Source organism: Pleurodeles waltl, chromosome 6 (assembly GCF_031143425.1).
Source record: "Pleurodeles waltl isolate 20211129_DDA chromosome 6, aPleWal1.hap1.20221129, whole genome shotgun sequence".
NCBI classification, from domain to species: domain Eukaryota; kingdom Metazoa; phylum Chordata; class Amphibia; order Caudata; family Salamandridae; genus Pleurodeles; species Pleurodeles waltl.
Window position 1 is genome coordinate 194,815,677 of NC_090445.1, and position 72,089 is coordinate 194,887,765.

The window sequence follows — 72,089 nt, forward strand, 5'->3', positions numbered from 1 at the left end:
GGATTTCAAAATTGATGCTGTATTGCTGCAAGGCCAAAAGGGGGGCCAGTGTATATGCAGAATGTGGTTGCCTACGCTTCTTACTTCTTCCCACGACTTGCATCGATTTAGCCTTTGATCCTTTTTTGGTGTGTGGCTTGGGGGAACATTCTATGAAGTGCAGGTTTGGATAGAACCAGCTCATGGTATTTTAGTGTCTTAAGGACGATGCATATCTCAGCCTTTACCTTTACTTTTGGCTCCCATACAGCTTGACGTCCAGAAGTGCCATCCCCATTTGGTTGTGTCAGATGGTTGTGCCAGTGTGGCCTGTACCTAGAACTGTCGGTGTTTCTGGGTTGACACAGAACCTGAATAATTCATCATGATAGGGAAGTAGGTAAGGTTAAAGGCTATAAGTCCCAGAGAACCCCACTATGCCCGCTTTCAGACTGATTTCAAAGAGTGCCGATTCTCCTTCCACCAAATTCTTTGATAGCAGAACTTTTCCTTGTGCCACTAGTTTAGACATATCCACATAACATGGTTGAATGGCTGGATCAGCTATTGTCTTGCCCGACTGGTCTGTTCAGGAATGTATCAAATATTTGTTTTTGTTTTTTAAATCAGTAAATTGGAAGTAGGGAATGGATGCTGTTTTGATTTGAAAGGCAAAATATTAATATGTTCATTGGATGATTATCTTCCAACATTGAGGATGGTAAATGTTGTGGTGATTGTGATTGTTCATCATATTGGATTAGGCTCATATGCCGGTCATAGCAATCAGAAATTGGAAAGAAATGGACAGAGGGGTGCTGACTAGGGGTATTCTAGCAGAATCCTCCATTCATTCAAGTCCTCTGAAATGTATGTATGTATGTGGTATATGTGTAGCTTAAACCTAGTTGAAAGGCATCTGAGAGCTGGGTTCTGAGAGTGGACGTGGACTGCTACAGCATCCTAATATAATGTCCACCAAATAGTGTGCATTTAGCTATTTCCTAAATTGCAGCAGGGATGTGAAATTGGAAGGATGACATTTAATGGTGGACATGCTCTGAGTCACGGTGATGATCCTCACCCTCCTGCTGGACTGACGTCAGATCCCTGAATACCAAGGCCAGTAAACGCTAAGGACATCAAACACCTCCATGTACTCACTTCTTTCTCCTATGTAAATCTTTTATTTCAATTAATTCTCACTAAAACCGAAACATGAATATCACAATCTGTGTCCACGACTTATTTTTTTATCAGTTGCATTATTATTCACATAACAAAAATGATCTTCGGAATCAATCAATTTTTCAAAAAAAGAAAGACATCATTTTACAAAACTTCAATATTTTGTTTATGTAATACGCCCAAAATATTTCTGGGTCGAAACCTTCATGGAGCAAAAGGATAGCATGACTCTAGTGTTACATTTTAAATACCAGGGATGAGAAAGGTTATGATACTTGGTTCCTGTACAGTTTTATTTTTAATCTGGAGAAATTTCATACAATTTATAACTATTTTTTCAAACGTTTGTAGGACAATTAATGGCTTTTTAAACCAGTTGTATGATAAGCCTGGGATCCCACTGCGTGATAGACAATCGACCAGTACAGAGAAACAGATGGTGTCAAATGCCTTAGGCAGATCAGTGCACTAACAGTGCAGAGTGTCAGTCCAGCGCCATGACAATCACAGACTTGGTGGTCTGCTCTGGTCTAAAATCAGCTTGCATGGGATTAAAGAGATCTACATAATGTTGTGTACCTGTTTCACTAAATGAGCATCTAAAGGTTTTGTTGCAGCTCATAAGAAACTGATGGACCAATTATTGCTAAATACCGGAGAGTTTGCTTCAAGTTTCTTCAAAATGGGGTCATTATGGCAATTTTAAATTGGTCTATCACAAGACTAGAGGTAGTAGAAATGTTAATCATTTGGGACTTGGGCTTTAAGCTTCTAGGATACTGGCACTTAGAGATCTGATTATGTAAAAAGGACATTGATCCTGATCCTGACGTAATTTACAAGAACAAAGGATTTTCTAAACCTTAGGACTGTGTTGTTTTGAATAGAGGTAATCTCATCTGTGAGAGGCAATTTTGTCTGAGATGAGAGAGGGCAAGCTTATGTATGCCTCACAATGTTCTGTGACTGAGACTGAAGAGGTATAGCATGGTTAAACGTTAGTGGCGTGGAGTGTCAGAGTGGAAGTTGGGGAATAGGGTGGAATGGGTTGGAGTGAGTTGAGGTAGTGGGGTGGACTGGGTTGAAGTTGAGTGCTGCGGATTGGGGTAGAGAGGGCTGGATTGAGCGGAGTCAGGTGGATTGGTGTGGGTGGATTGCATTGGAGTGGAGTGGATTGAAATGGGGTGAGGTAGATTGGATTGGGGTGTATTTGAGTGAGGTGGATTAGATTGGATTGGGGTGAGTGGTTTAGATTGGAGTGATAGGGGTGGGGTGGATTGGATTGGAATGGGGTGTGTTGGATTGGAGTGGGTGGACTGGGTTGGAGTGGGGTGTATTGGATTCACTCTATTGAAGTGGGGTGGATTTACCTGGTGTGGGGTGATTGGAGTGGGGTCGACTGGATTGAATTTGGGTAGGGTGGACTGGAGTGGGGTGGGTTGCATGCATTAGACTGTAGTGGGGTGAACTGAACTGGGATGGGGTGGGGTGGATTAGATTGGCATCGAGTGGGATGAATTGGAATACAGCATGGTGGATTGGGGAGAGTGGGTGGATTAGAGAGAGTGGGGTGGATTGGAGTGGGTTGGAGTGGGGCGGATTGGATTAGAGCGGGGTGGATTGGATTGGGGTGAGGTGGACTGGATTGGGGTGGGGTGGATTGGATTGGAGTGTGGTAGGCTGCAGTGAGATGGATTGGATTGCAGTGGGGTGGCATGATTGAATTGAAGTGGGGTGTGTTGGATTGGATTGGGGTAGATTGGATTGTGATGAGGTGGATTGGATGGGGTGGAGTGGATTGGGGTGGATTGGACTGGAGTGCATTGGACTGGATTGGAGTGAGGTGGATTGTATTGGAGTGGGGTTGATTAATTGGAGCGGGGTGGGCAGGATTGGAGTGGGGTAGATTAAGGTGGTTTGGAGTAGGGTGGATTGGACTCGAGTAGGAAAAATTAATGTGGACTGGATTGGACTGGGGTGAGGTGGTTTAAAATGGATTGTATTGGGCTGGGGTGGATTGGGGTGATGTGGGTGGATTGGATTGGAGTGAGGTGGATTGGGTAGCAGTGGACTTGATTGGAGTGAGGTGGATTCAAGTGGGTGGATTGGTTGGATTGGATGTGAGTGGTGTGGGTTGTATTGGACTAGGGTGGGTTGGGTTGGAGTGGGGGTGCGATGGATTGGAGTGGGGTGCGATGGATTGGAGTGGGGTAGTTTGGAGTGGGGTGGATCGGACTGGTGTGGGGTGGACTTGACTGGAGTGGTTTGGGGTGTGGTGGATTGGACTGGGGTGAAGTGTATTGTATTGGAGTAAAGTAGACTTGATTGGGGTGAATTGGATTGGTATGGGGTGGATTGGTGTGGGGTGGGCAGGATTGTAGTGGGGTGGATTGAAGTGGGGTGAATTGCGATGGAGTGGGGTGGACTTGATTGGAGTGGGGTAGATTGGAGTGAGGCGGATTGGAGTGGGGTAGATTGTTTTGGATTAAAGTGGGGCAGATTGGAGTGAGGAGGATTGGAATGGGTCAAATTGTTTTGAATTGGAGTGGGACAAATTGTTTTAGATTGCAGTGGAGCAGATTGTTTTGGATTGGAGTGCAGCAGATTGCAAGATGGGAGTGGGGCAGAATGGAATGGGGTAGATGGGACTGGGGCATATTGTTTTGGATTGGAGTGGGGTAGATTGTTTTGGATTGGAGTTGGGCAAATTGTTTTTGAGTGGTGTAGATTGTTTTGGATTGGAGTGGGGCAAACAGGTGTAGCGCAGATTCGATTTGGGTGGGTTGGGAGGATTGGAGTGGGGTGGGTTGAAGGGGAGTGGATTGGGTTGGAATGGAGTGGATTGGGGTGGAATGAATTGGATTGGGGTGGAGTGGATTGTGTGGGGTGAGGTGGGATGGATTGGGGTGGATTGTAGTGGGGGAATTGGAGTGGAGTGCATTGGGCTGTACTGCACAATTATGCACTTAAGCATAATTAAAAAAAATACACTTAATAAAGAAACAATGCCACTTTGCAATTTTTAGAACAAGATAATCGTCATCTTGTGAGGAGAGTGCCCATGAGCAAAAACAAAGGAAAAGATGAGTGCAAAGTGAGAAAAGACAACTTGGCAAAATAAAATAAAGTTAGCTACAAAAAAATAAAACTTTACAATTTTATTTGTCCTGCTGGGCATGACTTTGACAGACACAGGCCTTCTGCTTTAGGGCACAAAAAGTGAAATAGGAGAAAGTAGTACCTCGATCACATCGGGAGCAGTGGACGGGCACTGATAAGTTGAATCAAGCTTAGTCCTTGCTCCACACAGAGGAACGGAAAGGATGCCAGGCCTGCAGGTTCTAATTACAAGGCTCAGTGGTGTAATTAAACTGGGTGGTACCACCCTGCAAAGTACATGGAGAGCCCCCCACCCCCAGACTCACTCAGGCCAGGTGCTGTGCTGAGGGGGCCTCCTGTTGCCCAGCTGCCCCCAGCACCGAGAGATCTGCGGGGCCTTTGTTATGCCACTGACAAGGCTGAAAAGAAGACTGCCATGCAAACCAACAAATGGTAAGCGACAGGCGGACTCCAAGCCCTTTATTATACACAACAGTGTTGTAAGCGAGACACACTCGCAGGCTCAACCCTAAACAGATTTCTTTCCAAAGGGCAAAAATCATCTGTGATATGTCCTTTCAGGGTAGTAGTACCCATCTGGAAATCACAACAGGTCAAGATGCTATCCCCTAGCAGAAATTGCATTCCACATAAACATTCTAGACCTGACAGCTATAAATCTTACTGTAAAAGAGTTCTTGCCTTAATCATCCAGGCAATAATCAATGACTAAAGAACATGGAGATGTAATATTGAGCGATCTGTTAAAAGAAGCCCAGTTTGTTTGGTAGTAGGCACTGAAGCAAGGACGTTTACTCACTATCGGGCATCTAGCAGGTGTACACCATAACAAAATGTTTTTGGAAGAACACAAGTGGGAATTGAAACTTAGATTTGTGGTACCAGAGTGAGTCCTAATGTTTGTCTGAAAAAATATTGGGCTTGATTTAGAGTTTGGCAGACGAGTTACTCCATCACAAACGTGACTGATATCCTATCCGCCATATTACGATATCCATAGGCTATAATTGAATCATAAAACGGTGGAGTAACCACATCCGCCAAACTATAAATCAGGCCCTAAGAGTCTTACATGGTGTTTAGAAAAATACTGCCACATGAGAGTTAATATACACCAATAGAATGATATTTTTGTAAACAAAATTTAGCCAAAAATATTTGTGTCAGTCAATATTTTTGTTATCTATATTCGGACATACAACCATACTTGAAACCATCTTCACCAAAAGGACTTTTTTCAAGCTAGGGTTGTTTGCTATAGAAGCAATGCAAAATGCCAAATTTCACATCTCGATTTCCAGAATGGTGACTATTGGGAAATGCCCTTAATTGCCAGGCTGATTTCCAGTAACTTCTCTGGTCCTCATGGTAATCTGGATATTCACGATACCCAGAGCCAAGCTTACTCTGACCACTGTGACCCAGCCACACCACTACAGGCACTTAGCCCATATAACTTTCATATCAATCTCGTTGAAAGATGCTTAAGGGAGACAATGGGCAACATAAACACAATACAAAACATTCGATCACTAAGTGATGCTCCACTTGCCAGACTAGCTCTTGAGGACCTCTGCTACAAACACCTGACTTACCTGCATTTTGGAGATCCTAAAAGAGGTGAAAGAAAACATTTATGAGAAACTGCACTAATTCTCCATTTAATCTATGGTAACCGTCTAACTCTGGGCCATGAGGCATGCTCTGCTCTTTGCCTGACCTTACAAATCACTGACTTTAGGTATCTTAGTTTAAAGTTGCTGCATGCGTCCAGAAAGGGTCTTGACTCTAAGAACGAACTAGAACACCCGCCACTGTCCAGAAAAAAAGCCATTGGTCTCTTTTCTCAAAGCTAACACCACAATCCATGGACGATCATGGCAATCCCAAAATGATTGAGGAATTTCTCCAGAATGGAATATTATGAAGAGTTCCCAAACAATCAGACATTTTCTAAAGCAAACAGCCAAGTCTTTAATTATAGCAAGAACCTTAGGTTAAGATTTCGAAGGGAAATTCATTAAGAGGCATGACAGACCGATTTAAAGAATTATGAGCAATAAAAGCGTCTGTCAGTTTGTAGAAAGGAAATCTTTAAAGGATATGAAGTGGCGTACACACAAAAGACAATCCAATCATATCAATTTGAAAATGGGAGTGTGTACTTAAGGATTGCAATTTAATTAAATCATAGTCTAAATGTTGAGAATTCTGGATTTTTCGAACACAGAAGTAATAATAAAAATTGAATGACAGTCCAGAAAAATGTATATAAACACAATTATTTTAAGGGGTACAAGAATACGAAGATCATGGTCTAGATTAGAAGTAAACACAAACTAAGCTATTCGAAAAAAGATGAGAAAAGAGCATCTAATGTAGGCACACTGCCATATTCAAACACCCAACACTGCACGATTGTTGTCAAGTGTGCTCTGACCCCCAAATCATGTCAAAACTGGGTACATTTAACTTTCTGCTAAGGCCATATTATATGATGCAAAAGTACATCTTTGGCAGGGAAAGTTGAATGCCACTTTTGAATTGCAGCACCTAATGTGCCACTCGCTATAGTGGCAGTCAAAATGTGGCTTCATGTCTAACCTGATTGGCATTACAGCAGCAGTTTGAACCCTGCTGCACAAACCCGTCAAATTTACCCTTTTCACAGGTAGGAAAACCTGCTTTTTAATATTACTTAAGTCATTCCTAAGTGCATCTTGTTGCCAACAAGGTGTAACAATATAAGTGGCATGTTCTCCCAGTGACTAAGCCCAAACAATGTTGCCACTGGCTGTAGCTAGCTCATAAGAAAAGTCAAAGCATAGATTATACACTTGAATCTATAATGTTTGACCTGTACCAGGTACAGACTTAATTCAAAGACTTATTTTATATTTAATAAAAATCCAATCCATTGGTGAAGTCAGATTGTTTATTAAATATGTTGGAAACATATCTTTTAGAAAGTTTCCTGTATCCTGCCTGAAGCGGCTGGAGGCTAGTTTGCATTAGCTACCCAGCAACTGTCCGATTGTACGTGGCCTGAATGAGGAGTGAAAACGGCTCCCAGAGAAGAGAAGATGGGCTGGGAGTGGGGAAACATTTATTTCCCCTTCGAGGAAGGCCAGTTAGGGTGGACCCAGGCACTTCATTAACTTGAAAGGGGCCTGCCTTCTCACAAGTGAATGTTAGGAGACTCCTATAAAGGCCCAGCCTTTGCCTCATAGTAAGGCTGGCACCAAACACATTTGGATGAAAGCTAATCTCAAACCAGTTTTAAGTGGCCACAAAGGAGGGGCCCATCATCCTGGCAGCACCTTTGTGTAGGTACGTGGGCTCTGCACAAGCGGAAAATGGTTTCCTGATCTTGTAGAGTGAGGGGCACTGTGGGATTGTTTGCAGTAGGTCAAAGAGGAACTGCTGAAAAATTCAGTACATTTGACCCAAGAACAATCACCCCATTGGCTGAGGTTATAGACAGCAGGTTTAGATTACTTCTGTTCTTCCTCAGGTCCAGAGGTGTCCTGGAGTGGGTGCATGGAGATGCTACATTTATGCTTGGCAGAGCAAGTAGGTGAGAATGACTCCTGAACATGCCCTAACCAATGGGGTAAAAGTTCCTGCGGCCAGCCCTACCAACTTTGGGCATTTTGAAGAAGGCAAACGTATTAGGCAAACCTTAACTTGGGCTGTGAGGGCTGGGAGTGTGTGGAGCGTGAACTATGGTAATCCTAGTGTCGTAACATTAAAATCACATCTGAGCCAGCTACTGTATCCCTGATAAACACAGAGACATAAGTCGGGTACGTCAAAGCCAGGGTTTTATAGAAACTAGACACTGGATACACAAGAAATGTCTTGGCATCCTGTATTCTTCCTTTCAAGAGCACCCCAAGTGCTGTGAACCCAGCAGACCTGACAAGCAGGAACTGACACTCAAGCAAGACTTGGCACAGTAAAGTCAAAAAGGATGCTCACAGCCCATACCCTTCTATGAGCACAAAGGAGTCATTCCTGCCCATTCAGGCCACCCTCTCAATCACACTGCCCTATTGTGTAGAGACTGTAAAGAAATGTCACACTTCATTCAAATCTTATTCATGTCAAGTGCAGGCTGGGGGCAGCCGAGGACCTAATGCAAATTAGCCTCTAGGAGCTTCAGGCAGTGCAAAGGTAACTTTCCCAGTGTTTTTTTTCCTCAATGTTTATGAAAAATATCAAATTTCACAGATAATTTTTTTTTTTAACTATTAAAAATAGTTTAAAATTATTTTTCTAGCTAGTGTCGTTCTTGAGATATAGCATTAGAATTTTAATATGCACTCTGGTTTTCTCCTTAGACCAGCTAGGCCTGCCATAGTGAAAATAGCATTTATGGTCTTGCCACTGAAAGGGTGTGGTTGTGCGCCTCAAGCTGATTTCCCTTTTGATTAAACAGAGAAGCAAATGGTATAGTTTTGGTTCAGTGGCGATGGCAGGATAAGAAGTCAGGTGCCAACATCTGCATCGTAGCAGTTGAAAAATATTTTCCCATGGTTATGTGTGCATAAACCATGGGTTTTGGATGGAGCTAATACAGCGGGTCTTCTACATACATGGGAGCCATTAGATTCTGGCTGCTAGGCACAGAGGCTCCAGTCATGTTGCTTCTTTGTGCCCCTCTCAGGGTTTGCCCTCCTCCTCAACACTACTATGCTGCTCAGGGTGGAAGTATTTGGCACCAGCCTCACCACCGTGGTGGTTGCCTAGCTGATGTGTTTAAGGCATTGTGGGGCTGCACCCCAAAGAAAGCCGAGGAGCTGGCCTGTGACATGAGTGTGCCCTTCAGCACCAACTGCACTATGACATGGAACTGGTCTGAATAGGTCTGCTGCCCCCAATCATGCACCAGATTGATGTCAAGACCAGAGGCAATTGAGTCTTTGGACATTGTGGCTGTCTGGGTAGACATGGTACCTTGATACAGACAATCATGTTCTAATATGGGCATGTGCATCGTGCTGCGGATGTGTGTGCATTCTGTTACATGAATCCCTACAGAGACTCTTTTGAACTGTGCATATGCATTCATATGTACATATCCAGCAAAGTCTGAGTGAAGTTTCTCACCCAGCAATGGCACCTCAGGCAGCAGAGTTGGTTAAACTTCTTTATTTGAGTATTGGAAAAGGCTATGAAAGGGTCAGACGCGTTTCGGTTCTCTTGGCCTTTGTCGCAATGCCGACTTCAGCACAACTTTTTTTTAAACACCAGCGATAATTGTAAACATAAAGATAGGACTTGGTACAATTCGTAAAGGCAGTCACCATCTTGAAATTACAGTGAATTACACCCAAACATTCCACAATTTAGAATGTCTTGTTTTTGACTTATTACAGATTCGCTTGCCGGACTGTGTATCGAAATGCTAACAATAAACCAATTCAAGAAAACGTTTTCATGACCACATGAATGAGAAATTTCCTAGCTATCGTGAAGGAAAGTTTCAATTCTATTAAGGACACCGAGGCGAGGATTATGCAGTTCTTTCTTCACTCTTTATTACAACAGCAGGTTCAAAGTTCAACAGAAAAAACATTAGAACCACAAATCCCATGAGTCCGTAGTCATGCCAGCCATAGTCCAATGAACACCGATAACGCCAACAGTATAAATGCCCAAGGTAACGTCACTCTTCCTCGACTTCACTGCGAAGGGACATCCGTACATTAAGGCCCTCATTCTGACCCTGGCGGTCGGCGGAGAGACGGCGGTCGGACCGCGAACAGACCGGCGGTATTAAAAATGGCATTCTGACCGCGGCGGTCCCCGCCGCGACCGACCGCCACTTCTCCACTCCGACCGCCACGGCGGTCATGACCGCCGGGCTGGAGTTTGCGCACTCCGGCCCGGCGGTCGTCCCAAGACCGCCAAGGGTATTATGACCCTGCCTACCGCCGCGGTTTCTTGCGGGCGGGAACCGCCGTGCGAACCATGGCGGTAGGCACTATCGGGGCCAGGGAATTCCTTCCCTGGCACTGATAGGGGTCTCCCCCACCCCCCACTACCCACCCGAGTCCTCCCCCCACACCCTCCACCCCCCTGCCACTCCCCAGAGGTGGTACGAACCCCCTCCCCACCCACACCCCGACATGCACATACATGCACCCCGACATGCACACACCCCAACATGCACATATACACACCCCCTACACACACATACACAACGGGGACACATACCCGCACACATACATGCAGACATGCGCACCTGCCGAACAGCACACATTAACCATAGACACAGCAGCACCCCCCGCCCGCATACACGCACTCACACACCCCCTCTACACACTCACACGCACACCCCCATGCACGCCCACATCACACAACACCCCCCCACCCCCTCCCCTCACGGACGGTCAACTTACCTTGTGCGTTGGTCCTCCGGGAGGCGACGGGAGCCATGGGGAGGTGACCGCCAACAGAAGACCGCCAACAGAAGACCGCCACACAGAAATGTGGGTCGTAATTCTGTGGGCGGTGTTCTGCTGGCATGGCGGTGGAGGTTGACCAGTCTCCACTTTCCCGCCGTCCGCCAGTGTGGCTGCTGGCGGTTTTCCGGCGGAACGCTCCCAGCGGTCAGAATGCGCACAGCGGCATACCGCCGCGGTCGGCGGTCTTCACCGCGGCGGTAACTCGGCGGTCTTGCGAAAAGACCGCCAAGGTCAGAATGAGGGCCTAAGTGTCTGCTGTCTCCGGACCTAAGAGAGATTGTAAAAAACGTCAGACCACTAGAAATGATAATCCTAAAGATTTAAATCTGAATCCAAAGGAGACATGATGTAACCATCAAAGTAATATGTAACATATACCATACAATAATGGAAACCAGTGCAAGAGATGTAGACCCAAAGAACAACAAAATAAATAGCAGTATGACACAGGTGGCTGCAAAACTGTGAATTTACCCAGAAGCATAGCAAATATACCACCTTAGAACCGGATCCAATCTGTCCTCTCCGGGTGGGAAGGATACGGATCACGTGACGGGTGGGATAATCCTCGCCTCCGTGTCCGTAATAGAATTGAAACTTTCCTTCACGATAGTTAGGAAATTTCTCATTCTATGGCAGGACCAGAGGCGAGGATTATGCAAGTTCAAAGCTTACTCACCACCAATGATGCCGCCCCATGGATCGGTTTAAAATATAATTTTTTGAAAACCGACTCCGAGGACCAATCCGCTGCATTCATGATGTCCCCTAGCCTACCACCTACCTGAACTGCCTTAGAAGCCATAGCACCCCTGGTTGAGTGGGCTCCAAAAGCCTGAATGTCCACACCAGCCCCCGCTAGGATCCATCTGATCCACCTAGCGATGGTAGGCGAGGAAATTTCTTTAAACGGTTTCTTCAGTGAAATCAGTAGTTGGCATTCACCCGTAGGGCGAAGGTCAGCAGTCATCTCCTCATACGCCTTTAGACAGCGAACAACACACAATTTAGGAGCAAACGGAAACGCCGGGTAAGACACTGACCTGGTATTACACTTCGTCCTACGGGCAATCGTAAAGGTTACTCCCTTGGGAGAAAAAACTCTGGACGAAACATCAAGAGCCCTAACATCCAACACTCTTTTACAAGATATGAGTCAAAGCAACATGGCTAATTTAGCCGGTAACTCTTTCATAGAAAGGAAAGAATTGTCCTGCCAAGGGGATAACAACCGCAGAACTAGGTTGACATCCCAAAGTTCCGAGCATCTGGGTTGAGGAGGACGGGAAAGGCGTATACCCTTGAGGAGTTTACACACCCATGGGTGAGCTCCCACTGGTTGGCCATCCAAAGGAGGATGTCCTGCCGAAATAGCCGACCTAAAAGAATTCACTGTGCAGTACGATAGACCTGCCGCAGCCAGTTCAGCCAGAAAATTCAGCACGTCTGTAACATGGGCCCCCATGGGATCTGTATGCCTGTCCAAACAACAGGAAGACCAACGAGACCAAGCTGATTTGTATCTCTTACCAGTCCTTGGAGCCCAGGCCTGGGAGATGAAGGTTTAAGCTTCCTGCGAAAGTCGGCAATCCTGCCAGCGGTTCCTGAAATCCTCCAGCCTACCAGCTGCAGGTGACCCTGGAGTACCAACGGATGGAATTGACCCATTGAATCCCAAAGGATTGAGGGATAAGACGGGAGGCGAAGAGGAAAATCGCACAAGAGTTCCAGTAGGGTTGAAAACCATGCCCGAGAGCGCCACAGAGGAGTCACTAAGACAATCGTGGCTTCCTGGCGATGTACCTGAGACAGAACCCTCGGGATCAACAGAAATGGGGGAAAAGCATACCCCATAAATGGACTCCAGATCTGCTGGAATGCATCCACCGCTTCCACTCCCGGATCGGGACGCCAGCTGAAATAACAAGGAAGTTGTGCATTCCACCGGGATGCAAAGAGGTCCACTGCACAAGGGCCCCAATAAGTCATGATTGCCTGAAAGGCCATCGGATCCAGCTTCCAGTCGCTGGAATCCATCAGATACCTGAAGTTCCAGTCCACCGTGACGTTCTGGATGCCTGGGAGACTAATAACCAGTGCGCCAGGCAAAAATGCCAAAAGTCCTTTGCCAATTCCACCTGTGCCCTTCATCGGGTGCCCCCCAGACGGTTGATATAGTGTACCGCCGATACATTGTCCATCCGAAGGAGTACCACACAGGATATCCTGTCCTGAGTCAAGGACTTGATCCCGAACGAACTCGCTAGGAGTTCTAAGTAATTGATATGCAAGCTGAGTTCCTCGGGAGTCCACTGACCCCTGAATGAAAGGTCCCGGCATCTGGATCCCCAGCCATGCAGACTGGCAAGACAAGATCGGGCTGGAGAGCCCTGTAATGAATTGGGCTTGGAAAAATTGCCTGGATCGATGAGGATAGTAAGCCCACTACTCTGGCGAGTTGGCAAAGTGAAATCCTGTCCCTCCTCAAAACTATCCTCAGCTCCTTCTTAATTTTCGCAATCTTCTGGAGTGGAAGACTCAAGGAGGCTGCCTGGGAATCTATGAGGAAACCCAGAAAGGTCATTGACTGCGAGGGAGCCAGATCGGACTTCTGGTAATTGATTACAAACCCCAGATCTTGCAACAATGCAATAGTCATGTTCACATTGGATATGAGATGGGATTTGGACTGATCCATCAAAAGGATATCGTCCAGGTGAATGATGAGGCAGATCCCCCGAGAACGAAGGAATTCCACCACCAGTTTGAGGAGCTTGGTAAAGCACCAAGAGGCTGATGAAAGTCCGAAAGGGAGAGAGGTGAACTTGAACACCTGATCTTGCCACAGAAATTGCAGAAATCTGCGGTGAGGGGGAAAAATGGGGACCGTGAGCTATGCATCCTTGAGATCCAGACGAACCATCCAATCCCCCGGCAGTAGGATATCCCGCAGGAGGTGAATGCCCTCCATTTTGAAGTGTCGATAGACAACCCAGTCATTGAAGGAACGAAGATTGATTACTGGACGAAAACCTTTGTCCTTCTCGACTAGGAAAAGATTGCTGACAAAACCCATTGGGTGGAGGGATGCGGGAATATAGCGCTTTTGCGCAACAACTCCTGGACCTCCGTGTCTATGAGGATGGAGTTTGAGTCAGAGAAGACCATAGGCCTGGGAAGCACCTCCTGAACCGGAGTCCCCCAGGACTCTATGTGGAAGCCTGACACTGTCTGTAAGACCCATGCGCCTGAGGTGAGGAGTTCCCAATTGCGTCTGAAAAAGCGTAGTCGCCCCCCCAGATCTTGAGGGGAAGAAGGGGTAATCCTTACCCGAAGTTCCTCCTGGGGCGTTGGCTGCTCCGTGGGCTTCTCTATTCGCTCTACCTCTTCCTTTGCCCCTGCTGGGGAAGAAGGTCCCCTAGCGACCGTCTCGCCAACCGGACTGTCAGAAAGCACCAGGGTCTTGTTGGAATTGACGGCCGGAAGATGACCCTTTCCTCGTCCAGCCCTGCCAAAAACCTTCCCAGGAAAGATCTTCTTTATCGACGATTGGGCCTTATCAAGGGCCGAAAAAGTGGCTACGAATTTGTTGAGCTCCTTGACAAAAGGGTCTCCAAACAAATTACCCTGTGCCACCACCCCTGCCTCAGAAGTTGACAACTCCCCCAACTTGGGGTCAATCTTAATAAGCAGGGAGCGGCGCCTCTCGGCTGATATTGCACAGTTGGCATTGCTGAGAAGGCATAACGCCCTCTGGGCCCAGCCCGCCACGACATCCAATTGGAGAGGTGTACTTGACAGTTTGGCACACTCGGCCAATTGGATAATCTGGGTCAATGGTCCAACAACGTCCAGGAGCTTATCCTGACACGCTCGCCATGACCTATCTATCCCTTTCTTAGGGTCCTTAACGTACTTTGCGAAGAAAGTACACATCTTCGGGTCGATATCCGGGGTGGCTGCCACCCTATCAGGAAGAGTAGGGCAAGGGCATTCAGCCCTCAGACGCAGCCTTACTTCCTTGTCCAAAGGTTGGCGAATTTTACTCACCACATAGTCTACCACTTTCGGATCCGGACGCCATTCAGATGAGCGGGGGTGATAAATTCTATCCGGCTCGTACATGTTGGAATCCGACTCACCGGGGTCCTGTGATTCCATAATGGAAGATCCCGGGTGCCACGGACGACCTGTTTCCACCTCCTCCACGGAGGAAGAATCACCTCAGAATCACCAACCATGCCCAATGGTGAAGCCATAAGCGGGTCCGATTTGGGGTGCCACTTGTCACCAGTAACCCCGCGTAAGGAACCCTCCTGGGAAGGTAAACACAGTTGCGTGCGCACACTCTTACTGGGAAGCGCAGAAAAAGGCTCAGTTTCTGAAAGGTCAGAGTCGTCGATGTAAAGTAAGTCCTTTATTCTTAAGTAAATGCGTATAACAGCTCCTTCACCCGTTTCTCCCGCACCAACCTCTCTCCACAACTGCCAACCCTCCCGCATTCCACATTCCCCCGATGGCTCGTTCCATTGCACGGAACCCATGACAACGGCACGAGCCATCTACACGACCCAACACATCTTTTCCCTTTACAACAAAATTAACAAAACGATAACTGGAATGCAAAAAATAACATACACATAAATTGCAAAATTGCATGAATCATATTGTAGTGCAAAATTATCTCTAACTATATACATGACAAAATTTCATATAATGCACTTCGCACACATCTACATCAATAAATTGACTCCAAAACATAGTCATTAAATCTCTTAGGTGGGATGATTACTCTAGCAGGACGTTGGCTGGGTGGATTGATTATTCTAGCAGGACGTTGGCTGATAGAACCTTTGCAAGAGTTTCGTTCATCACTTCCATCCGACATACCTAACAAGCCTCTGTGTTTACTAGTATTGGTTAAGGAAATTTTGTCCTTGTTCCACCATTTGCCGTCTTCCAACTTAACGGCACTATCACCCACTTGTACAATTTTCTTCCAACCACTAAACCTAGATTGGCCCTTAACTCCTATTCTCTGAGATTTCACCCTCACCCAATCTCCTTCCTTCCAAACAAATCTACGGTGATGGGATTGTTGCATACTCTGAACATTTCTCTGTTGAATATACTTCTGTTGAGCTTCCTTCCGTTTCTCCATCACCTTGTCCACTCTATACCAAGGTGCTTCGAAACACCCCATCCACCCTCTGGTTAATTTGGATGATGGAATGCGACCACGTAACAAAACAAAAGGAGACACCAGTGTATCAGCATTGTTAGTGGTGCGTATAGCCCACAACAACTTTGCCAACTCAGATTTACAATGCAAACCACTAGCCTTGGACAATTGAATATTGTCTTTGAGAACTCTGTTAAATCTCTCTACAAGTCCGTTACTCCTAGGATGATACAAGGAAGTCTTTGAATGTCTAATACCCCAAAAATTCACAAATGCTCTAAATTGACCAGAAGTAAATTGGCTTCCATTATCTGTTAAAATTTCGTCTGGAACTCCCTCCTTTGCAAAAACACCTTCCAACCACTGTATTATACTACTAGAATCGGGAATTTTTACAAACTTGACTTCTGACCATCTACTATAATAATCAATGAGTACCAAACCATACTCTTGAGATCCTTATGATAAATTGACAGGTCCAATTATATCAACAGCTATTTTACTCCATGGTTTGTCTGGTACTCTTACAGCTTCAATTGGGCTAGGTGCTGTGATTTGAGATTTGTCACTGACAGCACAACACATACAATCCCTTACAAAATGCTCCACACACTTGTCCATGCCAGGCCACCAGAAACTATCTCTGATCCTCCTCTTCATGGCTCTTATGCCGATGTGACCCTCGTGTGTCAAGTTCAAGACTTTTCCTCTGATACCCTCAGGCACTACTAACAACTCTGACCTAAATAATAATCCATTGATTACAGATAATTCGTCAAATACATGTTTGTACTTGTTACTTAGATCCTCTTCGGAATCCCATTGCGACCATCCTACAACAACCCCTTGCATGATTGATTTAATATCCTGATCCTTCTCACATGCATTCCTCCATTCCTGTTCATCTAAAGCGCCATCCAATTGTTTGTTTACTAAACACACAACCACTTCATCATCCACACCCTCAGATTTATTCTCTGCAGCAGACATTCCAGAAGAATCAGTGCTAGTTAATCTTGATAAACAATCAGCTAGGATATTTTTTCTTCCAGGAACATACTCCAACTTGAAATTATGTTCAGACAACCTGTACTGCCATTTGGCAATTCTTGGTGTAGCTTTTCCTGCACCTTTAGTTGTAAATAGTTGCAACAAAGGCTTATGGTCGGTTCTTACAGTAAATCGAGTACCCCACACAAATTGTCTAAAATAACTTATGCCCCACCAGCAAGCTAGGGCCTCACGCTCGATCACTGAATATGTCGCTTCGGCGCCTCTCAAACTCCTTGATGCAAATGCTACAACTTCCTCTCTGCCATCCCTTCTTTGTAATAAAACAGCACCCAAATCTTTCTGGCTGGCATCAGTCATAATGATGGTATAATCATTGGTGTCAAAAGGCTTCAGTGGAATGGCATGAGCAATTTCTCTTTTTATATTTACAAGTTCATCATTGCACTTGGCATCCCACAAAAACTTTGTGTTTTTTTTTCAACAAATTCCTTAAATTGTAAGATTTATCTGAACAATTGGGTATACATTTCGCATAAAATTCTATTAAACCCATGAAGGATCTTAATTGGTCCTTATTTTCTGGACACCCAAAATCATCAATCGCTTTCACCAAACTCATCTTGGGTCTGATACCATTCCCTGACAACTCAAAACCCAAATAACTTACTGAGGATACACCAAAACAACACTTACTAGGACTAAGAGTCACTCCTTTTGATTTCAACACTTCCAATACCTGACACAATCTTTCGTCATGTTCACACATATCCTTACCGTAAACCAGAATATCGTCTTGAAATGCCTTCACTCCACTCATTTCCCTGAACATACTCTCTACTGTCCTTTGAAAAACAGCAGACGCAGAGGCCAAACCGAACGGCATCCGCTTGAATTGAAATAAACCAAAAGGTGTTATAAATGCTGTATAGTGTCTAGAACTCGGATGTAAATTAATTTGATGGTACGCAGATGTCATATCAAGTAGGGAAAATATTTTCCCATCCTTGATAGACGATAACATTTCTGAAATGTTGGGAAGAGGGTACTGGTCCACCCAAATTTGCTCATTAAGGTCACGCAAATCCACACACATGCGCAGTGAACCATTAGCCTTACGGGCCAAAACTACAGGTGCAACCCAATCAGATGATTCGATCGGTTCTATTATATCCTCCGCACACAACTTATCTAATTCTTTTTTAAACCATCTTTCAAAGTGAGGGGAACTTTGCGCACCTTATGGATTTTGGGTTGGGTATTGTCTTTAACTTTGATCTTATGAGAAAATCCCTTGTACAAACCCATGCCATTTTTTAAAATTTCAGGATAGCGGAACTCCCAGTTATCACACTTAACTGAAGATACCTGCATATATTCCTTCCTCATTACCACTTGATCAGGGTTATTAGGATCTAATACTATTTCCAATTTGCCCTGATCAAACCACCCAAGGAGACACGCATCATCCTTAGCCACATAAATTGTAGAAGATGTAACATTATTCTTGAATTTAAGTTCAGCATTGAATTCTCCTATCACCTCGATGGATTTCCCTCCATACCCTATAGGTCGAATTAGTGACTGAGATAAAGTGAGTCCTTGACTTTTGAATAGATCATTCCACTTGTCTTCGCTTAGCAGTGTGAAAGGGGAACCGGAATCCGCCATCATTTTAATCTGAATGCCATTTATCTCAACTAGGCAAAAGGGTCTTTTCATACTGTGTTTCAAGCCATTAATTAACAAATCATTATCATTAAGAATAAATACTTCCCCTTCATCACTACTAGAAGAAGGAGCATTATTAGAGACAACACTGTTGACTTTGTTTGATTCTTGTTTGGTTGCTTTTGTAGACTTACACACTCTAGCAAAATGTCCTTTTTTATAACATATGGCACACATCTTATCAACAGCCGGACAAAATTTTGCATTTCCCAAGTGAGCCGTGCTGCCACACCTATAACATTCTAGGGATTTATTGCTAAACTTCTTTTCAGTTTTGCTAAACGTAGCTTGAAGCGAATTGCTGTTCCTTTTGTTCCCTTTCTTGTAGAAACTTTTAACCGCTAGCACATCTGGTCGTGGATTTTTATCTTCAGAAATAGACATTTGTTCCATAAAAGACACAGTGCTTTCGATCCTGGTGGCGATTTCTAATGCTTTTTGCAGGGTAAGATTTGCCATGGATAACAAAGCCTCCTGCACCTTCTTGTTGTTGGTCTTTTCTACGAGTTGGTCCCTGATCATTTCTTCCTCGAATTCTTTGTAGTCACATCAAACTGCTAAAAGTCTTAAGGCACCCACATAATTGGAAGCGGATTCACCTTCAGCTTGAACTCTCCTATAAAATTTGTGTCTTTCTAATGTAACATTTTTAAACTTGACAAACCTCACGTCCAAAGATTTAATTGCAGTTTCATACTCGTCCTCTACGCCATCACCTTCACCTTCAATCACAAGAACTGTAACCTTAGGCGTGTATTTAAGAATTTTGCGTCCTTCACACCCCAAACAATGTCTAAAAATGGCAAATTTCCTCTTATGGGTGAAAGTTTCACCTTCAAGGGTGTCTAAATACGCTTCGAAAGCCTCCTTCCACTGTTCCCAATCAGAATCAGGGGAAACAGGATTGGGAATAAATGGAGATGGTGGAGAAATGGATTGGTGCATTTTAATATGTATGCGTCTTAATTGTGCAAACAGAATAAAACATGCACTGTGTTAAAACAAATGTGTTGCCACCCGTAAATTGCAAGGCGTATGTATTATCATACACATTGAATTGTCTTCAAAACTAAATTAAATACTTAAAGATGGGAGCTTGACGTAACTTGTCCATTAATGTAAGTTGAACCAATTTGAAATGGCCACTAAAGGTGTGCGTGTCACCGTGACACGCAGATCAGATATGCGCGACCAACATAAAATGGCCGCCAACTTTGAACAGCGTTGAATGGCCAACCAGCATTGACAATAAGAGCCTGCCTCCACAGTTGGTTCTTACTTGGTAAATGTGTCCCGGAACTTCTTCCGTATTTCCTGCGCCGACAAAGTGTAGCCGAAGGAATCCACCGTGACAGGAACCGAAGCGATCTTGCGTAGGGAAGAAGAAGCTGGTTATATGCTTCTATAAGGTCCTCAGGTACCCTCGTCGCCACTGAAAGGTCAGAGTCGTCGATGTAAAGTAAGTCCTTTATTCTTAAGTAAATGCGTATAACAGCTCCTTCACCCGTTCCTCCCGCACCAACCTCTCTCCACAACTGCCAACCCTCCCGCATTCCACATTCCCCCGATGGCTCGTTCCATTGCACGGAACCCATGACAACGGCACGAGCCATCTACACGACCCAACAGTTTCCCCGAGGTGCCCTGCTGCCCGTTTGCGTGACTTCTTGGGGGAAGCCTCATGGGCGGCAAGCTGCGCCATGCCCTCCTTAATAGGAGCGAGAGCCTGAGCGATGGCCTGCAACAGGACGACATCCACCCCAGGGGGAAGGATACGAAGCGAAGGGCCCTCTGGGGACATGAGGGGAAAAGAGTCTTGGTCCTGGGCAGGTTGCATGCTGCGAGTTAGGGAAATGACAGGAGAAATACGCCCCAAAAACTCCCGGGGTAGCCCCCTCACTCTCCTGTCTTTAATCAAAGGCTTGTGCAGTCCACAAGCCTAAAAGCAAAAACGGACACACTTACCCGTGTTACCGAGTATGAGGAGCAAACGTCCCGCTCTAGGCTGCTACAACCGAAAAACGGTGTCAGGTGAGGGGGAAAAAAGGGCAATTTGAAGAAAAAAGCCCCAAATGCCCCTAAACGCTTTAGAAAACACAGCACCGAGCGAAAAATGACTTGCGCGCTGCGAACGCTATACGAAACTGTGACACGCGCCCTCTAGTGGGCCCAACGCGTCACCGCAAGACAAACGCGCTCGGGCTGTCAAAAGCCTACTGCGCGCGTAGCAACAGCGTTGCTACAACAGTGAAGAAGTGAAATGTGAAAGCACGCTATGCCAAAATCTCAAATACACACTCAGAATGTCAAAAAACAGAGCTCAGAGGCAGAAAGGCACTTATCTGTCACTGGAGCAGTGAAGAAAGAGGGAGAGTGACGTTACCTTGGGCATTTATACTGTCGGCGTTATCGGTGTTCATTGGACTATGGTTGACATGACTACGGACTCATGGGATTTGTGGTTCTAATGTTTTTTCTGTTGAACTTTGAACCTGCTGTTGTAATAAAGAGTGAAGAAAGAACTGCATAATCCTCACCTCCGGTCCTGCCATAGAATAACCTTATCTGATATACATTGTTTTGCCAGTTTAACTAGACATGGAGGATGGACTTAAAAGTCACCATCGTAAATGTCTGTCATGTTGTGCCAGTAATGCACTGTCACCTATTCTATAATAAATAGTATTGGTCGGATTCTCCAAGGTGGCTACATAATCTGGTGACATGTAAATCTCTCTTTGAAACTTGCTAGTTTTTATGATTTTCCCAAATCTTCCATGACATACAGCCCAAGTGGACAGAGCAAACTCATTATGTGCAATTGATCAGAGTCTGAAGTGCATACATTTAAATTGATTATGCAAAATAAGAACACAAAGCTGCTTTTTTCATACTGCATAATCTCATTCGAATTATTGCAGAGTCACTGCCCCGGTGGGCTAACGTAGAAATAAATAAATACAAACTGCAAATCTTAGTTTTAGTAGAATATCATTTGCTTCACTGAACATTCATTCGAATTAACAGGCTCCCAATTTATAATCCATTTTATTCTTTATAATTTCTCATTTGTCTCCTGCCTAACCAAACACAAAAAAACAGAGTGATTATTGAAGAGTACTATGACCTAAACATTATGGGGGTCATTACAACCTCGGCGGTCTGCCTTGCAGACCGCTGAGGTTGCGGGAGCCAGAATACCGCCAGTGCTGGCGGTATGGCTGGCTCCGTATTTTGACTTTTCCGCTGGGCCAGCGGATGGTAACAGAGTTACCGTCCGCTGGCCCAGCGGAAAAGTCACATCAACATTGCCGCCGGCTCGTAATTGAGCCGGCGGCAATGCTGATGTGCAGCGGGTGCAGTAGAACCCATCGCACATTTCACTGCCCGAAATTCGGGCAGTGAAATGCACGACGGGGCTCTGCCTGGGGGCCCCTGCACTGCCCATGCCAAAGTGTACCCGGGGCCTAGAAGTTAAATGCCACTTTGTGGAATACAGCACTTATTGTGCCATGCCACTTTAGAGTCAGTGCAAGCATAGCTTCAGGCCTACCCTGTTTAGCCTGACCCTCGCAGTGTAAACATGCACTGCTACATGTCAAAGTAACCTCTTTTTGGCAGGTAAAAATGTATTTTTTAACTTTGATATTTAAAAGTGAGATTCATAGAAAGTCAATGTTACCATGTATTGTATTGTGTTGCAACATTTATTTGGTGCTACCTCCCCCTACATGGGGTGCTGAAGCACTTGCCTACATGAGTATCACTTCACTTATATGGTGTAACCTCCCACTCTGTGGGGCGCTGAAGTGCATGCCTACATAGGTATCACACTTCACCGTGTAGGATATGTGGTTGGAAGGATGTTGTCTTTGTTTTAGATCCTATGTTGGAAGTGTTTCATGTTTTGCATGAGGAACACTGAGGTCCAGTTATCATGTTATGAGATGCAGCGTTTAGCAGTGTGATTGATGAGGAAGTGTGAGAGATAAATGTGTAGTTTGTGGTTTTTATTAGGTTGGCAAGTTTGAGCAGCTCCGGAGGTCCCTTGTTGGTATTTCTTATGTTCATAGTCCACTTTGCTTGTTACTGCACAGGGTTGTTAATCCTAAGAAATTTTGTTTAAAGTTTATGTTCCTAAGCATGCATAGACTGGAAGGAGAAGTGATGGCAAAAACTGCTGGAGTGAACTTTGTTAATATCACAAATCTGATTGTCATTATCAGATGCCAAAAAGTGGCCATAGAACATTGCTAGTCAGGACCTGCAGTGTTGGACTAAATTAGAGAACTCCATTGGCCAGCGGTATGTAGCAGATAATTTCAGTTATCCTGTGCTTGTTTAGTGGGTAATGGGTGGTTTATTGCTGTGGACCCGTATAGTACGAGCTGATGGATATGACCCTTAGCTGTTTTGTCTTAGCTTAGTTTAAGAAACTCAAGCAGAAAAGGGAATTATTAGGCAGCCTGTGTGAGCTACAATCAACTGACTGCTGAGTGTTATTATATTAAGTTTAGGGTGGATAATGCATTGTATTGTGATTGCATTATGTAGCACTTACAACCCCTGGCAAGCCAATGATGAGCTTTACACTGGGCAGCATGCGGCTCCACGGCCCAGGGTTTATGTTTTTGTCGTTATTGTTGATTATTTGGATTAGTCATGGGCTCTGCCAGAGCCATTTCATGCCTTTACTCTGTTTTTCTGTTTGGTAGATTGCTTTAGTTGGAAATTAGGTGTGATATGTAGTGGGAGAGAGGGGAATGGCAAAAGCATGCATTGATTGGCTGTATAAAAAGACAAGCTACACAACGATTAGGTGTTGTTAGGATCCAGGGGTATAACTTTTAAAGGAGAGGTTGTGATTTTTTAAATAAGGTATGGGCAAACTACAGGAAACAAGTGCATGGGCAGTGCAGGGGCCCCATTTGCTAAGGACTTATTGTCAAGTTATATATGCCAGTCAAGGGTAGGCCAATCTAACCATGTTTAAAGAGGCTGCATATGAACTTTACTACTGGTTAGTGGGGGGCATTGCACAGAGTTCTAAAGCCAGCAAAAATACAGGATCCAGCAAAAGGCAACCAATGTGGGATGACCACTCAGAAAAGGCGTTTCATCATTACAATATGTGTTGTGCCCATGTGAGGGGAGTTCTAATGCAAACTGTCCTCAAACATGTGCAATATACTGCAAGTCAATCCACTGAGACTGCATCTTTTAATGTAACATGTCTGCTATAAACATGTAATCCAAGCTGTCCTGGCCAGAAACCATGAACCATACATGATGATACAGGGATCCTCACAGCACTTGATCAAAGTCAGATTTCATCTTTGATTTAGTAGGTGGGTGGGAGGGACAAATGTAGGAATGGAGAGATCGAAGGAAGGAAAGAAGGAAGGAAGAAAACAGTTAGAGAAGAAAAGATGTCAACTTCTCGGAAATCCACAAATAACAAAAGAAGAATAAAACATTGAATTATTTTCTTAAGAACAGTAAAGGAAAATAAAACAAAACACACATTCTTAGAGAATGTAGCACATAGGGCACAGAGAAGTTCAGCAACACAATATTGCCATAGAACTGGTAGCTAAGGCCGGCCTCATTGATACATCTTTTCTCAGTCCATTCAAAATATAACTTGGGAGGAAGCCTGTCAGGGTAATAGAAAAGGATTTCAGTTACACTCATTCTCCGTACTCTCATACTCTGTGGCAAAAAACTTGCAAGTTTGGAACTTTCTGCGTACTCAGAACCTAGCTATAAGGTATATGGGCCTTCACAAAAATGTAAACTATAACTATATTACAACTAATTGACAAACACTGGTGATAGACACACAAACTTCTACAGTATTGTTTTGTTAATTACAAAATGGCTTATCTTGACCTAATGAACTACTTTCAGATATGTGACACAATCCTGTTATAAGAACACTTTTTCTCCCAATCGAAATGAAAGGTTTCTGAACAGTCGCCATTCAGGCATACAACAATCAATACTGTATCATATGAGAAAGTTAAAATGCAATCTACTGAATTTTAAAATGCCTTAATTGGTCACAGTGTTTTCAAAGATAACGTTCATTTGCACTATTAAGGTCTACTTTTAGGTCAATCTCAAGATATGATGATTCCAGCAGCCCTGTGAGTTTCTCCATCACCAGAGGACATCCTCACAAAGATACAGACAACAATTACTGGAGGGAGCTAAAATGCAAATAACAGACCGAAAGGGAAGGATGTACTCAGTTTGGGATCAGGATGAGCACCTGGAGCATTAATCCTTTGTCATATTATGATTATAAGATTTTTTTCAATAATTAGATGAATCATAGGTACTATCTTTTGTTATGGTAATGCAACAATCATCATCAATTACCTGCTGATTTCCAATGGAAGAGTTCTACTCTTTTGTGAATGCAGCATTCAAAAGGACAGAGAATGACCACAAACCTCTTTCACTAACCAAAAGCCGGTTCAGAGGCCATACTATGGTTAAGATAACCAATACATGGACATTTAAAAACACCAGCATGAGATACAGCTCACTCAATCAAGGGGGAATTTTCGCTTTGGTTATTATTTTTTGTAGCAGAAACAGAATGTCATAATTCTTTCCCTTAGCTTTTATGTCCACCACAAAGGGCATCACTGTGGGACTTTTCAGTTTTAGAGTAACCTCTGTGTTCTTTTTCTATATCGCTGGACTAACTTCCAGTCTTGTGGGCAAGATTCACAACTTGTTTTTCACACTGGATCCATGGCTTTTGTTGAGCAATGATCTTTAGATAGAAGACTATGGGGGTCATTACAAGCTTGGCGGGCGGCTACCGCCGCCCGCCAATGCGGCCGCGCTCCCGCGGACCCCATTACGACATCCCCTCTGGGCCGGCGGGCGCAAACCAAGTTTACGCCCGCCGGCCCAGCGGGGATGAGGCCGCAACATAGGAGCCGGCTCCTAATGGAGCCGGCGGTGTTGCGGCGGTGCGACGGTGCGACAGGTGCAGTAGCACCCATCGCGCTTTTCACTGTCTGCTATGCAGACAGTGAAAAGCTGCCCGGGGCCCTGTTAGGGGGCCCCAGGACACCCCTTACCGCCAGCCTCTTCCTGGCGGTGCAAACCGCCAGAAACTGGCTGGCGGTAGGGGGGTCATAATCCCCAGGGCAGCGCTGCTTGCAGTGCTGCCCTGGCAGATTATCACCGCCGGGGCTAAAATGGCGGGAAACCGCCGGCCCCGGCGGTGCGACCGCGGCGCTACCGCCACGGTCGTAATACGGGCCTCCGTACCGCCAGCCTGTTGGCGGTACGGATGCCACATTACCCCTGGCGGTACTGTGACTATACATTGTAGTGAATCCATTTCACTTAAGTGTTCCCCTTCTGTCACTCTTTCCTCTCAGTATTGGTCCCATTTTACATTGAAAGGACCCAGCTCGTCCATGTCTTTGGATGGATTCCAGTGAAGAATAAGCTGGACTATCCAGTGAACTCACTAACAAGGTATGTTGCTGGGGACTACGTGCTGCTTAAGGCCACTCATGGACATCATGCTTTGTAAAGGAGGGCAGGTTTTTTAGCAGCCAATCAAAATACAAAAACACTTCTCTCCTAATGAGGAAGTGACAATAATCCCTGCATGCCCAGAAAGGCAGTAATGCTGGTGAAGTAAAGCACTGCGTCCAAAGCATAAATGGATAAAAAGCATTTCCAATGCAAAAGGTCTCGCATTTACTTGAGTTGGAACTCCAACCCTGCTGCATATTTTGGTCCTTTCTGCCACATAATTCAGTAGCCCTACGTATAACTAAAGAGCTAGTAAGCCTACTGGAATATGTTTTCAAACAAGGCCCTTAAAACACAAACTGCTCCCAGGTGCAAAACAAAAGTTCCAGCCATAAGAGAGTTTAAAAATACACTGAATCGGTGGATGGCTTATAATTTTGGGGTCCCCACTAACTTAGTGAGGGACCCAAAGCTAGACAGAAAGAGCACGTTGTGGTAAACATTTTGAAGATGCTCTGATTGTTCTAGGGTCACCACAGGCTGAGTTAAGAACAAAAATGTTTTGTAAAAAGAATGCCCTACAAAGCATTATGGGGCGAGTTTCCGAGTACTGAATATTGTAGTATGTTGACTGTATTGCTCAGAACAGCTCCTAAAGGACATCACAAAAAATAGTGTTTGTAAGAAACATGGTCATGCCCTAGAGGGCATAACCCCATGAAAACAAAACAGCAGAAAGTAATGCAGTGCAACGATATATTTAGCCCCTAGAGAATGTAGTACGTTACATATTTTAAGGACTAGCAGGCCTACTACAATAATATTACAAACAAGGCCTTAAAACACAAACTGCTCTCAGCTGTAAACCAGAAGGTCCAGCCATGAGAGAGGTTAAAAAGACACAGAATGGTGGTAGGGTTTATTATTTTGGGGTCCTCACTAACCTAGTGATGATCCAGACGGAGAGTGGTGGTCCCATTGTCATAGGACTACCACAGGCTGAGTTATGGGCAAACATATTTTGAAAAAGAATGCTTGCAAAGCATTGTGGGTCATGTTTCCCTGAGTGCAGTGAATATTGAAGTATCAGCCCTCCTGCTGTGCCGGGAGATCCCCTTTGAAAATATCTATACTTTTATTTACCAATCCCAAGGGTTTTTTGAAAGCCATGGAGCACGACCTGGAGAGACAAAAGCAAAATTGAAATGATTCTGATTAGGTAACAGTGTGAACAATGTGTTGAGTGCTCCAATGCCACCGATTGAGTTTGCATGGTTCGCGTTCAAAGCGCCATGGCTGTCATGAAGCGAGAAGGGGAGAGACAAAAGAAAAAAGTAGCTTGCCCTCCCAAAAGTATATAAGCTTCAAGGTGGGACAAACGTAAAGCATTTACCAATGACATCAAGGGATTGTTGGAAGGCAAACCCAGGAACGAGTGAAAGTGATGGGAATGAGATAGTTGTGTTTAAAGGCCACAGAATAGATTTTAACAGGTAAAAAAGCAGTGCTTGTGCGATACTATGCTCGACCTAAAAACAGGAGTAGGATGGGACTGGTTAATGCACCAGGGGTAGGGGGATTCCAATAGCCGGTAGGTGCTAAAGCATTTATCAGGGACTTTTTTAGATAAGTTTCTCTGGTAATGCTTTCTGGCGTTAGCAGTTCCCAGCAAGTGGGAGGGAGAGGACCCACAAAGACAGAGTAATGCTTGTCTCTTTATTCTGGATACAGGTATATTTGATCTCGATGCTGCCAGGAATGCGCTGTAAATGATTCCCTTTCATTTTCGTTTATTGTGACTGCAACGCTGCAGTTTACTGAGTGATCTCACTTCCACCCGGGATGTGCTCTAGAAGAATCTGTCCTGATCCAAAGCAGGTGATGCGGGGCACTTGAGGGTCTGGGGGGTGGTCCTGTTAGTAGGAGAGTGCAGACCCAATGTCTGGACTCATGATGTCAAGACATCAGAGAGCTCGAGCCGGCACTCTCCACACACATTCACAAATGTTGTACTGATTTAATAATGTTTCCCAGATTAGGTAATAACCTTGGCAGGAATTCATAAAAGTACAGAAGAGCGATATGGTGCTCAGGAAACACAATCCCTGAAAAACATGAGAAAGCGATCTGCCACACACACACACACCATCACCTAGCTGTCTCTCTTTATGTGTGTGTGTCTCTGTCTCTCGCTCACCCCCTTCCCATTTATTTTCCTTTTCTGCCCGTCTCTCATAGTAAGAAACTCTCACCATGTTTCTTTCTCGCCCTCACTCCTGTGTGACTGTCTCTCCTTGTTATTTAAACTGCGCTCCCCATTGTTACTCTATTGTTTATCTATCTGTTCTTTACTCTCACTATGGTACGTTTTCTCCTCTATTTTTCTGTGATGTGCCTCTCATCCGACTGCTTCTTCCTCTCCATCTTCTTGTTTAGCTCCTTGTCCTCTGTGTGCCTCCTCTATATTCCATAATCTGGTCTTCTCTGATTTGTTCCTATCGTTTTTTTCTCTCCCTCATTCACGTGACCCCCTGCGATGCGCTGCTCATTATGGGTCTGGTTTCTTCCTTCTGTCTGTTCTATAACTTCCTGTTGCCACTGTTTTTCTTGCTTCCCCTCAGTCCAGGGTCTTTCTCTCACTGTGTGTAACCCGGTATTCTACCTCTTTCCCTCTCCCCATTTCCTCTGTCTTTTTATGCTACATTATTTTTTTCATTTCATTGTTCTTTCCAAGCTATCTTCGTGTATGTGCTTGTGTCCCTCTCTCACTCACTAGACCTCTGCTTGCCTACTCCTACCCAGGAAGTGTGCAAGGATTTTCAACCCACCTTGCAATGTAGCATTTTGGCGTTTGAATTTCTTTCTGTCACCTAATTACAAGGCCATTTGCTATCCCTTTCCGGTAAGTTGACGTCAGAAGTCTCCTGCCTTCTTTACTTTATGGCCGTGGTGGCTCAGCTTCCACCTCTGTTTTTCCCAGAATAATACAAAACTGCATAAGTGGACACCGAATTTATTTTTTACAATTTTACTTCCTTTTTTGCAAATATTCACACCACCTTTAGACAGCACCATTTGTACTTGTTATTACTTTTACACCTTTAATATCTATTAAATATGTTTGCGAGAAAATGTTAAAAATGTGCATGCTTGCCAAGGCAAACCTAATGGCTTGCCATTGCTTGGATTGTATTGGTGTTGTGGAACGTTCGCCCCAATAGAGGTACTGTAGGACTCGGGCATTGGGTAGAAGTTTAGACAATGCTTCACAAGTTTTGCCCACACAAAAGTGAATGTCTATTGAAGTGTATCACGCCGTAGTGTAAGCGGGGTATACTGTATTCTTTTTAGGATCAAAGAGGTTGACCGATGTGATTGGCATAGGAAAGGACATAGAGGCAACATTGGGAGTATGCCTACATTCCCACCTTCTTCTCGCACCTTAAACCTACAATTTCACCATGCACCCATAGCCTGCAAAGACACAACCACTTAAACCCTATGACCTGCATCACCTTCCTACACCATCATCTATATGGTACACCCCCATGACCACTTACACGCCACACCCTGCATCTATGCTTTATTATGACCATTTTCAACTGACACCTATATATAAGATACATTTGAACCTATACCTGCACCCTACATCCCTGCCTACACCAATTACTTTATTACCAACCTATTACAACCTTAACTGCCATCTACAACTTACTTTCAAAATCACAACATGCACTTTACATCCAGCCATATACCATCAGACACTACTATCCTTTACACCATCACATACACCCTATGCCACTACCTGCACTACAACTTACACCATGTGCATCCACTACTGACACCTACGTTACCTTATACCTTCTATACCATTTCATTAATCACCAACTGTAAAGGTCATGGTGCAGCACCCAAACCCCACACTACCATTTACTCTTCTTACACCAACACCAGCAATTGCACCCTGAACCACCACCTGAACCCACAGCTGCATGGTACCACTTACATCCTACGCTGCAAACCACATGCTACACCAGCACCTTTCTCATTATACTGCTGGTTTGTATCATGCCTGGCCTCATGTCAACTTATGTCCATTTTGCAGTTCTAGGTATCGGAAAGTTAATAAAAATGGGTATGGACCTAGAAGAAGTAAAACGTTACCACTGTGTATTGAGTGGCTAGTGTTCTCCAAGATGAACGTTGCTGACATTTTTTCCTGAGCTTGTGACATGATCACTAACGAACCACATATGAGACTGAGAACAAGCATGGAGGGCGTGTCTGCTTTTCCAGGGTTGGGCGTCACAGTACCAGCATAGTATTCAGAAAAAGGTTCCCACAACAAGATTGTTTTACAGGCCTTTTTGAAGGATGGCTGACTGAGCAGGGCGTTGAGGGGTTCTACAGGGTCCCAAAGGAGCCTCACCAATGAGCTGATAATTGTCTGTTTGTTTCTTCTCACATTTTGAAATTGAGAAAGTGATTACCCCCGGAGATACTTGGGAGCTTTTGAGGAGCCAGTTTCCAGAGGTATTCCCGGCCATATCCCCAAAACAGCCTGTAGATTATAAGTAAAGTTAAAAAAAAGAATTCTTGCTTCACTGTGAGCCATCTGTGTTCTTTAAATGATGCTATCATTTTTTTCTTTCAGAATAAAGTGTGACCTTGCACGTTAAGCCTTGTTTCTCTGTAGTCTTTACATCTCTTGCTAGGTGCATGGCTGTGGCCTATGGTGCACGAGTCCGCCTACGTTAAAGGCTTATCTATCAGGAAGGATTCATCGTACCGTGTGTATATATATGCTGTACATGGGTTTCCAAGGCTGCAGGTTGTCTTTATTGTTACAGACTTGGTACCCACAGCCTCTACCTCTGGCAACAGATGACTATGGAAGCTTTTTTTTATAGCTGGTTGTTATCATTTCTTAAGCTTGAGCAACAAATAAAACGTGCAGCTTGAATTAAAGCTTCATGAAGTCTTTCATTATGTGTTGCTTTATTCTGCCTAATTCTTTATCTGACTCGTTTGCGATATCTCTAAAGCAAGTATCTTGTGAGTCTGCAAGTAAAACCCTGAAAGGCTAAGCTCACATTTAGTGCATTGCGACAGTACCATCTGCTTTACTGCATGTAAAGACAATCATTTGCAATGCAATATGTCTCACATTTTCTTGAATTCGAGCTATTGACATTGTAAATTCAGAAATTGACTTTTCTTGCCACATAAATTGTTCAACCCTGTCTCATAATTTCATCTTTTCCTGCCGTGTTTTGGTGGTCACTGGCAGCTACTGACATCAGAAATCACAAGCCCTTGAGGAGAGACGACTGCACTACATGCGTTGTGTAAACTTCAGAACAGATATTAGAAAATTAGGCTTGAAAACTATTTTCCTTTTATTTTAACAGAACTATAATTCTTGCAAGCATTCTTGCCTCCCATTTCAACAGCAGAGCAGCCTGAGAAGATTTATGGCACCAATAAAGGAGATAAGCAATGCCCTGTGTGCATGTGATGAGTGCTGGCAGGGAGGGGCTCTGGAGACAGAGACTGGAGATGCATGCAAGGCTGAGCATGTTTCACATCATTGCTTCCAGGTTTAGCTACATTCTACCAGAAAGGCCTTATATTGTGGCTTTTGTGAGCAGTGAACTAAACGACCAGGTGTTTCTTTTGTAAAATAAGCTTATTTTAGAAGCCAGAGGTAAACGAGGACAGCACTGGAATAAAGTCAAAACAAATGTCAGCGCCATGGGCGGAGGTGGAGGAACGGAATGCTGCAATAAAACGCTGGCAGCTGTCATATTAAAACAACCACAGTGAAAGGGGAGCACCAAAGAAATAACAAAAATAGTCCATCACAGGAACAGATAAAGAAACCAAAGTGGAGTAATACAGTAGTTGGTCACTGCTCTGCAACAGACAAAGGAGGGAGAAAAAGGCAGAACTGACCACTAGCAAGCAATAATTTTTAAAGGACACTGCAACCAACAAATGAAGAAGAATAAGAAATATACTAAAAGTATACATGAGGACGAACGCTTATGTTAGACCTAAAAAATGGGCCTCTTGCCTCCTGTTTGGCATTAAGGTCCCAATGTACTAACAAACGTGTTGTAAAAAATGGTGAAAATTCCTGGTATTTTGCGACCTGTCCGATTTTGCAGTGTGATCTCCTTTGCTAAAAGGTCAGACTGCAAAACATCCGGTTCCCGGAGTCACAGAACAACCTGACTAATGGTTCACTAATGAATATTGTAGGAAAGTGCCCTTTTTGGGTGGTCACCCACACACGTTTGTTCTAGATGCTGTTGGTTATAAAGCTGAAAGTGCACTGGAGCCTGCTAACAGGGTCCCAATGCCAGTGCTCTCTCCCTAAATTGGTAAATATGAATTGGTATCACCAGTTGGCAAGTACTTTAACCCCCTTATTAGTCCATAGAATATGGTACCAGTGGTACCCCGGGCATGGGTTATAAAGGGGTCACCAGGGCCTGAAGCACCCTGAGCGACCCAAGTAAACTACTGATGGCAGGCCTGCCATTGCAGACTACAGAAGCATTGTATACTGCTCTAACTCAGCTGTGCCCATTCCACGTATGGCACAGCCCAAGCACTGTCTTTAATATATGTCGGTCACCCCTAAGGAAGGGCTCCTGAGCCCAGGAAGCTGGGTGCAATATATTAAAGGTGTAGACATATAAGTGCAAGCTTATAGGGTCCCTATAGTGGCCTTTTCCATTAAAGGCTACTATAAGTGAAAAGTGTTCCATAGTATACCATGGGCTGGCACCCAGGCAAACCTGATGTCACCAGCTCCATTATGGTACCACCAAATTGGGTCATGTTTTGTATCAAACAATGTGCCTTCTCACCACTGACATGAATCTCATGTCAAGGGTGATGTGCATGGACCCAGACAGCAACCTTAGAGATTGCCCGCTGAGTTGCCACAGTTTTCCTGTGTTCTGGCTACCAGCCCACAGCTGCTGCCATCCAGACAGGATTCTGACCCCCTGGGCAGTAATGTGAACACTCCCAAGAGTCAGGACAATGGCCTGGATGGGAAGGAGGTCACAACTCCTTCTCTCCCATGAAGGCTAGTGAAGTGGCACATCAAGGTGGTGAGCTTTAAAGGGAACACCACTTCTGATATGCAAGCAAGCTGTCCCCAGTGGAGGATAAAGCTGCCGCGGGCACAGTCGCACCTGGGCAGGTGTGAATACTGGTTAGTCAGGAGGCGTACACCCCCAGAAGGCTAGCCACGCCTCCAGGGTGAGCAACCTGGTGTTCACAGCTGACAAAGACTTCTGCCATCTTCAAAAGTGCCAAAATACAGGGCTCTGGGTAGAAAAGGTGCCACAACCCACCAGATATGGTAACTTCAGGGGTGGATTAGCCGCTGGGGCTAGTAGCCCATTGGCTACTTCCACCTACACTCCTAATGCCCCTGCATCTCGGATTTAACAGGCTCCCCTGGCACCAGAACCTCAGATCTACAACAACTTGCGAAGAAAGGACAAGAGAAGGTCCACTTTGACAACAACATCAACCTGCACTAATGAAAGGCGTGATACCTTGAACATGTAAAGACCTTCCTGGAACTGCAGCTTGCCCTGGACCAAAGACTGCTTCCCTCAGCAGGAAGGAACCCTTTGTGAGTCAAAGACAAGACCAGACTTTTGGACTAGTAGCACTAGTACGCTGTTCACTGCAGGTAAAAAAACACCCATCGGAACTGAAGAAGCATTGGCCATTGGGCCCCTCTGGGGAAATCTCCCAAAGACAGGTAGTTCAGTGCATTATGGGAAGTGTAGTCCAAATCCCCTCCAAGTTTTAGCTGACTACCTTTTTCCACTGGACCTCTGGAAGGAGAGATAGCTTCTCCTCTACCTTACCACTGCCAAGACTTGTTGGTGGCCAGCCCGGTCAGCACCAGCTTTACTCGACACTGCAACTCGAGGGCACACAGCAGCACCTTCATCCGAAGTCATCTGCGGCTCCCTTGCTGAGGTTTTAGGTCTTCTTCCTCACCCGCAGCATCTCAGTGATAAAACCAGCAACCACAGCTCTGTTTCTACACCAAGAATAGCCATGCACACTTCTGCACCCAACACACCCAAGCTAGGTGGAGTTGTTCTGCCTGGTGAATTCTGGTCCAAAGACCAAAACAAGCTTAGCCCCCAATTTGCACCCACAAACTCGACCTCCAAGTGACTGTCACAAGTACCATTTTTCAGCACCCGTGTCTCCCCGATTCAGCACCAAAGACAGCCAGGACACCTCTGCACCAGGGCCACACGAGCCAGATGAAATTGGTCTGAATATCGCAGCTTGGTCCTGGGACCCGTTTGACCTTAACTACCAGTGGGTTTCTCTGAACTCATAGCTCGTAAATATAGTGATTCTATTTTCATTCTAAAATCCATCACTACAGTTATATGTATGTGATTTACTCTGTTTTGCTGTGTAAACTCCTATAAAAATCTGCTTTAATTTTATAAACTGGTGTTGGATTTCTTTCGAGGAGTATCAATTTTCCTGCAAATTTTTAATTAGTCAGAGTGCCATTTGCAACACTGTGGGATTAGCTAAAAAATGGGGATAGTGCCATGCAAGGGACCACTGCCTGCCTCCACCCCTCTAACAAGAGGTGGCACGACATGATTCACAAAGGGAATCAAAAGCCACGTCATACATACTATTGTGATCACAATAAGGAGGGAACGCCCCTTTCACACCAACTCCTAACATCAATTCAGAATGGATTGCAAAACTCATTTTGGATACCCAATGGGGTTAGTAAATAGAAAAAAAATATTTTGTGGTCACAAAACATGCGATTTTATTAATCACAGAGTTTGAAATTTACAAATGTCTTTTTCTATATCTGATCCTAAATGGCATAATATGGGTACAGTGGGACTCACACCCATGTCCGCATGTGCCAGTGCACTTTCGGCACTAATAACAATTACATCCTGCTTAATGTGAAAGATGCTTATAATTTTCATATTTCAGCACTATCCAGGATTCATCATTTTTTTATAGAAAACATTTACGTACGCGCATGTATCTCATAATCTAGGTGTATTCTTTTAAATTTTAACAAGTTTAGTTTGTTTTGCAAAGATATTGCAGGTAATATTATCCTTCATGGCTCTAGTCATCACCCTGGCAATCGTAAATCGAGTGTCCCCTACAGGGAATTCCTTAGGGCCAAATGTAATTGTAACACTGAGGGAGGATTTCTTCAGTGAATTGTCTTTAATGAAAAACCAGTTCAGACAAAGGTGTTATCCTAAAGGAGTACTGCATCAAGCAGAATCTAAGGCAGCAATGTTAACTAAAGAACACTGTTTATTCTCCCTGAAAAGGAATGATAATCTGGATGAGAAAATTGTCCGATTTATCTGTATATATAGTAAGATGAGTAAGGAGATCAGTAAAACTTTGAGAAAACATTGTCAAATTTGTCAAAACAGATCTGATTTTAGGCACTGAAATATTGAACAGCCCCAGTATCACTTATCATAATTATCAAATAATTTAAGAATATTTTGATGTACAGTTACTTATAACCCAGTGAGAGTACTGTTTGCCTGCACCCAAAGAAAGGTTGATCGGTTTGATGTGAATTGTAGGAGTTTTAAATTACCTACTGGCAAGTTGAAAGAGATTTAATAACATATCACATGTTCCAGTGATTATTGTGTTTATGTCATCAACTACCCCTGTGATTGGGTGTATGTAGGAAGTACTATCTTTCCGGTACACAAACACATTTTAGAACTTGTGAAGCCATTAAAAAACTGTGATAAGGCATATCCAGTTATGAGGCCTTTTGATAGGGAACACAATTGGAACCCTGACCTTTTATCATTTTTAAATATTGACAGGGTACAGCCAAAAACAAGGTAAGGTGATAAAGAGAAAACCCTGAGATAGCTAGAGTGCAGATATAGTCTGGATTTGGATGCAAAATATCCAATTGGTCATAATGTTGATGAGGAATTATCTGTTTTCTTATGATTTAGTGTATTTGCCACTATGGCCCTCATTACAACATTGGCGGTAAAAGCCGCTTACCGCCGTGCAGAAGACCGCCAACACACCGCTGTGGCCGTGGAATTCCGCCACAGTTATTATGACCCACATTTCGGAATCCTCCAAAATTCAGACACCCACACAAGTCCGCCACACCAAAGGTCAGTGATAAACTGGCGAAAACAAAACCTCCTCCGTCACGCCAACAGAAAAACGCCCACACTATCACAACACATGAATCCACGCGGCGGTCTTTCAACCGTGGTATTCCATTGGCTGTACACACCGCCGCGCTCAAAATACACACACTCTTACAAAACACTCCCACATTGGACAATTCAAAATACACACACCTGATATACATACACACACCACTCCCACACACCCATTACAATATAAAACACACACCCACATCACCCACAAACCCCTACGACAACAAATTCTGAAAGAAGGCCAGAGAGTGACAGCACCAGCAAGAACAACAGCATCCACAGGCACACAACACCCTCACCCACAGAACTTCCACGCACCTCACACAACACACTACATATCAGCACACTTATCACCACACACTCCACCCCACACATCATCGACACCACCCCATGGCACGGCAAAGACAACCCAGGTTCTCGGAGGAGGAGCTCAGAGTCATGGTGGAGGAAATCGTCCGGGTAGAGCCACAGCTATTCGGATCATAGGTGCAGCACACCTCAATTGCAAGGAAGATGGAGCTATGGCAAAGAACAGTGGACAGGGTCAACGCAGTGGGACAGCACCTAAGAAATAGGGATGACATCAGGAAGAGGTGGAACGACCTACGGGGGAAGGTGCGTTCCGTGGTCTCAAGACACCACCTGGCAGTTCAGCGGACTGGCGGCGGACCCCCACCTCCTCACCCACAACTAACAACATGGGAGGAGCAGGTCTTGGCGATTCTGCATCCTGAGGGCCTCGCAGGAGTAGGTGGAGGAATGGACTCCGACAAGACAAATCTTAACTATTACATCCCCCACCCTACCTGCATGCCAGCACATACCCCCACCCTCACCCACACCCTCACCCCCAGCACCCCAACTCCTCACATATGTCCCAACATCACAAACCACCCATCCCAACACCAATCCCTGTATGCAACAACAAAGCATGGACACCCATCACTAAAGCATGCCCACTATACATACCCATACAACCCCCTAAACCATCATCACACAAGGTCCCACACAGGAATGCAAGCACTGGGGTACACGGTCACTCACCCATTGCATACCATAACACACACAGATGTAATAACCTTTGTTTTTTACTCCTGCAGGACCCCTACCCAACGTCACCGGACAGGAGGGTCCACACATGTCCACACCACCAACAGAAGAGGCCCACAGTGATGACAGCAGCTCTGTCCAACTGGATCTAGATGACCAGCCCGGCCCATCGGGGACCTCGGGACAGTCGGTTCCCCTCACACAGTCACAGGCCACCACAGAGCTTCCCCCCTCTGGAAACACCAGCACAGCACCCACCCAGCGGGCCCATACCTCCGTCCACAGGACACGTCAATCAGCTGTGTGTCCACCACTACAGGGAACCCAGGATAACCCACCACCCCAACAACAACAGGGACCTGGGGGCAGTGGCAGTGGGCACACGGTCCAGGGGACGGAGGCCCAGGAACACAGGGGAACTGGGAGGGCTGCTGTGCGACAGGGGACGGACAGGCCAAGGGAACCCACTCTCCAAAAGGCCCTCTCCTCCATCATGGGAGCCTACCACCACTCCCAGGAGACAATGGCAACGGTACTGGCCAAGTTTCAGGAGACCCAGCGCCTGCAGGAGGAACAGTATATGGGATTCAGGGAGGAACTCAGAACCATCAGCTCCACCCTGGGCACCATCATAGGGGTGCTGAAGGAAGTACTCAACACCAGGAGGGACACTGCAGCACTACAAGGGGCCCCTGACACTAGCATGGACGATGAACTGCCCACCACCTCCGCCGGCACTAGTGGACAGGACGCCCCACCACAGGACCACCACACAAGCACCCCACCCCCTGCAGAGGGAGAACCACCCCGCAAACGGTCCCTGAGATCCATGAACAAGACTGAGCACGATGCCAAGACCCCACCAAGAAATGGGACCACCCTGATTGTCATCCTACTGTCCCACTTTGTCATCCTGTCCATACTTAAACTGCCCCAGCTCCACTTCCTATGCCCATATGGGCAATGCACTTGTGAGACTAATAGACTGGACTCTGCCAAGGACATTCCTCCGCCATCACCCCTCACCATTTCACTACCCCCTCCAATATTGAGCACTTAAATAAACACACTTAAAGCACAAAACAATCTGGAGTCTGTCTGTGATTTCGAAATAGTGTATTAGCAATAACTGTGGCAAAAAAGCTTTTTCAATTGTAATGTCAACATACCTATGCCACACACCTCTAGTCCATGAGGAATCTAAGCAGATGTCACACAATGGAACCCACATCTGTATAATCGTAAGGGAAAGTGACAACTCAGTGACCATACACTGGGTGAAAACGACAGACAGTATAGAGGTAGAAGTGTTTAAGTACATGTAGTAGGCAGGTCTGTACTCTTACCTGTGTCTCACTGGAAATATTGCTGGATCACTGAGTCCCTGTTGTTCATGTCTTCTTCCTCTGCTTCCTCGTCTTCACTGTCCACAGGCTCCACAGCTGCCACAACACCGCCATCTGGACCATCCTCCTGCAGAAAAGACACCTGTCGTCGCAAAGCCAAGTTGTGAAGCATACAGCAGGCCACGATGATCTGGCACACCTTCTTTGGTGAGTAGAATAGGGATCCACCTGTCATATGGAGGCACCTGAACCTGGCCTTCAGGATGCCGAAGGTCCGCTCGATCACCCTCCTAGTTCTCCCATGGGCCTCATTGTAGCGTTCCTCTGCCATTGTCCTGGGATTCCTCAGGTTGGGGTAACCAGAGTCACCTGCAAATGGTGAGGGAAAACTGTTAGACACGCACTAACCTGGAGGGATATCCCCAGACCCAGACAACCATTCCCACTGACTTGCTTCCAGGTGCTCACCTAATAGCCACACACGGTGCCTCTGGAGTTGACCCATCACATAAGGGATGCTGCTATTCCGCAGGATGAAGGCGTCATGCACTGAGCCAGGGAACATGGCATTCATATGGGAGATGTACTGGTCTGCCAAAAATACCATCTGTACATTCATCGAATGATAACTCTTCCGGTTTCTGTACACCTGTTCACTCCTGTGGGGGGGGAATCAAAGCCAAATGGGTCCCATCAATGGCACCTATGATGTTGGGGATGAGTCCCAGGGCATATAAATCACCTTTCACTGTAGGCAAATCCTCCACCTGAGGAAAAACGATGTAGCTCCGCATGTGTTTCAGAAGGGCAGACAACACTCTGGACAATACGTTGGAAAACATAGGCTGGGACATCCCTCATGCTATGGCCACTGTTGTTTGAAAAGACCCACTTGCAAGGAAATGGAGCACTGACAGCACCTGCACTTGAGGGGGGATTCCTGTGGGATGGCGGATTGCTGACATCAGGTCTGGCTCCAACTGGGTACACAGCTCCTGGATTGTGGCACGGTCAAGCCTGTATGTCATAATCACATGTCGTTCCTCCATTGTCGGCAGGTCCACCAACGGTCGGTACACCGGAGGATGCCGCCATCTCCTCACATGTCCCAGCGGACGGTGCCTATGAAGGACAACAGCGAGCACAGAGTCAAACAACTCAGAGGTATGTTCCCACAGTTTACACAGAACACCATTCATACACCAAAGATGGCCTGTATGTGTGTAGAGTCTAGGCCTAGGTATGTGTGACGCAGTTGAAAATGAAGCCATGTGGGCCCCTGAAATGGCGGCTGCCTGACCTGTAAAGTGGGACAATGGGTTGTGAGGTAACTGTGCTAGCATTGTACACCATTGCGGTAGGCGGTCGAAGACCGCGGCGCAATGCTGCATTGGTTAACATTGGACCCTATGGGTCCCAGCAGCCAATGATGATGTACGCTGGCGGTGACGGTACGCACTGCCGCGGACGCGACGCCATTTTCTATCTGTTCAATCACTCGATACCTGATCTTCAACAGGAGAGGACCTACACTGCAAGTGCTGCTGTGACCTCGGTCTGGAAGAGACGATGGCTCGAGTGTCTGGGGAAAGGGCCCCTGCCTTCACATCGGAGGAGTTGGAGAAGCTCGTGGATGGGCCCCCCCCAGTACACGCTACTCTACGGTCCTCCAGACAAACAGGTAAGTACACAGGGAGTATGTTGTATGGGCTATGCCTGTGTGGAGGGGGCTGGATGTAAGAAGGAAGGGGGGAGAGTGCCGCGTGCATGAAAGACGGTGAATGCATGTGCCACATGGCAAGGGTAGGGATGGGGGCCAATCAGTTTGACGGTGCAGTTGGTAATAACTTCTCTTTTTCCCCTGTACATTTTATGTACGTCAGCGCCCACCAGAAAAAAGATATTTGGCGTGCCATCGCCAAGGACGTCCGGACCCTGGGGGTCTACCACAGACAGAGCACCCACTGCCGGAAAAGATGGGAAGATATTCACCGCTGGAGCAAGAAGACGGCAGAGGCTCAGCTGGGGATGGCCTCCCAACGTGGGAGGGGTGCCCGTCGCACCATGACCCCCCTGATGTTCAGGATCCTGGCGGTGGCCTACCCGGAGTTGGATGGGCGCTTGAGGGTATCACAGCAGCCACAAGGGGGTAAGTACACTCTCATTCTGCTGACTTTGCGCACAGTGGAGGCATCTGGGTGGGGGAAGTGGGCTGTGGGTTTCCCTAGGCCAGGGCGAGTTCCGTAGGAAAGGCCCCTCCGTAAGGCAGGCCATGTGGCACCCCACCCCACCTCTGTAGAGTGCCAAGTACACCTAGTCATGCCCTTGTGTCATCTATGTGTGCAGATGTCGTCCATAGCCTTGTAGGCCATTTCCCAGGGTTTGAACAGTGGAGCACAAGAGCGCGGCGTAGTGGTAATGCATGCACTCAACATGTCTTTCTTTTGTCGTCCCCCCTTTTTGTGGTCTCCCTGTTCTTGTGTGCATTAGCATCATCAGGCGGAGGAGCAGTGGCACCGGAGCACGAGGGAGCTGCATTCCACATGGCCCTGGAGGGCGAGACTACGGACTCAGAGTTCACCAGTGGGACGGAGGGCGAGGGGAGCTCCACGGCGGGGACAGGAGCTGACACCAGCGACACGGACTCGTCCTCTGATGGGAGCTCCCTTTTGGTGGCGGCAACATCTGTGCCCCCTGCATCTACAGGTACAGCTGCCACCCCCCATACCAGCACCGCCCTCCCAGCAGCCCCTCAGCCTTTGCCCCGTGCCCGGTCACCCAGGAGGGTGGGCATCACCTTCGCCCCAGGCACCTGAGGCCCTGCCCCAGTCACCCCTGCTGCCCTCAGTGAGGAGGTCATTGACCTCCTCAGGTCCCTCACTGTTGGGCAGTCTAGCATTTTGAATGCCATCCAGGGTGTAGAGAGGCAGTTGCAACAAACAAATGCATTCCTGGAGGGCATTCATTCTGGTCAGGCGGCCCTTCAGCGAGCTTTTCAGACTCTGGCCTCAGCACTGATGGCAGCCATTGTCCCCGTCTCTAGCCTCCCCCCTCCAACTTCCTCCACCCAGACCCAATCCCCTGTACCTCAGCCTATCCCAAGTACACCTACAGACCAGCATGCACACACGTCAACACACAAGGGAAGCTCTGGCAAACATAAGCACCACACATCCCACAGGCACTCACGCAAGCATCACACACATGCAGACACACCAACATCCACTGCCTCCACTGTGTCCCCCTCCTCCTCGTCTCCCTTCTCCCTCCCAGTCTCGTCTACACTCACAGCTGCATGCACTACCTCTACAGCCACTACGTCCCTCTCCAGCACACCCACCAGCACTCCCCGCTCACGTGCAGTCACCACCCCATACCATTCACACGTCCCCTGTGTCCTCTCCCAGTGTGTCTGTGACGCCCCCTCCCAAGATACACAAACGCAGGCACACACTCACCCAACAGCCATCCACCTCACGACAGCCTCCAGCCCATGCACCTTCACCCAAAGTCACCAAACGTACACCTCCTACAACCACCACCTCTTCCTCCATTCCCAAACCCCCTCCAGCTACCCGTCCCAGTGTGTCCCAAAAACTTTTCCTGTCCACCCTTGACCTCTTTCCCACACCTCTTCCACCCCGTCCGTCTCCTAGGTCCCGAACTAGCACCTCAGCCACAACATCTCCGGGACCAGTGGTGCCTGTAGTCACCGGAATCTCGAGTGCACCGGCTACCAGGGCAGCCAGTGTGACACGGAGCCACAGCACAGACAGTCCCCCACCTGTGAAGCATCAGAAGTTGGCCAGTGCCCGGCGGGAGAGGGGGAAGACTCCAGCCACCAAAGCCGCTCCCAGGGGTCCCGGTGGGAGTGTGGAGTCAGTTGTAACACCTTCCAAGGTGGGGAAGGGCCACAAGAAACCCGGCAAGTCTGGGAAGAGCAGCACGGCAGAGAAGACCGCCATCATCCCCGATGCCCAGGAGCCCACCTCCAGCACAAGCCCAGCTGCCCAGGACAGGACCGCCAGCAGTAGCCCACCTGCCAGGAGGGGCCCGCCAGCACCAGCCCACCTGCCCAGGAGGCCACCGCCAGCACCAGCCCAGCTGCCCAGGAGGCCACCGCCAGCACCAGCCCACCTGCCCAGGAGGCTACCCCCAGCACCAGCCCACCTGCCCAGGAGGCCACCGCCAGCACTAGCCCACCTGCCCAGGAGGGGCCCGCCAGCACCAGCCCACCTGCCCAGGAGGCCACCGCCAGCACCAGCCCAGCTGCCCAGGAGGCCACCGCCAGCACCAGCCACCTGCCCAGGAGGCCAGCACCAGCCCACCTGCCCAGGAGGCCACCGCCAGCACCAGCCCACCTACCCAGTAGGCCACCGCCAGCACAAGCCCCGCTGGGCCATGAAGGACCGCCAGCAAAAGCCCCGCTGGGCCATGAAGGACTGCCAGCACAAGCCCCGCTGGGCCCTGAAGGACCGCCAGCAGCTGAGACCCTGCAATGGAGACCGCCATCTCAAGCACCGCTGCACAAGGCACCGCCAACTCAAGCACCACTGAACAGGGCACCGCCATCTCAAGCACCGCTGAACAGGGCACCGCCATCTCAAGCACCGCTGAACAGGGCACCGCCAAGTCAAGCACCGCTGAACAGGGCACCGCCATCTCGAACACCACTGAACAAGGCACCGCCATCTCAAGCACCGCTGAACAGGGGCACCGCTGAACAGGGCACCACCATCTCAAGCATTGCTGAACAGGGCACTGCCATCTCAAGCACCGGTGAACAGGGCACCGCCAACTCAAGCACCGCTGAACAGGACACCGCCATCTCTAGCACCGCTGAACAGGGCACCGGCAACTCAAGCACCGCTGAACAGGGCACCGCCATCTCAAGCACCGCTGAACAGGGCACCGCCAAATCAAGCACCGCTGAACAGGGCACCGCCATCTCAAGCACCGCTGAACAGGGCACCACCATCTCAAACACCGCTGAACAGGGCACCGCTGTCTCAAGCACCACTGGCCCATGAGCGGGAAGGGCACTGACGCAACTGAGTCCATCACGGGGTGAATGATGCACTCTGGGTACAAAGCCCCCTCCAGAACCAGTGGAAACTGTCATCCACTCACCCAATCCTTGGCAGGATGAAGCACTCTGGGCACCATGCCCCCTCCAGAACCAGTGGAGACTGTCATCCACTCACCCAGTCCTTGGCAGGATAAAGCACTCTGGGCACAAAGCCCCCTCCAGAACCAGTGGAGACCGTCATCCACTCACCGAATCCTTAGCAGGGTGAAGCACTCTGGGCACAAAGCCCCCTCCAGAACCAGTGGAGACTGTCATCCACTTTAGAGACTGTGGCTTTGCACTCCCCAGGATTGAACAGTGGGCAAACCACCCACTGTAGAGACTTGTGAGGCTGTGGCTTCGCACTCCCCAGGATAAAGCAGTGGGCAAACAACCCACTGTAGAGACTTGAGAGACTGTGGCTTTGCACTCCCCAGGATAAAGCAGTGGGCAAACAACCCACTGTAGAGACTTGAGAGACTGTGGCTTTGCACTCCCCAGGATAAAGCAGTGGGCAAACAACCCACTGTAGAGACTTGTGAGACTGTGGCTTTGCACTCCCCAGGATTGAATAGTGGGCAACCCACCCACTGTAGAGACTTGTGAGACGGTGGCTTTGCACTCCCCAGGATGGAAAAGTGGGCAACACACCCACTGTAGAGACTTTAGAGACTGTGGCTTTGTACTCCCAGGATGTAACAGTGGGCATGTGGCCCCCTCGTGGATTTGGCGTTGTGCACTCATCCGGCTGAGGTGTCCCCCCTTTCCCTCCCCCTGAGGTGCCTGTTTAGTTGCTCTATGATGCCCCTGCAGTGTTCTCTCCGTCATGGGCCGGGATCTTGTGTAGGCCTCGCCCATACCGTGTGGTCCCAGTGTTCCACGGACTTTATTAGAGCACTACCTGGACTACTATGCTTGGTATATATTTTGTGCATGGTGTATATATATACTTCTGCCTACTTGCTTTTAATATATTACAATGGTTACACTCATTTTCTATTGTCTTTGCATTCTTCCGGGAGGTGTAACTGTGATGTATTGATTTGCATTAATGTGTGTGTTGTAGTGGGTGAGGGTGGGGGTGTTGCGTGTGTATGTCCCTGTTTTTTCCCTCCCCCTCCCCTGTGTCGTAGGTGCAGTACTCACCGTGGTCTTCGCGGCCGGCGTTCGTGCTCCTGCTAGAGGAGCAGGAAGACTATTGCAGGTAGAATTTGTTTACGCCGTGTTTTTATCCGCAGTGAATCCACCCCGGAAAAGGTGACAGATTGGCCTCTCATAATAGTGTGGGCGGTACTTTGTCTCCCGCCTGTCTGTTGGCGGTGACCGCCTCACTGTTTGTTTGTACCGCCGTGGCGGTCGGAGTGTTAAAGTGGCTATCTTTGTTGGCGGTTTCCGCCACGGTCGTAATTGCAATTTTTTTAACCTCCGGCCTGTTGGCGGCCATACCGCCGCTTTAACACCATCCGCCAGGGTTGTAATGACCACCTTTGTTTTAGACCAAAACTGGTCTTCAAACAAAATTGTGTTAGCAAGTGACTTTAATGTCACTTATGAATCTCTGCTTGGTGTGGAGTCACTTAACGAACAAGATGAGGAATGGGGAACTCCAACCTTAGAAGCAGACCCAATCAAGAGGTGGTCCACGATGGTCACTCAACTCACTTCCACAACCTTTTCACAAGGTCTAAGAGATTGTAACACCCGAAGTATATCAAATGTGATAAGGGCTCATAGATTTACCGGGGCCATGGTAAGAGTAATATTGATTATATACTGCTTAATGTCAGGCTTTAGACCTCACTAAAAGATATGGAGGTATTAGATAGATTCAATATTGACCATTTTCCTCTTCCACATATTTTGCAGGGGATATTTGTAGAAATTGTTGGTGATGATGCTTTGAGTGAGGTCCAACTCTCTTTTGTTATGAACAATCGCAGAGGTGTTAAATGGCCATCTGTAGTAAATAACTCTGATGTCCTTACTGACGTTCACGGCACAGTGTTGACAGCTTTATTGCCTTATAAGGATTGTTCTTGGAGTGATATTCCAAGGTGTTTATTTGGATCTATTTCCTGCACTGAGGGATTTTTTACAGAAAGGACATTCATGGCACTCAAAGGGCTGTAGAAAGGCTAAATTAAAACTTGTGTCTTCTATAAAAAGCCATAATAGGGAAGATTTTATAGAATCCTGTAAAGAATACAAAACGAACTTGACTGATAGTCAATGGGAATGGGAGGTAACCAACTGGAGGGACATGATGGAAGTCGTATCTAGAAAGGATAATCACTCTTTCTGGGACATCGTTGCACATGGAAGCTTGCATGCTTGCAAATAGATTGAGTTCCCAATCCCTCTGGAGGTTTAGGAGAACCATGTTGTGGAGCTTTATTTTGTCTCTACTCCCTAAATTATTCCTAGTTATATGCCATCGGCTACAGCTTATAATACTCATGGCCCCTGCATTGTGTTTACTCCAAAGGATACCTTTTCCACAATGCAGGGCTTGAAACCTGTTACGGAACCATGGCCCAAAAAATTCCTGGGCGACCTATATAGATTGGAACCCTCAATATGGGCTCTATTCATTAATATTGTATTTAATGCTATTTTATTTTGGGGGTGCAGCTATTCCTGAGCCCTGGAAGGGAGCTTGAAGCATCCCCATCTATAAGTAGGGTAGGAAAAACTGTCATGGTAGTTTATGACCTGTTGGTTTGCTGGACAACCTGTAACACATTTTTAAGAGGGTCCTGGATAAGATGCAGGGTTGGATGAATGACTAGGAATTGATTTCTGACCTCCAACTAAGCTTTACATCTAGTGTGAGAACAGTAAACCAGGTTTTTGGCTTTGCTATGATATATTGGAAACGTTTCACTTTGGAGGGAACATTCCTATGCCGCCATTATCGATCGTAGAAATGTGTTAAACCTGGTCCCCATTAATAAGCTCTGTGATGTTTTACATTAATTTGATATCGCGCTGCAGTTCTGAAAAAAGTATTTATTTGTCTACCTCATTATGGTTTTGCACAAGTTTGGTGGGGAAAGAATGGGGAGATAATAGATCGTACCAGCATCCAAAGAAGAGTAAGGAGTGTGTGATTGAACCTACCTTGATCACTCTTTACACCTAAACTGGCAGGCAGTAAGATCCCTAAGTCGATGTACTTCGACCATGCCCTATAAATTTCTAGAACCCACATGATGCTAAATGAATTTTCCAGTTTTCGTAATGAGCGCGTCCTTGATATAAATGTAACTAAAAGAAAGTGTATGGTTTTTATGGATCAAATCTGTTTATTAGTTTTCAATTATAGAACATCGCATATGCACTACATTACAATATTGCCGAAAGGCTCGTTATTAGCTTACTTTATGCGAAACAATGGAAAAAAAAAAGGTTAAAGATTTAAAACAACTATGTTTCCCCACTTCTGGCTAACAATACAGTGATCAAACAATCTCAGGCTCTTATACCTTATAAATCTAGTCCTATATGTACATCTCCTTGCAGGTGCAATCCCCTGCACTCAATTCAAATTCAGAACCCTCAGATAAGCTGGGCATGTCAGCTCTGAAAACTCCCCGGATAGAATACGTAAGAATGGTTGCCAAAGTTCTTTGAAGTCCCCGCTCCACTGCTGAGAAGTCAGGGAGAGCTTTTCCATAGCGAGGATAAACCAGAGCTTGTGCAGCCACAAGACTGTTGTCGGGATCCGCTCTGTCCCCCACACAGATAGCAACAGCTGTACTGCAGCATTCAAGGCTAAAGCCATCTGCCGTCCCTTCAATGATCTCAGGGGAAAAGTGAGAGGATTGGGAAGGCCCAACAAGATAAAGGCAGGAAATCTAGGGATCTGAGTGTCAAAAGCCATGTCCACAGTGTCTATTATGTCCTTCCAGTACCGGTGTAGTTTGGGACAATGCCATAGTAAATGCACAAGGGAGCCCCCTCCCCCACAGCCCCTCCAGCAAAGACTAGATTTGTCATGATCCCAAGCATGGATCCTATTTGGGTGTAATACCAGGAGGAGGCTACCTTATAGGCTGTCTCTGTACCTGCTGAGTTATAAGCTGTGTGATGTGCCCTATAAAAAACACTCTCCCACTCATCTTCCGATAGCTCCCTCTCTAGTTCCTTCTCCCATCTCAATTGACCTTTAGTCTTGGTTGAACGGACCTCCCCCGTAAGAGGACATAAAGCTCAGAAACCACGCGCTTATCGCCATTTTTCATTAGAATCCATTTTTCAAATGGTGTTAACAGCCTATCTATTAATATCCTATTGGCTGGAAGCAGAGCCCAGTGTCTTATTTGATAGTACATCATCCTGTCAGCCTCGGTTAGGCCATAAAGCTCCCTCAGCTGGTCAAAGGGGAGAACCCCCTGCTCATCGAATAAGTATCCCACCCTTTTGCAGCCCCACCCATACCACCGACGCAATGCTTCAGACTGTAGGCCCGGGCCAAAATCGGGGTTCGCGCCCAGGGGAGTCATTGGGGACGGGAAGGTCGTCAAACCCACCCTGCCGGCCACCCGATCCCACACTCTCATCGAAACGTCTGTGACCGGGGATATATACAATCCCTGCGCCCTGTGACGGCGCCAGAGCCAGGGTTCCTTCCATATGTGAGAGCCAGCCACTGCCTGGTCCATGAAACACCAATGCTTCTCAGAAGACGGTTGGCTCCATTCCAAGAAGAAACGCAGCTGTGCTGCTTGGAAGTATCGAAGGAGACAGGGGACCGCCAGCCCCCCCTCTCTCTTGGGGCGATACAGGTCCTGCCGCGATAACTGCACCGCCTTCCCTTCCCATATAAATATTAGAACCGCTGTTTGGAGGGTCGCTATCGTCCACGGCGGAGGCGCCTGAAACAGATAAAGTATACGTGCTCGGATGGTCATCTTCACTGCCGCACCTCCCGGGTTAGTTTCGCATAGTTCAACGTCGCTGTGCGGGCGACTGTGGAGCCCAGCTCGATCCCCAAGTATGGGAGCCCCGAGGAGGACCATGTGAAGTGGAATTGGGCCTTCAGATCCCGTTCATGCTCCGCACTGATAAACTTGCCCATAGCCTGCGATTTAAGCATGTTCATTCGAAACCCCGAGACCCGACCAAATTCCTCTAAATCACCCATTAGCGCCGGTAGTGAGGTCATAGGCTCCGGCAAAGTAAGGATGACGTCATCCGCATATAGCGATATGAGATGTTCATCCCCCCAAAACTTCACGCCCGTGATCTGAGGGTTGTCCCGGAGCCTCTGCGCCATAGGCTCCATGTAGAGCGCGAACAGGAGGGGCGAAAGCAGACACCCCTGCCTGGTCCCCCTCTGGACGGCGAACGGCAAAGAAAGTGTCCCATTAACTCAAACCGCCGCCCGAGGCGCTTCATAAATGCAACAAATCCATGCCATGAAGCCCGATCCTAGTCTGAAGCGTTCAAGCACCTTGAACATATATGGCCAGTAAACCCTATTGAACGCTTTTTCAGCGTCGATAGATAGGAAGAGCGCCGCCCTACGAGAGCGTTCGGTTTTATTCAAGAGGTGAAGCAGTCGCTTGGTATTATCGCTACACTGTCTATGCGGTATAAATCCCGCTTGGTCGGGATTCACAAGCCCCGGCATATAATAGTTGAGGTGATGTGCTAAAATGCCAGTGAATAATTTGGAGTCAATATTCAGGAGGGAGATCGGCCTGTACGAGGCGCATTCCTCGGGATCCTTCCCCGGTTTCGGGATAACCACGATAGTAGTGTCTAACATACTAGGCGTAAGAGCGCCGGTTTGACGAAAAGAGTTAAAGAGTCGCACCAGAACGGGAACAAGTTCCACACAGAAGGATTTATAAAAAAGCGCAGAGAAACCATCAGGGCCAGGTGACTTCCCGGTCTGCAGCCGGGCAATCGCTGATATAACCTCCTCTGCCCTTATAGGTTGATCTCACAATGTTGCCTCTCTCAAAGACAAGGGGGTGATTGCTATATCCTCTAAGAAGGATTCTGGAGTTAAGGTACCGGGCTCCTCAGCCCTGTATAGATTTCGATAGAATTCCGCAAAAGCCTGCGCTATTTGGTCACTCGTGTACGCTTCTGTTCCCGAAGGGGAGCGCACCATTTTTATCATTGATGCTGCACGCTACGCTCTCAACCTATGTGGCAGTAACTTCCCGCACTTGTTGCTTCCTACATAGTACTTTATTTGAGGCGGACTACCGCGTACTCTGCCCTGTCCCAGTCCAACCTCCTCAGCTGCTTTCGCACCTTCTCGAGCTCTCGCCATATTCTAGGAGCACCGGTGTGTTTATGTGAGTGCTCTAAAACCCTCACTCGCTGTTCTAGGTCCCCCCTAAGTCAGCTCCTTGCATTGTTGTCCCTAGAAGAAAGCGACATCACCTCGCCCCTCAAGACAGCCTTCAGTGCCTCCCACAGTGTTGCAATGCTTATTGTCCCATCGTCGTTAAAGCTAAGGCAATCTATTATTGCCCTTCGGATCGCCTCTACCGCTGCAACATTCTGAAGCATCGAATCCCTGAATCGCCATCCCGATGCACTGACCCTTTCCATGTCCGTGTGGATCTCAACTGTAACTGGGGCATGATCTGACAGGGCCCACGGCTCAATCGCTGAGTCTCTAACCCTGGGGAGAAGCTCCTGGGATGCCAAGAAAAGGTCCAACCTAGCGTATGTTTTGGTTGCTGATGAGTAAAAGGAGTAATCCCTCCACGCATCCACCAGGCCACACTCACTCAACCACTGCCGCCCTGCCTCCAACAAAGACCCCGTCTGCCCATACCGATGACCTGAGCGATCCAGGTCCCCGTCCATCACCAAATTAAAGTCGCCCCAGTGCATGGTTTTTAATCCCCACAGAGCCTTTAGAGGTGGATTCAAGCTGAATGGAATTGTTTTAGCTTAAGTTAAATATTAATCTGGAATTGAAGGATAGCTCAGTCTACCCAGAGATGATATATCGAGGTCGTCGAAGGCTCTTAAAAGCAAATAGTGAACGCCCGTACGAGACACATGCATTTTGCAGTCTAGGCCAAATGGAACTATAGATCGTTAACACCACAAGTGGGTACCTCTCTAGGAAGAGTTTATGGATAAAATCATGCCTGCTGCAAGGAAGAACCCTTTTATCAAATTCAAATTAGGCATACTTCCTGTTAATAACTTGTAAATGGAGCTCATCAACACTTAGGTCCAATATGTGCCCTGTATGTTTACCATTTGTTGAAACTGAAGATCAGTTTTTAGGTCTCGTCTTTAGGTCTTCTTATTTGTAGGTCTCGACTGCGCTGTCTCCTTGAAATCTATTGTTTCATTTTGATGGCTAGTCTCGATCTAGATGGATAGACACAAACACACACACTCCCCCCCTCCAGGATTGCCACTACTCTCTACTCCCCTCCACTGTATGATACTCTGCCCCACTCCACTCCACACCACTCCACTCTTCGACATTCTAGTCCACTCTATGCCACTCTATGCCGCTCAACTCTATAACACTCCACTCTATGATATTAAATGAAACTCCACTCCATGCCACATTACTCCACTCTTCCTCTAAAAGTCACTCTTCTCTACTCTATGCCACTCTGCTCCATTGTACACCACTCCACTCTATGACACTCTTTAACACTCACTGCTACTCTATGCAACTTCCCTCTATGTCAGTCTACTCGACCCTATGCCACTCCACTCTATGACACACTACTCTACAACACTCTACTCCACTTTACACCACCCCACTCTACACCACTCTATAATACTCTACTCCGTTCTATGCTATTCCACATCACTCCACTCTACGACACTCTACTCCACTACACTCTACTCCTCTTGACGACATCTTAGTCCAGGCTACACCACTCTACTCTATGAGACACCACTCTAGGACACTCTACTGCACTCTCCACCACTCAACTCTAGGCCATTCTAGCCACTTTACTCCACTCTACGCCACTCCACTCCATGAAACACCAATCCATTCTAAGACGATTTACTCCACTTTATGACAGTCTATAACACTACTCTATACTCTCGACTCCACTCTATGACACTTTTCAAATCTCTTCTCTACAACACTCTACTCCACTCTACACCAATGCACTCCACTCTACAACACCCCACTCTAGTTTATGCCACTTCAGTCTAAGACACTCCACTGCATCCTATGCCACTGCTACTCCCCTCTATGCCACTCTATGTCCCTCCACTCCACTTTACTCCAAGCTATGCCACTCCACCCTATGCCACTCCACTCTATAACACTCTATTCCAATGTATGCCACTTCACTTTACACCACTCCACCCTACAACACTCTGGGGGTCATTCTGACCCCGGCGGTCTAAGACCGCCGGGGCCAGGGTTGGCGGGAGCACCGCCGACAGGCCGGCGGTGCCCCGCAGGGCATTCTGACCGCGGCGGTTCGGCCGCGGTCAGAAGAGGCAAACCGGCGGTCTCCCGCCGGTTTACCGCTGCCCTTAGAATCCCCCATGGCGGCGCAGCTTGCTGCGCCGCCATGGGGGATTCTGACACCCCCTACCGCCATCCTGTTCCTGGCGGTTCGCCCGCCAGGAACAGGATAGCGGTAGGGGGTGCCGCGGGGCCCCTGGGGGCCCCTGCCGTGCCCATGCCAATGGCATGGGCACGGCAGGGGCCCCCATAAGAGGCCCCCGAAAAGTATTTCAGTGTCTGCTAAGCAGACACTGAAATACGCGACGGGTGCAACTGCACCCGTCGCACCCCTGCAACTACGCCGGCTCAATTCTGAGCCGGCGTCCTCGTTGCAGGGGCATTTCCTCTGGGCCGGCGGGCGCTCTTTTGGAGAGCGCCCGCCGGCCCAGAGGAAATGTCTGAATGGCCGCCGCGGTCTTTTGACCGCGGTGCGGTCATTCAGCGCCGGTACCAGAATGAGGCCCTCTATGTCACTCTGTCCACTCCACTCTATGCCACTCCATTCTACAACTCTTCACTCCACTCCACTCTACTTTACTCAACTCTACACGACTCCACTCTCTGACACTCCACTCTACTCTACAACACTCTGTGCCACTGCACTCCATGACACTCTTCTCCACCCTACGCCTTTCCACCGTAGCCCAGACTAGCCCACAATATGCTACTCCACTCTATGACATTCTACTTGACTCTGCACCACTCTACGCTACTCCATTCTATGATGCTCCGCTCTATGACATTGTATGACACTCCATGCCTCTTTACTCCCCTTTACTCAACTCCACTGTATGCCACTCCACTCTACAACACTCCACTGTACGCTATGCCATTCTGCTCCATTCAACGATACCCTACTCTACTCCACTCCATGCCACTCAACCCACTTTACCCCACTGTACACCATTCTACTATACTTTACACCACTCCATCATACAACACTCTGAGCCACTCTACTCCATTCTATGTGACTCCACTCTATGCCACTCCACTCCATGTGATTTTACTCTGCTCTACAGCAGTCCACTCTATACGACTCCACTCTCAACAATCTACTCAACTCTACTCTACTCTACTCTATGCTACTCAACTCTATGCCACTCCACTATATGCCACTGCTCTCCACTCTATGACATTCCATTTGACTCTTCACCACTCCACTTTACAACACTCTACTCCACTCTACGACTCTCTGCACCACTCCACTCTATGGTACTCCACTCTGTGCCACTCTATGCCACTCCCTGCCCCCCACTGTACTCTGTTGTATGCCACTCCATTCTACACCACACAGCTCTACTCTATGTCACTCTACTCTATGCCACTCTACTTCATGACACTCTATGCCACCCCACTCCATGCCACTTCACACCACTCAACTCTACTATACCCTATAACATTCCACTCTACTCTATGCTACTCCATTCTACGACAATCTACTCCACTGCACAATACTCTACTTCAATTTACGCGACGCCACTCTACAACACCCCACTCCACTCACCTCTATGCCACTAACTTTAAGGTATGCTGAACAGCAGCCACGCTGGTGTAGAACATTGCTAAAGCGCATTGCCATACCCAATAGCTCTTGCATAGGCGACACCTACTGGCTTTGCCAATGCTTGTTTTGTAATGCTTTGCCCAGTTAAAAACGAAATGGATTGTTCCTGTTATGTCGGTCCTTGGAGTTCAGTCATTACTATGAAATGGTGTGTGTTTTTAAAATTGACACGTATGTCCTGATCCCCTTTGAAATGTTGAGGTTTCTGTACTATGCATAGATGTCGATGATGTATGTTCGACAGTAATTAATGCTGACTAGGCCTGGTTCTACACTACATTTCAAGCCTTTTGTAACTTTCAGCTGCGGGTCGCATCGCATAAAAGGCGGAGGCGTGCGCGGTGTGACGGGGAGGAGAAGAGGGGAAAAAGGGGGGCAGGGGGTACATTGAATTATTCTGTTTTAAAAATTAAAAACGTACCTCATCCGCTGACTCTCACCGCTCCTTTCCAGTGTTGCTGTAGGCACAGGCTCCCAGCCTGCCCTGCGCCAATCCTGAAACTGCTCAAAGAAGCATCAGGATTGACTGGGAGCCTGTGCAGGCTCTCTACTGCGTCCAAGACGGCCGGCCAAACACACATGCGCTCTGAGGGGTAGTGCTGAGCACTCTCCCTCAGTGCACATCACCCCAGTGGTCCCGCCTCTTTCAGAACGAAAGGATAATAAACATATTTTGATGAAATGGTAATGTATGGAGATTGTGGTAGTTTTAAGACAATTTTTCCCAAAGTAAACTATTCTCAACTACAACTGTCAGGATAATAGTTAAAGCAGTGTGGTAATGGCAATTAATTTGTTCAAGGTCGGAAGCTGAATACATGTAAAATGAAGCTCAAGAGTCAGGAAAAGTATGTCCAGGCTTTCAGAATCAAAGCAGGTGGCTAAAATAGGTTCCCATGTTGTTGAGGTATTTGATGGTATGGCATGGAACGTGAAAAGGTGGTGGGTGTTCCTGATGATTATGCCCCAGGAACGGAAGTGGTGAATTGGAGGTAGAAACGGATGAAAGTGGATGGTTAAATCTGGCACGATTACGGAAAGTTCCAGGTCAAATGGAAGAATATGAAACTTATTAGAGAATTTAATTTTTTTTCCTTCATGAGTATATGTCATGATGTTTACACAATTACTGTTCTGTGTCCCCTTGATTACTTTGACTTCCCTAAATATGTACATGACATATTTGTTATGTTTTGTTAGCTAAGATTGATAAAAGGGTAGGGGATATGTTTTATAGTTAAATCTATGTCTTTTACTGATGTTGGCAACACTTTAATATTATATCACCTCCGTGTATCTCCAAGCCTCCGGACGTGTACACTGGAATGTTTATATGAACTGGATGGAAGTTCCAACTGGTCGCTTGGTAGGATGGTTGTGACTACTATCTGAGAATAAAGTAATCTTTGAAACTCACCTGAAGTGTCCTGGTGGTTCCATGAAGAAAGGGGTACTTCACAAGGACCTTAGAGGGCATAACTAGCAACAAACTCACAGTGACACAGGACATGGCTGGGAGGAGGTTACCACTGATTATTCAGTGCTCAGAAGCAGCACACTCTAACCTGCGACTGCCAGCAGGCCACTCCCACTGACCGGCCGCTACTGGAAGATGAATGATCACTTTAGATGGCATTCTTGAGATATGGCTTCAACTGAGAGGGTCTTTTAGGGGAACGGTCACTGTTGACACTGCTGAGAGGATGCTCAGTGTTTGCACTGTTAGGTGACGACTGCTCGGTAGCAGCATGATCCAACTGTGAGTGAACTGCCACATGAATCAATGACATATAAGCATTGGAATAGAGATTATTTCTATTGGGCCCTACTGAGAGGGAGCTCACATACAGTTTAAAGTTATGCTGAGTGTGAGCTGAAGCTAAAAAGATACACGTGGGAGTGAATGCAGGAAACCGCTAGGAAGGAGCACACACTGGGAGGAGGACCCAGATGGGGGGAGGTTAACATTGACAGGGGCCTAGTGTGGCGCAGGAAGGCATGGAATGAGAGATCCCTGTAAAAAGAGGTTCACACTGCAAGGTGCGAGAACCCTGCTTAGAGGGAGTACGGATTGATATGATATGGTTGGAGGGAGCACACACACTAACAGGACATTGCAGGGACATGATTTAAGACTCTGGCTAATGAAGGCATAGAACAGTTTGTTTTGTGGTGCTAGTATTAATAATGTTTCATTGTCAAGTTCACTGCTACTCAAGGATCCAAGGGCCAGATGTAGAAAGCAGTTTGCAATGCCCAAAACCCGTTTTGCGATTCGGAAGCACAAAACGGGTTTGCGAGTCGCAATTAAGAAGGGGTGTCCCCTTCCTAATTACGAGTCGCAGTGCAATGCAGGATTGCTTTGTGACCGCGAACCCAGTCGCAAACCAATCGCAGTTAGCACCCATTTCAAATGGGTGCTCACCTATTCACAAAAGATAAGGGGTCCCCATGGGACCCCCTTCCCCTTTGTGAATGGCATTAAAAACATTTTTCCAGAGCAGACAGTGGTCCTATGGACCACTGTCTGCTCTGAAAAAATTAAACGAAAACGTTTCATTTTTTTGTTTTGTAATGCATCTCGTTTTCCTTTAAGGAAAACGGGCTGCATTACAAAAAAGAAACTGCTTTATTTAAAAGCTGTCACAGACATGGTGGTCTGCTGTCTCCAGCAGGCCACCATCCCTGTGAGTGGCGCGAGTCTCAAGGGCGACCCACCTCATGAATATTCATGAGTTGGGCATTTGCGACCCCCTTGCGAGTCGCAAACAGTGTCAGGGACACTGTTGTGCATAAGGGTTTGCGACTCGCAAATTGCGAGTCGCAAAACCCAACGTACCTACATCTGGCCCTAAGTGATATTGAGACTCTCGACGACAAGTCACAAAGCCACTGTGTCAGTGGAACATACTGCTTCCTCTTGTACTGTCTCTGAAGGCATGCGCAATTTAGAGTTCCTTCTATTGTTGAGGATGCAATTTCAGGTTGTATCGAGAGCAAACTGTCAAATTGGTGGGTTGTTTCAAACACAAAATGATTTTTTATGACCTGAAGGGACAGTCTTCCAGCGCGTGGGCAGTAGTTTTGTATTTTTCATTTTATCGACATGGTATTTGAGAACATGCAAAATCAGGCCCTCATTACAACCCTAGTGGTAGATCCCGCTTACTGCCATGCCGACGGCTGCCAACATACCGTGACCACAGTGGAAATCCGCTACGGGTATTTTGACCCACACTGAGAAATCCGCCACTATACAGACACCCACACAAGTCCGCCACACCAAAGGTCAGTGATAAACTGGCGATAGCAAAACCCACACCGTCATGCCAACAGGAGTACGCCCACAGTATCACAACACACGAATCAACGTGGCGGTCTTTTAACCACGGTAAATCATTGGCGGTACACACCGCCGCGCTCAAAATACGCATACACTTACAAAACAGAACCACATTGGACAAATCAAAATACACACACCTGACACACATACACACACCACACCCACACACTCACACCACTGTAAAACCCACATTACCCACAACCCCTTACTGAAGAAGCAGAGAGAGAGAAAAGCAAAGACCACACCATCATCCAGAGGCACAGAACACCATCACACATACACCATCCACGCACCTCAAAGCACACACCCCAACCCATCGCCCCACACATCACATCACACATCTCCTCACACATCACTCACAGCTCATCATGGCACCTCAAAGACACCCCAGGTTTTCTGAATAGGAGCTCAGGGTCATGGTGGAGGAAGCCATCCGGGTAGAGCCACAGCTATTCGGATCACAGGTGCAGCAGACCTCCATTGCAAGGAAGATGCAGCTATGGCGGAGAATAGTGGACATGGTCAACGCAGTGGGACAGAATCCAAGAACAAGGGATGACATCAGGAAGAGGTGGAACGACCTATTGGGGGAGGTACGTTCCGTGGTATCAGACACCACGTAGCCGTACAGAGGACTGGCGGTGGACCCCACTTCCTCCCCACAACTAACAACATGGGAGGAGCAAGTCTTGGCGATCATGCATCCTGAGGGCCTCACAGGAGTAGCAGGAGGAATGGACTCTGGTAAGTCAAATCTTTACTACATTATCATCCCCCAACCTGCATGCCATCACAAACTCCTGCCCCCCACCCCATCACTCCACCAACTCACATATACCACACTAACACAACTCACCCATCCCTATACCTAGCCCTGCATGCACCCCCAATGCATGTACACCCATCACAGACCTGCATGGACACCCATCACCACAGCATGCCCAATAGAGAGACTCACCCAGCCCACTAAATCACCACTCACACAAGGCCCAAGGCGATAGTGCGTGCAAATTAATACAGGGAAACACACCCATTGCACAAGCTGGCACACACAGATACAATAACAATGCATTTACATCCCAACAGGACCCCTACCCAACGTCCCCGGACAGGAGGTGCCAGCCATATCCAGTCCCCCCACAGAAGAGGCCCACAGTGATGACAGCAGCTCTGCACGCCTGGATCACGATGACCAGCCTGGCTCATATGGGACCTCTGGACAGTCGCTTACCCTGAAGTCCCAAAGTACCAGAGAACCTCCCCCCTCAGGAAACACCAGCATAGCACCCACCCACGGGCCCATGCCACTGTCCCCAGGACACGTCAATCAGCAGTGTGTCCACCACTATAGGGACCCACGCCATCCCACAAACACAGGACGATCAGGGACCTGGGGTCAGTGGCAGTGGGTACAGAGTTCAGGGGACAGAGGCACAGGACAACAGGGAAGCTGGGAGAACTGCTGTGCAACAGGGGGAGGACAGGCCCAGGGAACTGACCCTCCACGAGGCACTGACCAACATCATGAGAGCATATCACCATTCCCAGGAGACCATGGGTACGGTACTGGCCAAGTTTCAGGAGACCCAAGGGCTGCAGGAGGGACACTACATGGGGATCATGGAGGACCTCACCAACATATACACCATCCTGGTCACCATAGCAGGGGTGCTGGCTGACATAGGCAAGGCCATGAGGGAGGCAGTGGCACAACAAAGGGCCCCTGACACTAGCCAAATCGAGGAACAGCCTTCCGTCTCCACCGGCGCTAGTGGACAGGAGGCCCCACCACAGGACCAACAGACCACCAGCACCCCACCCCCTGCAGAAGGAGAACCACCCCGCAAATGGTCTCTGCGATCCAGGCAGAAGATAGAGAACATTGCCAAGACCCGCGCCAGGAAATAAGACTCTCCTGATTGTCATCCTTCTGTACCACTATGTCATTCTGTCCAAATTGAACTACCATTACTCCCCTTCCTATACCCCATTGGACAATGCACCTGTGATGCCAAGAGACTGGACTCTACTATGGACTTTCCTCCACCATCACCCCAGCCCCTTGCACATACCCCTATACTCATTAGCCCCTAAATAAACACCCTTTAAGCACAAACCAATCTGGAGTCAGTCTGATCTTTCACAAATGTATAATGACAACATTAGTAACAAATAACAATGTAAATGTTAATTTACTCATACCAATGTATTACAGTTGTTGGGCAGCAGTAAATATAGCAGAAGGCAGAATGGGGTACCCAGATCTGAAAAATGGAAATCCAAAGTGAACAGTCAGTGTCCATAGACAGAGGTTAAGAGGCTGACTTGTACAATGCCCTAGAGTATTCTGAAATGTGAGGAGGAGTTACAGTCTCTTACCTGTGTGTCACTGGAAGTACTGCATGATGATGTTCATTCTGTTGTCAATATCTTCTTCCTCTGTCTACTCTTTCTCACTGTCTACAGGCTCCACCGCTGCCACAAGACCATCACCAGGCTCATCCTCCTGCAGAAAAGGCACCTGGCGTCTCAATGCCAGGTAGTGCAACAAGCAGCATGCAACGATTATCTGGCACACCTTCTTCGGTGAGTAGTATAGGGAGCCACCTGTTAGATGGAGGCACCAGAATCTGGCCTTCAGGAGGACGAACGTCCTCTCAATAATACTCCTAGTTCGCCCATGTGCTTCATTGTAGTGGTCCTCTGCCCTTGTCCTGGCATTCATCACTGGGGTCAGTAGCCATGAGAGGTTGGGGTAACCAGAGTCACCTGCAAATGTCGAGGGATAACTGTTAGACACACACTAACCTTAGGGACAACCCCTACCCAGACACCTACTCATGTGAGAATGATGCGTGGGCAGTGCCTGTTTGGAGTGGTGTGGATGTAAGCCACGTGTTGGGGGGGGGGGCTGAGGGCTGCATGTGAGGATGGTCAGTGTATGTGCGTCAGGGCATGGTTGGGAACTGGTGGGCAATGAATCTGACGGTCCGGACGGGGAAGTAATTTCCTTTCCTCCTGTACCTTCCCCCTAGGTCAGCGCCCACCAGAAGAAGGGTATTTGGCGTGCCATTGCCAAGGAAGTGTGGACCCTGGGGATCTATCACAGACGGAGCACCCACTGCCGCAAGAGATGGGAGGACCTGCACCGCTGGAGCATGAAGACGGCGGAGGCCCAGCTGGGGCTGGCCTCCCAACGTGGAAGGGGTGCCCGTCGCACCATGACCCCCTGATGTTCCGCATCCTGGCGGTGGCCTATCAGGACTTGGATGGGCGCTTGAGGGCATCACAGCAGCCCCAAAGGGTGAGTACAGTGTCAAAAAGCTGACTCTGCTTGGTTTAGGAAGTATCTGGGTGGGGGATGTGGGCTGTGGGTGCCCCTAGGCCAGGGTGAACATGGCATTGTAGGTCCCTTGTTGGGCAGGCTCTGAAGCACTTTAACCCCAATAGTGTTAGTGGGCATCTACTACTGGGCAGGGTCCTGTGGGTTTCAGGTGTGCAGCTAATGGCGTTAGGCATTGTACCTCATGGGCTGGTGACTTTCTTAGTAACTGGTAGTGCATGGCCTAGTGGATAGGGCTGCTCCCTGTGTGTTGTGTCCGCCAACGGTAGTGGTGTTGCTGGCATTGACCATGTGTTCCCTCTGTCTTTCCCCCCCTTCTTGTTTTGTCACCCTGTCCTTGTGTGCATTAGCATCATCTGGCTGAGGAGCAGAGGCACCGGCGATGGAGGGAGGTGCATCCCACATGGCCCAGGAGGGTGTATCCATGGAGGGTGAAGGCACCAGTGGGACGGAGGGTGAGGGGAGCTCCACAACAGGGACAGGAGGGGATACCAGCGACAGCGACTCCTCCTCTGATGGAAGCTCCCTGGTGGTGGCAGACACCTCTGTGCCCACCCCAAGAACAGGTACAGCCGAGACCCCCCCTACCAGCACTGCTCTCCCAGCAGCCCCTCAGTGTATTTCCCGTGCCCGCTCACCTAGGAGGGTGGGCATCTCCTTCGCCCCAGGCACCTCAGGCCCTGCCACAGTCAGCCCTGCTGCCCTCAGTGAGGAGGCTATTGACCTTCTGAGATCCCTCACTGTTGGGCAGTCAACCATTCTGAATGCCATTGAGAGTGTCAAGAGGCATTTGCAGCAAACAAATGCATACCTGGAGAGCATTCATTCTGGCGTCGGTGCCCAACAGAGAGCATTTCAGGCTCTGGCCTCAGCACTGATGGCAGCCATTGTCCCTGTGTCCAGCCTCCCCACTCCAACTTCCACTACCCAGACCCAATCCCCTCTACCTCAGCCTATCCCAAACACACCATCAGACCAGCATGCACACACATTAACACACAAAAGTGGCTCAGGAAAACATAAGCACCACACATCCCACAGGCACTCACACAAGCACCATACCCATGCACACATACCAAAATCCACTTCCTCCACTGTGTCCCCATCCTCCACGTCCTCCACCTCCCTCGCAGTCTTGTTTCCACTCACACCTGCATGCACAACATCATCACGCACTGCTTCCATCACCAGCACGCCCATCACAACACATCGCTCACGTGCAATCACCACCCCACAACCATTCACACGTCACCTGTGTCCTCTCCCAGTGTGTCTGTGAGCCTTCCTCCAAAAGTACACAAACGCAGGCACACACCCACTCAACAGCCATCCACCTCACAACAGCCTCCAGCCCATGCACCTTCACCCAAACTCAGCAGATGTACACCTCCTACAACCACTACCTCTTCCTCCACCCCCACACCCTCTCAATCTTACCGTCCCAGTGTGCCTAAAAAACTTTCCCTAGCTAAAATTAACCTCTTCCCTACACCTCCGCCCCCGTCCTTCCCCTAGGGCCAGGATGTCTAGAACCCAGCCCAGCACCTCAGCCACCAAATCTGCATCCGCTGTGGTCCCTGCAAGTCCGGGAGGCTCGAAGGGGGCACCCATCAGAGTTGCCAGTGTGCCACCTACAGATAAGAAGGACCACCCTCTTCTGCCACCTGCAAAGGTTTCCAGCGGGGGAAAGTCACACCACACACCCGGCAAGGCCTCGCCCAAACACAAAGAGGACAGTGCCAAGGTCCCTGCAGCGACTGCCAAGGTGGGAAGGGCCACAAGCCAAAGGGCAGGTCACCTCAGGGCACGATGCCTCCTGGTGAGGGGCTGGTGACCACCATATCATCAGGGATGGCAGCGGCCTGCACCACAGTCAGCACCGCCACCTGCACCGCCGCTGCCACAGCGTCAGGCTGCAGCATCCTCCCCAAGGATCAGTCATCCGAGGCTGCCGGAGACGGTATGGTGTCTCCCTCCACCACAACAGATACTTGCACCACGGCCAGCACTGGCAGCATCTCTGCCGCAGCCACCGCCACCTGCACCACCATCTTCACCGCCACGTGCCCAGCCGATACACCTCTGTCGGACGTCAGCAGCATCACCAGTGGGCAGCCGTCCAAGTCTGCAGGTGACATCCTGGACCCTGGACACGCCACTTGAGGCACTACCTCCAGCACTGGCACGACCAGTAATTGGCAGCCTAAGTTGACGGAGGATGGAGTGTGGCTCTGCCTCCATGGAGTATCATGCTACCTGTTCCAGGTACATCGAGTGGCTCAGACACCCAGATGAGAGGATGTCAACTGCCACACCCCAGGTGCAGCATCACTGGGCACAAAGCCCCCTCCAGAACCAGTGGAGAAATGCATCCACCAACCCAGTCCTTGGCAGGATGAAGCACTCTGGGCACAAAGCCCCCTCCAGAACCAGTGGAGAAATGCATCCGCTAACCCAGTCCTTGGCAGGATGAAGCACTCTGGGCACAAAGCCCCCTCCAGAACCAGTGGAACATGTCACCCACTTGAGAGACTGTGGCTTTGCACTTCCCAGGACCAAGCAGTGGGCAACCCACCCACTTGAGAGACTGTGGCTTTGCACTCCCCAGGACCAGGCAGTGGTCATGTAGCCCCCTCGAGGAGCAGTGGCGTCGTATCATCGTCCGGCGGAGGTGCCCCCCCCCCCCCTCCACTTCCCCCTAAGTGGCCTGTTTTGAGGCAGGTGTCATGTGTGGGATTTTCCCATGCTTTTTGTGACCACTGGTCCACGGACATTTACACGGGACAGTGTACGGACTTGTGTACTTGATGTAAATATTTGTGTGTACTGATTATTTGCTTTTCTCTTGATATATCTGATTGTTCCAATATAACACTAGTTGAACTCATTTCTTTTTGTCCTTGCGTTCTTCCAGGGGGTGACGGGGTGTATCTGTGATGTTGTTGGATATGTGTGTGTGTATGTTGTTGTGGGTGGGGGGTAGGGGTGTTGCGTGCCACTCACTTTTCCCTCCTCCCCTCCCCTGTGTGCTAGGTGCAGTACACACCGCTGCGGCCGCCGCCTTCTTTCTACTTCGTGGTGTATTAGTAGATACACCAACATGAGTAGGATCTGCAATTCGGGCTGCATGGCATCCTGGTTCTTCGTGGAGTGTCGAGAGGTGAGTGGTTCCCCTTCTTTGTTCAGTTTCCACCGTGCTTTTGATGGCGTTGGTACCGCCCCAGAAAAGCTGGAGGATTGGTGCCTTGTAATAGTGTGGGCGGTACATTGTCTTCCACCTGTCTGTTGGCGGTGACCGCCGCAGTGTTTGTTGCTATGGTCGGAGTGTTAAAGTGGCTGTCTATGTTGGCGGTTTCCGCCATGGTCGTGATCCCATTGTTTTTAACACTGACCGCCAGGGTTATAATGAGGGCCTCAGTGTCAAAGAACCCACCCTAATGGGCCAACTGTCAAATGCCACCTAGGTCTAAAATATCCTACCAAGTTTGAATTTCATTTGGTGCTCATGTTTAATTAGGGATACCATATGATTATATGCCACTATAGACACAATACTTCAGCCTCGGGCTGTGATTCACAATACAATGATGTAGTATAGTGCAGCTCATGGAAACCACGTCTACAAATCCCAGAATACATTAGGGTCCGCATGACAAGTTGTGCTGCTTCAGCCTGTGAAAAATAAAACACAACATGTTGGGAAGCCCTTCAGTCGAAAATTTAGTTAATGCAAAATAGCAAGCAGCAAAACAAATAAAATAAGCCCACTGTCATTTTAACTGACAAGAGCTCTCACAAAAGGCTCAATTAAAGCTTGGTGATGAAACACATGATATTTAGGGCAGCTTATATACATTTTCACTCTATGCAAGTGTATGGAACATAAACATGTGACAAAAACGTGTTACAGTCAGGAAAAACGCATCTAAGGAGGAGGTGGCAGGATCCTGTTCTATAAGTGTATGATGTCGTTGAGGAAAAGATATCATTCATGAAAACAGTAGAGTTTATTATTCTCCTAAAATCCTGCTTCCAGTTGCCAAGTCCTGAAAGCAGGGCTATGACTTGCACAAGTGTGCAACTGCATGTAGTAAAGACATGCAGTAAAGACACAAACGGGTAGTTGTTTCCAGGGCTTTATTTACGTTCTCAGAAGAACAAGAGCCCAGGCCCAGGTTCACATCCATCTGCAGCAGCAGTCCTGCAGCCACTCCTCGCTAACAGCCGCGGACCCGAACCTGTAACGCTGGCTCATCACTGGATCTAAACATGCTGAAACGGGTTGTGTCTATCTCCTGATGCAGCATGAGACATACCATACAATACATACATATTACATCACCCTTCCCCTTATACAAAAATGAAGTAGCAAGTTGACTAGTGACTAACACATCTATCTATAATATTCAGCTACTGGCATAGCTGAATATGGCATAGAGCATTGATCAGTGCTAGGTGTGTTTGCATTCATGGGATATGTAACAACATATTGACGACAGTTGTTACAACTTCTCACAACGTTACTCTCATTACAATCAACTGCTTTGCTTACTGGTGCATTATTAGCACTTCCAGTATTTAGAGGTGAACTTTTAGTAACAGTATCAAACCAAATAGAATTGTCATTCTGAACATTACTTTTTCCCAATCCTTTGTGCTTCGTTTCAACACTTTTCTTTGATTGTTCAGAGGACACTTTAACAAGACTTTTTCTACTACGCCACCCTTTGTTCTCTAACAAAATTGCCCCTTTGGGCACTCTTACAACCATAGTTGGATATGTAAACATGGATTCTTCTTTTCTAACTATAATGGAGTTTTTAATTAACACCCAGTCTCCAATTTTGAAATCAATTTTTTTTTACAGTATGCTTACTATTGAAGTAACATTTCATATGATTTTGTTTCTTTTTAACAATTTCCTTGATGTTTTCATTATGCATATTATTAGGCGCAGTAACATCTTTCATCCAGTCTGGAAATACAGAGTATCTTGGTAGGCGATTACGGAACAGTTTGAAAGGGGATATTCCGGTAACACTATGTGGCGTTACCAAATAGTTCCAAGTTTTGATCTTCAAAATTGTTTCTACATTAACTCCTGACGAAAGTGCAGTTTGTACTCCTTCTTTTAAGAACTTGTTAACACGCTCAACAAGGCCATTAGATGTTGAGGAATTAATGCTACCTGCAAGTGTTTGATTTGGAAACTCTCAATGAATGATTTCATTTGTATCAATTTGAATTGAATCCCATTGGCAATGCCAATTTCTCTAGGGGGGGCTCCCTCAAATTAAAAAATGTTTGTAAGAAATGAGATACCAGCTTTGGTATCCGGCGAAGATACAAAATCATAATAATACCATTTTAAATAATAGCCAATGAGCACAATCATATATTTCATGTTGCTAGGTAGCAACTCAAAAGGCCCTGTAAAGTCCGAGGAAATCTAGTCCCAAGGACCATTAGGTAAGGGTACGGAATGCAACTTAGATTCTGTAGTCTTCCAATGTTTATCCGCAGATTGTTGCAGACGAGATTTTGTGTTGGAAGGCGCAAACAAGCCTTGGCTACGGCAAAAGTGCGTTTTTCAGCAAAATGGCTCTGGATGGACCCCGGAGGGACCTGGGGGCCTCAACTCTGTGTGAGAGAAAGAGGGGGCTCTCAGCACTTTAGAGAGCCCTCAGGGTGCCTCTGTCTGTAGGAGGCTGGCCTGGTTTGTAGTGGGTACCTTGGGTACTTACACCTTACCCCAGGTCCAGTTATCCCTTGTTAGTGAATGTAGTAGTGTTCTAGCAGCTTAGGCTGATAGAGGTAGGTATAGCAGAGCAGCTTAGGCTGAACTAGGAGACATGCAAAGCTCGTGCAATACCACTTATAGTTACACAGGACTTATACACAAGTAAAGACAATAATCAGTGTTACCAAAAATAAAGGTATTTATTTGGGTGACACAGTACTAAAAATATCTTAGAGACAACACTCCTTCAAGAGGCAAGTATTATACACAATATATACACTAGACTCCAAAATTAGACAAGTAAATAGTCATAGAACAATGCAAACAGTAGGAAATCCTTTAGAATGCAATGGGAGAAAATAGGTCTAGGGGCAACACAAACCATATACTAAAAAAGTGGAATGTGAATCACGAATTCCCCCCTAGAGAAGTGTAGTGTGTGCAGAATCGCTGGGAGAGTAAGAATACAGTAAAGGTAAGTAAATTACCCCACCCCAGAGCCCAGAAAAGCAGGAGTAAAGTACTGCAAGTTTCCTTAGGTCACACTACACCTCGTTTGGGGGATTTTGCAGCAGCCAACCAAGTCTGCAAAGAACAACTGCTGGCTTATTAGACCTGAAGACCTGCAAAGGAAGGGGACCAAGTCCAGAAGTCGAAAGAAGTTCCAGGAAGGACAGGAGCCCATGCCAACCCAGAAGAGGGTGCAAAAGAAGAGTCCTTGGTTAGTAGAAGACTGCAGAAATGCACCCTAGGAAGATGCCAGTGGGTTCCTGCATAACGCAAAAGATGTCCCACGGCGTGAAGATTGTTGCAGACAAGATTTCGTGATAGAAGGTGCAAACAAGCCTTGGCTACGGTAAAAGTGCATTTTTCATCAAAATGGTGCTGGATGGACCCAGGAGGGACCTGGGGGCCTCAACTCTGGTTGAGGAGGAAGAGAGGGCTCTCAGCACTTCAGAGAGTCCTCAAGATGCCAGCCAGCACCCCCAGAAGCTGCAGGATCTGGGTTTAAAGGAGGTGCAAAACACAGTTGATGCAGCACAACAAAAGAAGGTCCCACGCTGCAGGAGAACAACTCAGTGAGTTGAGCATTGCAGGGTGGAGTGCTGGGGACCTGGGCCAGGCTGTGCATGAAGGAATTTAGCAAAGAGTGCACAGAGGCCTCAGGAGGTCAAGAAGACACAAAACACAGGGGTACTGTCGTTCTCAGGGAAGGCACGGTCTTACATCCTCCAAATTGCATCAGCAAGACCTCAGGACAGTCTACGTCAATGATGTCCACCCTCTGTGTCCTTAGGAGCATGCTTGTCGCCGTGAGAGGAGTCCCAGGGTACCAGTCATTGCCTTGGAAGGTGCCTGCTTGGAGCAGGGGAGTGATTCCGTCACTCCATGGGAGATTTCTTTAGTTCTTCTGGAGCATGGTGAAGACAGGGAGTCTCCAGAGCGTGCACACCAAGGAAACTGTTGCAGTTGCTGACTTGGAGCTGAGGTTGCTAAAGAAAAGTGTTTCTTGTAGACACTTTGTTGCAGTTACAGTGTTTCTTGGAGGTGGCTGTGGTTGATCCGAGGTCAGAGGATGCTGAAGTTGTTGCAGAGGATTCCTGAAGGAAACGTGCAAGCAGAATCTGAAGAGAACCCAGAGGAGAGACCCTAAATAGCCCTGAGAGGGGGATTGTGTACCTTATCAGGCATGGACCTATCAGAAGAGGGTATCTGATGTCACCTACCGGCACTGGCCACTCAGAGCCCTCCAGAGTGCCCCCACACCTTGCAAAGCAAGATGACTGAAGTCTGGGACATACTGGAGGAGCTCTGGGCACCACCCCTGGGGTGGTGATGGACAGGGGAGTGGTCACTCCCCTTTCCTTTGCCCAGTTTCCCGCCAGAGCAGGGGAGAAAGGGTCCCTGAACTGGTGTAGACTCATTTATGCAAGGAGGGCACCATCTGTGCCCTTCAAAGCATTTCCAGAGGCTGGGGGAGGCTACCCCTCCCCAGCCTGTAACACCTATTTCCAAAGGGAGAGGGTGTAACACCCTGCTCTCAGAGGAAATGCTTTCTTCTGCCTTCCTGGGACTGGGCTGTCCAGACCCCAGGAGGGCAGAACCCTGTCTGTGAGGTGGCAGCAGCTGTAGCTGCAGTGCAATCCTCGAAGAGTTGGTTTGGCAGTACTGGGAGTCCATGGTGGAGCCCACAGGATGCATGGAATTGGCTCCCCAATACCAGATTTGACTTGGAATGGGGGGGACAATTCCATGATCTTAGACATGCTACATGGCCATATTCGGAGTTACCATTGTGAAGCTACATATAGGTATTGACCTATATGTAGTGCACACGTGTAATGGCGTCCCCGCACTCACAAAGTCAGGGGAAATGGCCCTGAACTATATACCGGCACCATTGCTAGTGCAAGGGTGCCCTCACACTTAGTAACTTTGCACCTAACCTTCAGCAAGTGAAGGTTAGACATATAGGTGACTTAAGTGCAGTGAAAATGGCTGTGAAATAGTGTGTGCACTATTTCATGCAGGCTGCAATGGCAGTCCTGTGTAAGGGTTTGTCTGAGCTCCCTATGGGTGGCAAAAGAAATGCTTCAGCCCATATGGATCTCCTGGAACCCCAATGCCATGGGTACCTAGGTACCATATACTAGGGACTTATAAGGGGGGTCCAGTTTGCCAATTGAAATTGGTAAATGAAGACACTAGCCTACAGTGACAAATTTAAAAGCAGAGAGAACATAAGAACTGAGGTTCTGATTACCAGAGCCTCAGTGACACAGTTAAGCACTACACAGTCATAGACATTAGCCCACAAACTATGAGCACTGGGGTCCTGGCTAGCAGGATCCCAGTGAGACAGGCAAAACATACTGACATATAGGTTTTTATCTATGAGCACTGTGGTCCTGGCTAGCAGGATCCCAGTGACACAGTAAAAACACACTGACACACACTCACAAACAGGCCAAACGTGGGGGTAACCATGCTAGAAAGAGGCTACTTTCTCACACTGCCGAGCTGAAATATCGATGGCTGTATTACGGCTTCCGCCAGTCCCCCGGCGCTCTGACCTTCCTGGCTCTATGGGCCTCGTTTTGGCGGTTTGGCTTGTGCCAAACCGCCAAAGTTGTGATATGGCCGTCTTAACCACCGGCCCAGCGGCGGTAAGACCGCCACCGAGAGTCTAGAAGTCCAAGGACTGCCAGAATAGTACTGAGGCCCCGTGTCTGGAAGAATTGATACAGGACAATGGCTGAGGGCAGTAGCATTGCCCAGCCCCCTGCAGCAGACAGGGAGATGTTGGGGGGTATTCTCCAATCAGACAGGCGCTAGAGTGCCTTGAACCACGCCACCCCTCTCCACCCCGTACCACCAGTCCCGAATATACTTTCTGCCTGCTCAAAGCAGGGCGGAAAATTTATGGGGCATATTGTACGTTTTACTGCGCCCTATCGCCACCATGTGCATGCCATATTTAGAATAAGGAGCACCATGGCGCAGGGTAGGGGGCAATTGCGGCATTTTTTATGATGCTATTACTCTGCAGTAGTAGCATCAAAATGTTGGTGCTACACATAGGGGCACCTTGTAAACAATGGTGTGCCCCCTTTTAACGCCTGCTCTGAGCAGGCATTAAAAGTGCCCAAAAAATAACGCAAGGAAATCTGTTATCCCCTGGCGCAGGCATAATGTAGCGTAAAGGGTTACATAGTGGCGCAATGCAATCATTGCGCCACTTTGTAAATATGGCGTGGGATTTTGGCCTCGTTGAGCCACATTAGTATAAAACAAATTACGCTAATGTGGCACAAGATGCGCCAAGCGTCTCTTAAATATGCCACTATGGGCCATATGTATGAACACATTTTCCCATAGACACAGAATGGGTAAAACCCTTTGATACATCTGGCCCTATGTGTTTTAGGTTGATGTGGTCAAATTCTACACAGTAACACACCCAGTAAACCTAGGTGTGTGCAGTTATTGCACTGTTCAGGGGAAAACGCGAAATGGCCGGACTTTGCAGCAGAGAAACTGAATGATAAATGTAATTCCAGGCCTCTGGTATCTCCTCTGCAAAGTCCCGACAACTAAAATTGTGCCTCGGTAGTTAAATGAAGGTTCACCATTGGATCACTGGGTGGGTCATCTGGTGAACCTAAATTTAGTGCAATGATTTTGAAAATAAAATGCATGATTCCTTTGTACTCAAGCCGTACATGCAATTGTACAGTAAGTGGTTACTGAAAATAACTTTTATTAAATTACACATTCTTTGTAATCTGTTTACAAATGAGTCATCATGAATATAACAATAACTGAAAATGTACGAAGTAATGTTGTTATTGGAAAATTAGGTTATACAGTGCTATTCAATGGGTTATGGGAGTTAGGGGTCAGATTACAGGAGGCCGAGGGTACTGGGGGATGAAAGTGTGTTTTATGATTCATGCAGGGCTAATGTGGAAACTGGTCTGGTTATGGGACTGTGCGTACTATGTGTGACCTGGATCCTGGCATAGCTAAGTAACTATAAATGGGGAGAAGATGGTGGTTATAAAAGCCTGGAAATGTGTCTATATGTTTATGGATGTTGGCCTAGCCATGATACTTTACTTGCTAGGGGTGATTGCAGATAATGGGTTGCTTATGGGGCCATGCTCCATTTTTGCAGGTGGGTCCTGGTGTCCCCCACCATCACTACTTCTTCAGAAGTGGCACATCTGCAACACTCCCTCGGGCATTAGTGCCCTTTTACCGATGTTCAGAAGGTGCCCTGTCGGGGGTGCTTTTTCAGGCATTGTTCATGTTACATGTTCTTTTTTAACGACATGTGTCAATTAAAAGTTGTTTTAGGGTCGAGCGTGCAAGCGCTCTGTCCCTGTTGTAATCTCTCAGTGGGCTTTTAATCACGCCCATGTCACGCCTATCACTTTTGTTGGTTCCCGGGCTTGTCTTTTAAAATTCGCTTGATTTCATTAGTGAAAGGAATGCATACATCATGCCTGTTCCGGTGTTTAGCTCCCCCCGAGAGCACCGGCCAGCTACTGAAAACATATGAGGCTACATGTTTTCCGTATGGTTTCTGGACTACTTTTTCTCTACATTTCGTAGGCAGCGGGATCTTGCTGGGCAGTAATAGAGCGCTTTTCACGACTACCAGTTTATTTCTATTGCTTGTCCTAGCCCTCCTTCGCGAATTCAAGGTTTTACACAACGCAATCGCGCTTTAAAAAAAAAAAAAATGTATTACTATGCAAAGGCGAAACCGGACTGGTCTTTTTGTTCTGATTAGACAAATTCCCTCTCATAGCGTGACACTTTACATCGGTTCCCTTATGTAAAATTGTATTACTTTTTATTTTCAGTTTATGTGGCAAGAAAAGTCAGGACAGGAGTTTACAACGCTAATAGCTCTAACTTGAGCAAAGATTGCACTGCAAATGCTTGTTTACAGGATGCCAGGTAGGAGTAAAAGACACGCAGAAGCGACTGATGAGCGGTCAACCGCACATGACCGTGAATTACTTCCCAGTGAATTGGCTTGACAGAGGTCTGTCTACACAGCCTAATCAAAGTGAGGATCATACTCCTCTGGAAAGTAACCCCACCAGCAGGGCTTTGAGTGGAACAAAATAACTAGGGCGGTCTCTCAAAGGGGAGAGGTCTAATAAGCATAACAAGGAATCCTTGACAAGAAGCGTGG